Source organism: Leptopilina heterotoma, unplaced genomic scaffold, assembly GCF_015476425.1.
Source record: "Leptopilina heterotoma isolate Lh14 unplaced genomic scaffold, ASM1547642v1 Lhet_38, whole genome shotgun sequence".
In the NCBI taxonomy this organism is placed as follows: domain Eukaryota; kingdom Metazoa; phylum Arthropoda; class Insecta; order Hymenoptera; family Figitidae; genus Leptopilina; species Leptopilina heterotoma.
Window position 1 is genome coordinate 2,377,583 of NW_025111054.1, and position 51,443 is coordinate 2,429,025.

At 28.2% G+C, this 51,443-nt stretch overlaps 1 protein-coding gene across 1 annotated transcript; it reads left to right on the plus strand.

Annotated features, from left to right (window-relative positions):
- The first annotated feature begins 13,574 nt into the window (after positions 1 to 13,574).
- On the plus strand, positions 13,575 to 27,669 carry LOC122505914. Its single transcript, XM_043617795.1, has 3 exons — positions 13,575 to 13,785; positions 13,967 to 14,214; positions 27,610 to 27,669. The coding sequence occupies exons 1-3, from the start codon at positions 13,584 to 13,586 to the stop codon at positions 27,655 to 27,657; spliced, it is 498 nt and encodes a 165-aa protein (XP_043473730.1). The 5' UTR covers positions 13,575 to 13,583; the 3' UTR covers positions 27,658 to 27,669.
- The last annotated feature ends 23,774 nt before the right edge of the window (positions 27,670 to 51,443 follow it).

A 51,443-nucleotide genomic window follows, 5' to 3' on the forward strand; every position in this document is an offset into this window, starting at 1 on the left:
AAATTACATTCTAATTTTAAGAAAATCTTCTTAAATATGCGCTAAAAATATTCCCCCACTTAGATTATGTGGGAAATATTCTTACAATAAGAAAAAAATTAGTATTGTAAAAATATTTCCCACTTAATTTAAGTGGGGAAGTTTTTCTTAAAATTAGAATGTAATTTTTTCAGTGTTGACGGGACCGTTTTGCAGTCTTGGAATTTCACACTTGGAGCTTATAAAAAACCATTTATTAGCTTTTTTCCGAGAAGCACCACGTGGAGGTAACCACTATTGGTTGTTTTTGGCAAGTTTTTAAATCCCGTGCAGAAATTGCCCTAACAGGGCGCTGACCCCGCATGAAACCGGGAACCCGACCGGGACCCGACCTGGCAGCTCGTCAAATCAGGCTTTGCGCCATGGCGCCGTCCGGGTTCCTTGTTTCACCCCGGTCTGGACCCGGCCAGGTCCCTGTCAAAATTTCTACTCGGGATTATTTTCCAGGAGCTTAATAAAACTAAAAAAATTCTTGTTAATTAAATTCGATAAAAGATATGAAACATTTTCATTTCAGTATTACTAAATTATCTTGGATCATAATTTGTAAACACAAAAAACATCTTATTTAAAAGTAATAAGTAGGTAAAATAAAAAAAATTAGATATTAATATTTTCAATTTTTATGAGTAAAAATATTTAAACTTTTAAATTTTAGATTTAAAATTCCTATTGTTTTCTATTTTTATGATAAAATTGAAATTAAAATTACCAAGAAAACAAATTAATTAATTAACTAGAAAATATCAATACCAACTTAATACAAGAATTAATTAATATTTAACCCTTTGAGTAGCAGTGATACATTTAATTCATATGAACATTTTTTTGTTAACTTCTGCATAACTTTCTTGATTTTAAAAACTGAATAGTGAAACAATTTTTTTGGTCCAATGAGGCAAATTTCTTGCTTTAGATACTGGTCTTTAAATAAAAAAAGTTTAATAACTTTCCATCAAAAGCTTGTTTAAAAATCAAGAATCATCATTTTTGTAGAAAAAATTTGATCAGAAAAAACGAAAAAAATTTCAAAATACGTCTTTTTTAGAAATTTTAGTATATAGAAATGGGTTGTATTTATCTAAAAAAGTTAGCTAAGGATAGTTTTGCATCCATTTTATAAAAAATAAAAATTTTTCATTTTTTTTATTTTTCGAATTTTTTGAAAAAATGTCGTAACTTTCGTTCAAGTTAATATTTTTTAATCGGATAGGGCTATGATTTTAAGTTACGTTAATACCTAATAGACTGCCAAGTTTCACTTTAATCGGTTAAACTGTTTTAAAGTGATGCGCGAACAAAGTTTTGCATACAGACAGACAGACAGACAGAAATTTTTTTTTACATTTTTCGAATTCTCATGTCTCAAAACGAAAAAATATATAAAAATTTTCAAGCTTGGAGCATTGTACAGACAGAAGTCTGATTTTATTAATATAGATAGATAGATAGATATAAAAATGAAAATATTGATAAATAATAATCATTTTAATTCCACTTCCCCAGTAGCACGTAATGTTCCATCCAGTAACATTCGCAACATTAAATAAGTAAAGTATTTTTGAAGAGCACAAAAATAATAAAGCTAAATGACACAAAAGAAAAGAAAAAATGTTGAATTTTAAGAAATTCGGTTTTTCGAATTTTTGATAATTTTTTATTTTTTACCAAAGGGTGGAGACTATTAAATAAGTAACATATTTTTGAAAAACCCAAAAATAATAAAAGCTAAATGCCACAAAAGAAAAGAAAAAATTTTCATAGTATTTCCGTAAGTTTTACGTAATAATTGACAAATTTTATTTTTGTTTTTATGACGATTTGAAAAAGATGATGTAAACAATATCACTGATTTATTTCGGTAAGAAATTTCAAACTCTTATTATTTTGTATTTATTATAATTCATAATATTGTATTAATTTGTAAATTCGTTTATCACATTATAAATTTTTATATTATTGTTTGATAGACTCCCTGAAGAGGAAATCGTTGAGATTTCGAAACGTTGGAGAAATATATAAAATAACATTTGGTCCGAATGAATTTGTTTTTATTTACCTTACAAATAACTGCTCGGACGTAAAAGATTGATAAATAATTAAAAGAAAAAATGTTGAATTTTAAGAAATTCGGTTTTTCGAATTTTTGATAATTTTTTATTTTTTACCAAAGGGTGGAGACTATTTAATAAGTAAAGTATTCTTGAAGAGCCCAAAAATAATAAAGCTAAATGCCACAAAAGAAAAGAAAAAAAGTTGAATTTTAAGAAATTCGGTTTTTCGAATTTTTGATAATTTTAATAATTTTTGATTTTTTGCTAAAGGGTGGAGACTATTCAAATAGTAATATTTTCCTACCAAAATAGCTAATGGTAACTAATTATAATTTTTTTCCGGTCAAATTAAATTCTCGGCTATTTCCTGATTTTCCAGATTGGTAGAAACAGTGCTAAATGTATTGGTAGAAACTAAAACCCGTCGAAGACGGGTACGACAGCTAGTATCTAAATAAAATATTGGCAAAATGACTTTTAAAAGATCTTGTATTCTTGTTCTTGTCAAAATTTTATTATCTTTCAAAAAATAAAAAGAAAAGAATTTTAGTTTCCATAAATTTCATGTTTTAAAATGTTTTTCATTCACCTGAAAATAGGTGATGGTCTTTCAATTTTTACCGGTGGTGCAACAATACTGACAGTGTTGGCGCAGTACTTTGCCATTTGTACTTTACCCATTGGGTAATATTGTAAAAGCTATTTTCATAAATTAAAATTCATAAAAAGCGTTTTGTTTAAAATCAAAATAAAATGATTTGGTTTTATGAAACAAATTCGTTTGTTGTGTCGAACAAATTGTTTTTAATTGAACAATATGCACCATTCAAAACACTAATTTAGTTAAATGAAACAAACAACTTCAAATAAAAATTTTCTTTCGGATAACCAAACAAATTTTACTTATTTATTAAAATGAACCAAATTTTTTAACCGTAACAAATAAAATATGTTAATTAAACAGTTTGGTTCAGTAAAATAAACTTTTCCTCTAAGTGTAGAATTTTTGTACAAAATTAACGAATTTTTCGATCATTCTTTTTTTAACTGGGATAGCTTTTTCTCAGAATTTCAAATTTTGTATTACTTTTTCAAAAAATTATTAAGTTATTTATTATTAAATAAATAGAAAATATTAAAATAACAAAATTTTAAATATTACAATTTTAACATTTTAACTCATATTGAAGGAGGACTTGCATATATGCAATCTCATCAAAAGTTAGTCTAAACGCATCATTTTGCTATTTAAATTAGAAAACATTTAATTCATTGTAATGTTTTAGACAAAGTGTGAATAATTTTATTTGAACTTAGATAAGTCATTAGTAAAAATAAAAATTGGATGGAAATTTTTAAAAATTGAGTTTCTTATTTGATTTTCTAATTTTAATCAAATGAGACAATCGTTTCGAACAGTTAATTTTTTTAAAGTTCCATTCAATTAGAATTTTAATGACTAATTTTTGTTAAATTTACTTGTTTTATTCAGGGTGTCTACTATTTTCGTTCAACAAAATTCCCGGCATTGTCCTAATTTTTCCCGGTTTTTTTCTCATAAAATTTAAATACATTTTATTTCGAACATAAATAAATCTAAAAATGGCTTCCAAAATCCATTTTTTAAATCAACTGCTTTTGCAGTTTCTAAAAATACTGAAGAAAAATACCTTGTTAAGACCATGTTTGAACTATTGTCCCAAAAACGAACTACTAGGTCCATTTGCTGTTTTTGGGAAATTTTGTTCAAACTTTCGTCAAAATTTACAACAAAATATTCGCATTTTTCTAATATATTTTTTAACTCTGTCCTAAAATGACGGCCGTAAGTGATAGTGTACCCTATTTTGTTCTTCTGCAATCTCATTTTACTGGCCATTTCACTGTCCGGAAACATGTATGGAAATATGCTCACAGATTCAGCAACTCCACAATTTGAAAAGGGTTTTGATACTGAAGTGAGACACCATACAATTTCAGATCTCGTTACTTCTGCTTTGTTAAAAAATTTCTTTAATTTCAACTCATTAGCAGCATCTAACTTGGCTGGCGGATTTTCGGAATCTATACATTAACAATTACATAAAATTTTTAAATTATAAATTACTAACATCATTTCACTAATTTTTATTTTACTTACTCTCTTCGCTATCAAGTTGAGCTGAACTAGACGTTGTGTCAAGAACTGCCTTGCGATTTAAAAAGAAATCAACTTTTAATTTTTCGTTACAGAATTTTAATTCGGAGCTAGATCGAAGAACGGGCTTTTCGCTCGGACCGCACGCGCTAATACCAGTCGGGTAGGAGAGAGTGACCCAGAGGCGTTCACTGCCACCCGACTGATATTAGCGCTTGCGGTGGTCCGAGCGAAGAGCCGGTTCTTCGATCTAGCTCCTCAATTTCTCACAGTGTTTAACACCTTTTGAATGACTAATTAAAGCAGTTTTTCCCATAGAACTGATATTAATAAATTTTTTGCAGACATTGCAAAACACATTTGTCCTTCACTTTTTATCTTCATCAGCCCAAGGAAATTCGGCTTTGTAAGTAAATATTAAAGGTATTTTGATTTACTTGGCGGTAATTTTATGTTTAAGGGGATCCCACTTATCGACATTGCAGATCTAAAATGATTAAAAATCTGCAACGACCGTTTCTTGGAAAATATAAAATATTATTACCTATAAATTTGGAAAACTCATTTTTTATCATGAATACACAGGATGAGTATTTTATTTGTTGTAATTATTTGAAAAAAATTATTGTTAGATAGTTAAATATGGGCAGTTTCCCTGTAACACATCTTTGACTACTAGCTGAAACTGCAACGACCATTTCTCGAAAACAACGAAACAAAATAATTTTTCCATTTAGGAAATTTAATTTTGTAGGAAAATACGGAGGATGAGACTCATTTGCCATTCAGGAATAAATAAAAACTTTATTTTTTGTAAAGTGTATATGTGACAGCTGTTCGGTGGCACTTGATATTTAATTTACTAGCATTAACTTTTCTTTAACAATTTGAACAAAATAAATCTCTCTCATTGTGTGTCTTTTATCACTAATGAATATTTACTCAAAAAGAAAACATTATATTTTATTGTTGTTCATTTAAAGCTAAAAATAATCAAAATTTGTCAGTTTTGGAACCTTTGGCGCCATCTCTTGGTTCTATGAACTATTAAAAGCTGTCGCATGTGTTCTTCTTGTTGTAAATTGCTATACAAAACAGTTTACATAAATTAAAGTTTTTTATTGTTGTTTTCATATGTAATGAATCTTATTATGTGTATTTTTTATTAAAATTAAGTTTGCTAAATGGAAAAATTATTTTGTTTTGTTGTTTTCAAGAAAAGGTCGTTGCAGTTTGGGCTCTTGGAAACTGACCATATTTAATTTTCTAACAATATATTTTTTTTAATAATTACAACAAATAAAATACTCATTCTGTGTATTCATGATAAAAAATGAGTTTTCCAAATTTATAGGTAATAATATCTTATATTTTCCAAGAAACGGTCGTTGCAGATTTTTAACCATTTTTTATCTGCATTGTCGGTATGTGGGATCCCCTTAAAACCAAAAACAGGTGTCGCATCACTGTACAAATTTGGCGCAAGCTTGTCACATCGAAAATCATTTCCTATATAAGTTAGGTCTTAATTGGACAATAATAAAACATTGTCTAATATACGAAGAGAATCAATATACAACTCGAAATTGAAAAAATTAAATTAAGCGTTTAAAAAAGGTAACTATTTTTTCCAACAACATAATAAAGTACTTAATAAAAAAAATTCCCGGGGATTTCCCGGTTCGCTTTAATTTTTAATTTTTTTAATTTAAAATTCATCTGAACTAGAATCAGAGGTTTAACCAATTTCTTGGTCAATAAGCTTCGTTTTCCGCATATAATTACGCACCATTATGTATATCAACCTAAAACGAACAATTAAACACTTTTTTAAAATTTGCAATGTCATTAACAGGATTTTACCGTGCCGTATTATCTCTAACTATCTTTGCTCCGTGAGTTCATATTTCAGTTTTTTTTCTAAATTTTATGGAACAACGTGAATTAATTTGAAAATAAATACGATATCGACCAAATTGTTTTAAAAATTGTTACTCGTAGGTTTTTGAGATTGTTTAGTACAAAAATCTAAAATAAGATTTTAAAGCATTTTTACATTAATTCCTAACCGTTCTAAAAGAGGCATTACGTCACGATACCCTCTATCCACTAAAACAATATCGCCGTCTTCGAACCAGTCTCTTAAAGAGTCTACATCTTTATCCAATTCGCTTTCTAAAATTGACTCATCATTATTTCTAGAATCTGCAAAGTGTGGCCCTAAAATAGTTAATATATAACCATCTGGTGCAACCACTATTATTGATTTTACAAGATGTTTGCTTTTATGCGTTGAATATGTTTGACGAAGAACCCGAAAGTTTGAACTTTTTTCTACGTATGCATATGTTGCATCAATAGCTGCAATGGCTTCAGGAGTTTCTGGATCAGCATTATATAAATGCTGAGCATATTCCGTGACATGAGCTGCAATGAAGTCTTGTCAAGTTATAGATTCAAGCCCAATATTCTCTCTAGTAAACCTTTGAAGTAAAGATTTTCGAACATTGTCAACAACTAAACTGACAGTTTGTTTACTACGATAGTCAAATATTATTTTCAACAAATTATCGGGTAAACCTTGCCTTAATTTGCATAAAAAAGTCATTAGATCCTTTTTCTAAACTTCTCTATTGTTTCCATACTGAAGAACTGGTTCGCAGTAAGTATAAAGATCGTGAAATTGTTTTTTTGTCCTGCCTGCACGGAAAGTATGACATTTCGGGCACTTAGAGCGGGCGCAAAGTAACTCATTACCACCCAGGGGCAGGGAAAGCGGGCGCAAAATATTTTGCGCCCGCATGTTAATTATTCGATTTTCTTTATTAAAATGTGATATTTTCGAGTTTCTTTTTATGTTGACTATAAAAATGCAAACACTTTCAACTTGTTTTATTTTGTCTAGAAAAATGTGCAATTTTTTTCGATTTTCTCTAAAAAAATTATGACACATTTGATTTTGTTCACATTTCGGTTATAAAAATTGTCAATTAGGGTAATGTCACCTTGAGTGGACCGCCTAAGCTTTTTTTCGAAAAAATTCTTTATGGGAGAAAATAAATCGGTGGTTTCTATTCCAAGCTTTAGTTTAGATCCCTAGATAAGTCTTTATACCATAGTAACTTTGATTTTATTTATTTGGAAGAAAAAAATTTACTTTAAAAAAAAGCTAATTTTTATAGATTGAAAAAAATGTAACCTTGAGTGAACCGCCCCTGAAAAATTGCGAAAAGGGTCAGAAAATTAATAAAATCTCAAAGAATTGCAAAAGTTATTATAAATTCTTTAATGTACATTATATCTCTGATATATTAAAACAAAAATGTGTGCTTATGCAGCTTCAGAACATGTATCTTTGTCGCAATGTTTACAAGTGAAACAATTTTTAACAATTTTGGCACACTTGAGGTGCACGGGCCTCTGACATTTGATGCACGCAACTGAATTATTGCGGTTTAATCTGCCTGGCAAATCTTTCATGCAGATAATACAAAAATCGGTGTCCTCTGACATAGGTGGATTTCTAGACTTTCTGCTTTGCTCACTTTTTTCTTTCTTTTCATCAACCTTCTTCATCTTTTTAGATTGTTTATTTTGTTTCTTCGATGGTGGCCTACCTTTCTGTCATGAAGTTCAGCGATACTTTCGGGTGATGTCAGTATCGTACTTTTCAGTGGCTTACGACCTCGAGGTGCACCTGCATTTTTTTCAGGAGTTTGACGTGCCTTGAATGAACTAACTTCAACTAATGCAGATGATAAGCGCGAATTACTCGACTTTGAAGTTAACGGTTCTTTAGAAGTAGTCTCTTCTTCCTCATTAGCAATGTTTGGTAATTCGGCCAAATCAAAGTGACGTTGATTTTCAGCATCGACTTCTTGTTCGATTAACAACGCTTCAATATTCTCACTACTCATTTCGGCTTCAACGAAATCAGAATCGGTGAAAATATTTGGATTGAACGGGAATATACCCGTAGCACGAAAACCAGATTTTATGTTTGAAGGAGTGAGTGCAAGATCTAAGGTTTGTCGAACAAGACCAGGTATAAGACGGATTGCAAATTTCTTAATATCACGATTGATTTTCCATGCATTGCACTGTTGCTCGTAGTACGTCTTCACCGGTTTGTAAACTGACACATCCAGAGGCTGTAGTCGATGGCTACAGTGAGGTAGAAATGATAGGATGGTAACACCACACCGTTCTGCTTCGTCAATTGCTTCTACTGAAAGATGCGATGAATGGTTATCCAGCAACAGAAGAGTTGGCGATTCTTTAGATGACTTGGAGTGTTGAATAAAGTGCTTCATAAATTTTATAAATTCAACTTGCGTCATCCAACCAGATCCATTCGTATATCCTACTGCACCAGAAGTAGCGTCATCCATGATACCCTGAGGCATTCTTGTTGAACAAGAAGATAGGTGGCATCGAATTTCCACTAGCACTAACAGCTAAAGCCATAGTTATCATGCTACCCCGCTCAGTAGCAGATAATTTTCCAACACGCTTGGCTCCTTTTAATGAAATAACCATTGAATTATGGTTTGGAACCGTAGAGAAACCTGTCTCATCCATGTTCCAAATGGAGCCAGGTTCGAACTTTTTGGCTTCTAACACTTTCAGAAGATTTGCAAAGAAATATTCCACATTTTCCTTGCAAAAGGCTTTAACGCGGTTTATGCTAGTATTTTCCGGTGTACGCAAAGATAATTCCTTGTGCCGAGACATAAAACTGTAGTACCATCTACGACTGGCCATCAAATCATTATCTCAACTTGGCGAATATTCGGCACCAATCTTTTTAGCAAACTGGTAAGCTATCTGTCGTAAATCAATTATACTTAAGCCGTAGTAATGGTTGCAGCAGAAAATTAAGTAGCGAACTAAAATCATTTCTGCTTCTTGTGTAAAAACCTAAAGAATAACCAAAGACCAATATTTTCAAAATATTGTATTGAAAGATTAACAAAAAAATTATTTTCTTACCTTCGTTGGCGGCACACGTGCGGTACGGCTACGCAAAATATCCAAAAGGTCTTTATCAGAAATATTAGTTAAATCTGGCACTGTGTTCTTCACATGATTGATGTACCGCAACAAATTTGTTTTTGGAATTTGGTAAATTTTCGCTGTGTTCCTAATCGAACTTCCATCGTTTATAATGGTTTTAACTGCTTTTAAAACATTATCGAGTTTCAACTTACTGGCCTTCTTTACTGCATTCGACGACATACTGACATAATATCTATTTAAAAATCACAAAAAATATTAATAAAGAACATAAAACATCATTTCAAACAAATTTATTGTCAATTTATATTCATAAAAATGGTAAATTGACATTAAAAATGGAAAAAAACATGCGGTCCACTCAAGGTTACAAACAGTGGTCCACTCATGGTGACATGCAACTTTTTATGGAAGCCACTGAAATTTTTTTGTAGTCAAAATTATCACTTAATTAAACGTAGACAATCAATTTCAATGTCCAAAGTATTAGGAAAAAAATTAGTTACCTTTTAAGATTTAAATTTCACACTATTTTACACTTTCAAATCACTTCACTTCTTATAAAAACGACTTTTTGGTGGTTTGTGTTTTTAAAATGGCGTTACATCAAACGATAACGTATATTTTTATCCCGGAACTTAATTTCTTACGGTCTCCGGGTGCGGCGCTGCTATTCACATTATTTATTTCACGTTTCCGCTTTCAGATAACTTAAAAGTTCAGGCGGTCCACTCAAGGTGGCGGTCCACTCAAAGTGACATTACCCTACTATATTTCCAAAATACATTGTTTTCTTATTTCTATATTAAAACTTGTATCATTATAGACTTCAAAGAGTTAATATTTATAGAGAGTTTAATTTTTAACTAATATGAGCGTTTAATCGTTCGTGCCCTCAATGACATACTTTCTATGCAGTTAGGACAAAAAATTATGTTTGCATCATGGGCGCAAAGGTGATTACGACTCTGGCGAAATTTCGGGACCTCAGGGACACTTTCGCTCCCTCGGCTTCGCCTCGGGCGCGAAATTGTGCCCCCTCGGTCCTTTCATTCTATTTTGCGCCCTTGATACGAAAATAACTATTTTGTAATAGGTGCAATGCACTCAAATTCTTCATCTGTAAAATCATTTTCACTTAAAAATCTTTCTTTTTTAGCAGAAGTTTCGCTTAGATTTTATAAAAATGATTCCAATACATTACCTTTTAAAATATATATGGTCTATTAATGTACCTGAAATTGGCTAAAAAGTGACCAAAAAAGCATTCTTACTATAAAGACATTTACTCTACATTCAACAGAGAGTCTTTGCACATTATCCTGTGTATTGCAAATAATACAAGAATGACTCGAAGTCTGATGGACTACATTTAGTCTTGTACACTGATCTCTATATATAACTGGATGTAGTTTTGGGCTATTTTCGGTTGTGACAAATTGAACGACTAAACGCCATATTACTGAGCAGTGAGTTTCTCAAACATGGCGTTCGCGATTGCGCAGAATGCAAAAAATGTCTGCTTTTGTGTAGTATTTACAGTCTGTGTAATGTATTTTTGAAAGTAAATTTATTTGCAGTTATTAATTGATATATTGCTTTATTATTATTATAATTAATTTAAAAAATAATTGCACGATGGTGAATCGTGTTTGTATTGTGGTGAAGAGCAAACTCAAATTTGTGACAAATCATTTCACAAGTAAGTGTATTATGTTTTGAAGGTTATGTATTTATTAAAACAAAAATGTGATTTAAAAATTAAAAAAAAATATTTTGTTATATCTTAGGAATCGTTTCTATATTTCTATATCTATATTTTTTACTATTTGTAACAAAAAATTCAAAGTTTAGTGATTTATTTTAATGTTTTCACAAAAAGGAAAGTTATGTATTTTTAATGTATTTATAATGTTTAAGTTTATCTCAGATAGAGATTTAATTTAATATTACACAAATTACTTCTTCAGTATAATTATAGTGTAGAAGTAATTTTTCAATTAATAGTTTTTATATTTAATACAAAAAATAATTATTAATAATTTTTAATAATAGTATATGAGGAATATAAGTTTTCAAAACCTGATAAATCAAAATTTTATTATTTCGAGAAATTTAAACAAATGACAATTCTCACATAACCATTAAAATTAACTTTAATGTAGAAAAATTGTAATCTTTTGTACATTGAAAGCACTCTGTTTGTATAAAGTCTATTGTAATAAGGGAATTTAAAGGTTTTGGTAATTTTTTCTAATACAAAAAATAAAATTAAAAATCATCAAGGTTAGACGAAAATATTTTTTAAATTGAAAATTCTTTGGTAATAATTTTTTTTGCATAAATTAGAATAGTGATAAATCGATTTATAAGGATTTTCTTCTTCTTTACTACAATAAACTGTAGTTAATATGTGGCTTCGAAAAATGAGGCCAATTCTATTGATTTATAAGGATTTTAATATTTTGAATGTGTGTTTATCTCAATTCTTTTGAAAAATAAATTACTTCTGATAATGTCCTAAAAAATTAAATTACAATATATGCTAATTGTTTTATAGATTTCCATTCAATAATGAAATGTTATTGGAAACATGGATCAGGAACTTAAATCTTGGACAAGACTTTAAACCTTCTAAGGATGCAGTGTTGTGTTCTGACCATTTTGAAAGAAATTGTTTTGATATTAATTTTAGTAACAGGAAGTTATTTCCTGGTAGTGTTCCCACAATATTTTTACAATATAAATGTGCGTGTGTTTATTGCCATGTTTCAAAAAAGGAGAACCATACTAGAACTTTCCGCAAGTAAGTTTTCAGTTTTCAAACGAAGACTTGTTTCCAAGGTGCAATGTCAATTTTTTAAAATTATAATTTGATTATTACTATAGATTTCCATTGGACGATGGAGTATTATTGAAGAAATGGTTGTTAAACATGAATTTTAAAAATTTTATTCCCAATAGAAAAAGTTTGTTGTGCAGTGACCATTTTTAAGGTGACTGTTTTCGAAGAACTGGTCGAAAATTAAAAGTTTTGACTTTGAAAAAAATGCTACACCTACAATTTTTTTAAGGAGTGAAGGTAATGGTAAGATTTTTCTAATCCATTTTATAGAAAGCTGTAGGGGAGAGTAGGCTACATTGAACCAGCGTCAACAGTGAACCACTTTAATTTTCTGAGAAATGACTGAGTGAAATGTTTTCTTATTTAATATATAAGTTAGTTTTACTGAAACAAACTATGTCCAAAAATTTCGGGCACGTAGATTTATTATTTATAAAGAAAAACTAAAAAAACTGTTTTTCACGTACAAAACAAAAAATTTTGTGGAAATATAATCAAGTTTTTTTTTAAATAGGAAGTGTTAAAAATTAGTAAACTTGTGATTTATTTTGCTTAGGGTATCAACTTCAATATTCCGATGTGATAAAGAATTTTAACTCTTACATAAATTTATTATAAACAATTTTTGTCGTGAATGTCATGTGAATACAGTGAGTGCGGCATCATTGAACCACCCAAAAAAGCAAAGAATTTTCAATTTTAAGAGTTGTAAAGTTGTCTGCTCTACTAATTAGTAAGAAAAATACTGGAAGACATGCTTTCATCACAATTGTAAACGAGATAAACTCAAACTGTCACTTTACCTACCTAACCTGACAGCAAAATATATTAATCTCCTATATTAACAAATAATAACTCTTTAACAACAATTTTCTATTTTTTTGAGTGAAAAATAAGATTTTTTACAATGTTTATGTGGAAATATTATTTTTGAAGTAAATTGTAGTGTTTTATTAGAGGTGGTTCAATGTAGACACAGATCCTTCAAAATAAGAAAAGTGTAACTTGTTAGAAAAAAATTAAATTTAATTATTTAATCATAATAATTTGTGTTTGTAACGTGTGTATTAACTAAAGGAGTACTTCATCTTAATTTTGATACAAAAACCTGATCGAAATTTGTAAAATTAATTTAGTTCTTGGACTTTATAAAATACCCGGTTCAATGTAGCCTACCCTCCCCTAGATATATAATACGAAAAATATTTTAGCGTAATGAATTTAATGAAATTTTAGTATATATAATTACAATAATCAAATTTATTATAACCATTTATACAAAAGAAATAAATTTACTCTACATTTTTAATAAATGATATCCGAAGTAAAAGTATGGTTTCATATGAGTCCAAAGTGCAGAATACAAAACAGGAAATCATGAGTGAAAAAGACATACCCTATATCTTTTATACTCATAATTTTTAGCTTGCATTGTGCACTTTATAAAAATACATGTAACCGTACTCTATCTCAAATAGAATGCTCAGTGGATATGAATTTAAGCCATTCACAGGAACAATGTTTATCACCACCATTAATTTCCGAGGAGGAATTGACAGAAGCAGAATCAAATAAACCAATCACTTTAAATAATTTTCCACCATCGAAAAAGTTTAAATGTACACCAGATTTGGAAAAAGCATCAACTCCTTCCACAACGAAAATTTATGACTTGAATGAAAACAATATTTCAGGTGAGCAAGTAACTTTTTAAGACAATTAAATATTAACATTTTGCATTTCTTTTTAAATTTCTTTATTATTTTCATTTTAAGATAAATATATTTTCCCAAACTGTATAGGGATATTAATCAATTAAAACATCTTGCTATTGAAGGTATTAAAACTTTATTGTTATTGACTTTTCCATTGTAGGAACTTTAGAACCACCAGTTTTAGAACCCTCACAATCGTCTCCAATCTGTGACAAATTGCAGCAAACTGACTTGGGAAAGGAAAGATTATTAATAAAGCATGATCATGGCTACGAGAATTCTCCTAAAACAACCAAGAGGAAGCTTTTAAGGCAGCAGCGAACAATAAAAATCTTAAAACAGAATTCCCGCGTACAGAAGCAGCACATCTTACGCCTTAAAAAGCGTATTACCTCATTGAAAGATATCGTAAGTGAATTGAGACGTACAAGAGCAATTCCAGAATCTGGTTTACAATGTTTAGATTCTATTGCTGATGCCGACGTGTCCCAGTTTTTGCAAAGATTTTTAAGAATCAGAAAAATGATAGTAAAATAACAATTAAAAGAAAGAGGCAATGGAAATGTCAGCGTAAAAACGCAGGTACGGGAATTACTAGAGAAAAATATCCACCAGCTCTTAGGTCGTTTGCCATGACATTACATTTCTATTCACCAAAAGCTTACGGGTTTGTTAGACGTAAATTTTGTAAAGCTTTACCAGATCCCAGTACTTTAAGATCATGGTATTCTTCCGTCGATGGTGATCCTGGTTTCACTAGTGAAAGCTTTAATGCTCTAGCTTTAAAAGTGGAAGATGCAAAAAAATGCAATAAGAAAGTTCTTGTCAGTTTAATGCTAGATGAAATGTCGATTAAAAAGTCTCTGCAGCGTTTGCCTAACGGTAAAGTTTCAGGTTATGTTAACTTAGGAACAGAGATAGAAAATGATGAAACTAATCCTATAGCTAAAGATGCTCTAGTAATGATGGTCGTTTCATTAGATTGTTCTTGGAAAACCCCTATAGCTTATTTTCTGATTAATGGCATTACTTCTGTAACAAATAGATGCTTTAATTCGACTTTCTAACATTGGCGTTGAAGTTACTTCTGTAACGCTCGACGGTCCAACAGAACATTTTAGTACAATGAAAGCTCTTGGAGCCTCTTTTGATTTATTAAACCTAAGGCCTTTTTTTCCTCATCCATGTGAAAATAGAAATGTTTTTGTTAATTTTGATCCTTGTCATTTATTAAAATTAATGCGGAATTGTGTAGGTGCACAAAAGGTGTTAAAAGACCGTTCAGGAAATTTAATAGAATGGAAATATATTGAAAATCTGCAACGTTTGCAGGAAGAAGAAGGTTTGCGAGCAGGCAATAAGCTTACCCAGTGTGCACGCTCTATAACTGTTCTATACCAAAAAAAGAACAGTGTTCTGGAATAAATGTTACAATTTTATCATAGAACCATTCTAGAACTTCGTTCTAGATTTGTTCTGGAACAGTTGTTCTGTATATGTTCTATAACAAACGTGTAACATTTGTTCCAGAACATTTGTTCTAAATTAATTATAGAATTTCGAAGTAACATTGTTCCTACAGTGTTCTAGAACACTGTTACAAAAATGTAATATAACTTTTCTATCACTGTTCTATCATTATAAACACGTGTTTATTTTCACTAAAGGCAGCTTACATAAAGCTTACAAATAGGCTAATTTGAATTAGAATTCATACAAAAAATCTTAACTATAATTCTTGCAAGTCATAACTTTTTAAATGTGCATAATCTTTTATAGAATAAGAGTAGAGAATTTAATAATAGGTTTCACAAATATGTACAAAATGAAAAAAATTGGGTATAAAGAAAAACAATTATATAATTCGTTACAAAGTAAATTTATTCATACAAATGAATGTTTTCTTTACTTATTATTGAAATACAAAGGTAGCATCGAAACTTGGAACAAAACACTATCTTATGCGATATCATGTACCCTTTAAATTAAAGTATTGCAAATGCCTTTTATCCGTCCAACAGAAAATTATTAAATAGATTTTAAAAAATCGTTAAAGTTACTGTTGAAAATACTGATTGCAATTATACTTAGATAGTAATTAGACAACATATATTACTAATACTCATCATTATTATGCTTAAATAAATATCAGACTGTGTCTTATGAAATAATTAATATAAACGAATAGAAACAATGTTTTCCTTAAAAATTTAGCAAAAACGAGAAAGACAGTTTTATTGCAAATGCTTTTTATCCGTCCAACAGAAAGTTATTAAATAGATTTTAAAAAATCGTTAAAGTTACTGTTGAAAATACTGATTGCGATTATACTTAGATAGTAATTAGACAATATTTATTACTAATACTGATCATTATTATGCTTAACCCTTAAACCGCACCCTGGGTGTGCGACACCCATATTCTACCTTTTTACTCTAATATCTCGTTTAAAGTCGTAAAAATTGAACATATGTCGCTATTGGATGACACATTTTGTACTTAACTTTATGTTCCGTGAGGAACATTAGTCTCCCAAGTGTCTTTGTGAATTTGATAACTTTATGAAATTAACAGCGAAAAATTTCTGGGTGGCTGATACCCAGTTTTCGGTTTAAGGTGATTTCAGTAGTTTTAAAAAACATTTTTTTAATTATTAAGAATAAATAAATCATTATGAAACTTATTTTCCTTCAAAATAGATGTACTGAGCTACATAAGATAATTTTTCTGAACCATAATATCCTTTTCCAGCTTGGAGAACACACTTTAAAGTCCCCGGGTGTCGCACACCCAGTGTGCGGTTTAAGGATGGATTCGGAAGTGTGCGGTTTAAGGGTTAAATAAATGTCAGACTGTGTCTTTTAAAATAATTAATATAAATTATATAAAAAAACAAAAACAATGTTTTTCTTAAAAATTAAGCAAAAACGAGAAAGTCAGTTTTCAGCTTGCTGACTCTGCCTTCGAGCACTTTTCCTTCTACAAAAAATTATTTATTTAGCATAGCATACACCAGCTATAGTTTATTAAAAAATTTATAAATTTTCAAATTACTTTATTTTTGCTTTCTCATAAAGGAAGCCTTATAGTGATGTCCATTTCCGAATTTTTTAGAATCAATTATTTTTACAAATTTTCAAGTGTAGTATATATAATTCGTTGAGAGGAACAAATGTCCGGATGTATGTGTGTATGTATGTGTGTGTGTGTGTGTATGTATGTCACCGATTCTTGTGGACAAATTTTCTCTTACACGTCTTGACGGATTTTGATAAAATTTTATAGGTGTATTACGGTCATGAATACTAAAAATCAGACAGAAGGATTTTCAAAAATATCTAAAAAAAAATTTTTTCAACAATTTTTTAATTTTTGAAAAAATTAATTTTTGGATTTTTGAAAATAACTTTTTTCTATATTAAAATTTTCATTAATTCTTGGCAAAATTGCATTCCTGACATAAAAACGAATCGATTCATGTATATAAAGTATATATTTTATCAATATTTATAGAATTAATAAATATTTTAGATTTTCATAAAAAAATTGAAATTTTGTATTTTTTGAAATTTTATCTTAATACTTTAAAATAATTATTCTATAATAAAAAAATTGAATAATTAATTTTTTTTTCAGGGTACTTTACCCGGTAGAAACTTTCTATTAAAACTATTACGAAAATGACCATAACGTTCACATTTTTTTACCTAGAGAGTTAAAAATTGGCACACGTGTATTTTTACGCGTAGATCACACGAGAAATATAGCTAATGCGATTAAAAATTAATTTTGTTCGATTTTCGTAAAAAAGACATATAGAAAATAAAAATATATATATATATTATAGGAAAAATATTTTTTGAATTAATTTTCATAGCGTTTACAGTGAAAAAATAAAATCTCTTTTTGTGTACTCAAAAATATTTTAACTCCAGCTGGTTCTCACAATTCCTAATCTAGTGGTCAATTCTTTTCAATTAAAATTCAGAATATAAAAACTATAAAAATTTGTTTTTAAAGAATTAATTAGCAGATATGAACAGAAGAAATTAATTTATAAATAATTATTTATTCAAAATAATGTTTTTATAGGTTTCTATAATATCCTTCGTTACATATATAGTGTAACTAATACTTGTTTTATTTAATTTTTTTTTATTTATTGTAATTAATAAATGTTTTTATAAAATAAATGAGAATACATAATAAAGTTTTTAAATAAAATTAAACTAAATTTATATATTTATTTATTTAAAATTTTTTAATTTTATAAAAATTATAATATATTGAACATATTTATAGTTTAACATTGTTCTCCTTTTTTCCACTGCTCAATTATATTATAAATGATTTATATAATTTTATTTTTAACAAATCTTCTGGACGAACCCTTTTGTACATAGTTTTTCAAAAGTTTGCAAAACCGCAATTTTTATACATTGAGGAAGCTAAATGGTCATGAAATGAACAACTTTTTTCTCTTTTGTATTGTTGGTTCGCAGTTCAGCATCTTCGTCCTCAAAGGCTTATAAATATGAAATATGTTTTTAAAGTTGTACCTTAAAGTCGTATGTATATATTTTTTTAGTAAAGATGCCAAAGGATATTTGTAATCTGACAAAGAGGCAAAAATCGCGTTTGATTCAAAGCGAATCTAAAAAGATAAAACTTGATTTTCCTGCTGCTACGTGTGTTACAACTAAAGGTAATAATTCCAATGCTACTGCTCCTGTCTCATCAGTCGTTTTCAACAAGTTAATAGTAGGTGAACCTCTTCAGTCTTTTAGTAGAGATAATAATAAAATAACAACTGACTATATAATATCTGACGATTTATCTCCTAATCATAATTTAGAAATTGAAGCAGCTTCCATTCAAGAACTTAATATACACACCATGCAAGAAGATTCTATTGATCAAAGTTATAATGGTTTTGAAAGTAATGTTGTAAATAGCGATTTGTCAGATAGAGATCATAAGAACTCTGCGTATGAAAATGAAAATAGTAGTAGCGATTTAGATTTATTAACTGATTTGAAAAACATTATTTTAGAAGGAAATTTAAGTCATAGATTAACAAATAAGTTGCTCAATGTTTTAATTAAGCATGGCCACACTGAATTACCGAAAGATAGACGTACTTTCATGAAAACTCCAAAAAATTCTACTTTAAATTTATCACCACTGGGTCCAGGAAATTATTATCACTTTGGTTTGTCTTCAAGCATTGAAAATTCTATAAAGAAATATTTTTAAAAAGTTCCGAATGCAATAAAAATTAATGTACACTTTGATGCTATGCCTCTTGTAAAAAGTTCAGGAAGTAATTTTTATACGATATTGGGAGCAATAGTTGAGAAATTTTATACGGAACCTTTTGTGATCGGTGTGTATCACGGATACTCAAAACCTGATAATTTTAATGAACTCTTAAGACCCTTTGTAACTGAATCTATTAAATATTTACAAGAGGGCGTAAAAGTAGAAGTCAAAATTGTACAAGTCACAATTGATGCGGTTGTTGCCAATGCACCAGCTAAGGCTGAAATAATTGGAACAAAAGGCCATACCGGGTATTTTGGATGTCCTAAATGTATTCAGGAAGGCGTACATTTCAGGAATCGTATGACTTTTCCTGAAATTCATTCAACTGCTAGAACACATGATTCTTTCAAAAATAGATTACATCCTGAACACCACAAGACTTATTCATGCTTGGAGGAAATATTGACGGATATAATTCAACAAGTACCAATCGATTACATGCATTGCGTTTGTCTCGGTTTGGTTCGTCGCTTGTTGTGGTTTTTAGTTCACGGCCTTTCAGTTGTGCGATTAAAAAGTGAGGAAATTCAAAGCCTTTCTAAAAATTTGATAAAACTCGGGAAATTTATTCCTAGAGAATTCGCACGAAAACCTAGGGCACTAACAGACATATCTCGGTGGAAAGCAACTGAATGTAGACAATTTCTTTTGTATACAGGCATGATTGTTTTAAAATCTATCCTTCGAAATGAATTTTATGTACATTTTCTAGCATTAAGTGTTTCAATTCGAATATTAGCAGATGAAGAATTATGTTTAGACACAAATTGGCAGCTTTTCGCTCACAATCTTTTAGTTTGGCTTGTCGAAAATTATTCGAGTTTGTATGGTGCAGAGTATGTAACATACAATGTTCACGTACTTTTACAATTAATGGAATGTGTAAAAAATTTCAGTCCTTTGGGTACGTTCAGCGCTTTCAAATTTGAAAATTATTTACACAAAATTAAAAATGAAGTTAAAACTTGCAGTAGACCATTAACTCAATTCGTAAACAGAATAACTGAGAAAAGTCAAATTAGTAAAACCTCGTACCCTGAAACTAAGTTTCCTGTTTCTTATTATAAAAATAAATTTTTAACCGACTCAGAAATCGCGTATTTGCAATATTCAGGATTCAGAATATCAAGTGAAAAAATAACAATTGCTGTTTATTGCATGATGGCTCAGTAGTACTTATAAAAAAATATTTAAAGAATCAAATAATTTAATTTTAGAAGTTAAAAAATTCGCAAACCTGGAATGTTTTTTCATTGATCCCTGCGATTCAAAGAAACTTGGGATTTTTTCAGTTAGTCTAACAACGATGTCAAATGTAGTAAAAGTAAAAGCAAATCAAGTTAAACGAAAGTGTTTAAAAATGGAATTAGAAGATAAGAATTGCGTAATTATTTCAATGTTGCATGCAAATAATTAATAATGGAAATATGTTTGATTTGAATTTAATTTGTAATATAAAACTTAAAATATGTACTCCATATAAGAACAGTCATCTTCATAAAGGCTTGTGAGATTTAAAATATGTATAACGTATTTCAATAAAAAGATTTCTAGAAACAACTTGATATCTATTTAATAAAGCCTACCTAATTATTTTTTTTACAACACCAAATTTGAAAAATAGAATCCTGTGTGGAAATTGAATCTGGGCGCTAGCCATGCTATGTCCGGGGAGCCCAACTACAAGCTAGCCCCTGACCAGAAAACTAACTTTATCATGGCTAACTCGGGCTATTTCCACACGGGATATTTTGTAAGTTAAATTAATAGATGTATAAATTTATGATATAACAAATAAATGGGATATATAATTAATGAAACTGAGTACAGTTGAGAAAACTATGTTTTACTCAATTATTTTAGATATACAGTTCTTGATTTGTTGTAGATTTTTTACTTAACAGCGGTCTAGATAATTTTTTTAATACTGATACAGATCTGTTAAATGATACTGATCAAGAACTATTACAAAACATTTTTATAGGTCTGTTCTATAATAGTGTTCTAGAATTGTTACAGATTTTATTTATAACTACTAGAACCAAAAGGGCGCGCGTTGCGCGCCCACTCCTGGTCCTTTGACACACAAAATAAAACCTTAATGTAACCTTACATTAAATCTTAATTTAATAAAAACATATATGTTTATATTTTAATAATTATTTTTCTGTTAATAAGATTGTTTAAAAAATTTTTAATTTTTTTAATCTAAGTTTGACGAATTGAATTTTCTATAAAAAATTACACGTTAATGCCTATAAAAAATTCTCATTCTGGAGAAAATCACCTTTAAAATAAGCCTAAAATCATTAAAAAGCATTCAGTATTTTAGAAGTCATTAAAATTTTTGTAAAACATTGAAAATTATCATTTTTTAAAAATGTCTAAATAAAATATTGATTAAATGACTTGAAAAATTATGTACAAACTCCAAGGATTAATTTAAAAAGAGAAAAATCAGTAACCTTCTATATTACAGAAATTGTGTAGATTTTTCTGCCAAAATACAGGCGAAATTTTTTTTAAATTAATACTTGGAGTTTTGCACATCAATACAGGGTAATTTAATTTTCCCAAAATATTGAGAACATTCTTGAATTTGCAATTGTTTTAAAGAATTGTTAATAACAATTTAAAAATTTCATTTTTTAACAATCCCTTTATTTTATCATTAAAGTATAGACTTTAAGCTTAAATTAAAAAAAATTACTTAATTATTACTTTCTCATAGAGGAAGTATTGTAATAGCAAAATTTTTCGAGTTCGATTTTTTGATATATCTTTATCTTATTTGACCTCAGGAGTTGCGGACATAAAGTGAGCGTACTTTGTGATAGATTAATAAAGTTTAACTAAATTTTTTTTGGATTTTTAATTTTCCAAAAACACGTTTTTTGCCCATAACTTTAAAAAAATGTTAGGACACCTATAAATGTTTTTCCATAATTTTGTAGAGTTTTTTTAAACGCATCTTTTGAGTTCTAATTGAACATTTTTCGTCCATATTACCGGAGATATTAAACTTTTAAAAATCATAAATTTTGGAAAAAAATATTTTTTTGAAAATTTTGTTAAAAAATGTAGAAGTAATCTTAAAATTATCGTTACCAACTTGTAGAGCATTATAAAACGATTCGATTGACTTATTTTTGAACCTAATTCGATAATAAATTTCGAAATTATTGGTATTTTAAAAACCAAAAATTGTGGAAAATGACATTTTCTCAACGTTTTTGTTTGAAAATTTTTGTTTAACTATTAAACTATTATAACTATATTGTAGAGTATTTAAAACTACATTGATTGACCTAAGATTCAATCACTTTTACCATATTTATAAAAAGTTATTCATATATTTTCCTATTATTATTATTATCTCTATGAGGAAGCAAAGTGTTCATGAAATGAGCGCACCAAAATTATAAAAAATATACAACTTGGCAGCGGTTTCTTTATTTGTTTCAAAGTAATAATAGCATGAAAATAAAATGATCTAAAACTTTAACACCAAATTACTTTAACAATACAATTTTTTTTGAAAAAGTTTCCCTTATTGTGAAAAAATTTTTTTTTCCTTATTGGGTCAAAACCCATTATATTAAAACATCAAAGATGTTTTTGTTGGGATTAAATTATTCTCTAATTAATGATTTATTACCATTTATTAAATCAATTTTAATTAATTGTGCACTATCTGCAAAAATTATGTAAATGCTACATTTTAGTGCTATAAATAATTTTTTCATTTTGCAAAATGTATTAATTAACATTTTTCCCGTCTAAGACACTAAAACTCAATATAAGTATTCAAAAATTAAACTTAAAAGTAAAATTTAATTAACTTTCCAAAATCATTAAAAAATTTCTTGACTTTGTCTTGTTTAATAAAATTAATATAATTTTGGAAATACTTTACATGTTTTAATGTTCTTTAGATAAAGCTGAAATAAGCATTCAGTTTATTTTAATTCAATTAATGTTAATAGTATTAATTTATGCTAATAGTATTTAACATTAAAATCTACAAGTAAATATGTAAATAAAAAGCCAAACATGACAGAATTTTATGTATTATCCTAACTTCAATGCTTGGCCATTTCTAGTTAAAAAAAGTATCAAGCTAAAACAAAAATTGTCTGTTTCAAAACATTTACAATATAAAATGTTTTTTGCCGTTTTTCGCGAATTTTTTTTTTAAAGTAAGAATTTTTTTGAATGAAATAAAACATTTCTACTATGTTGTTCATATATTTAACTGTAACTCATATTTTTTATAAGCGTTTATATCAAAAATCTTCCAAATTAGGAGCTATTGCATATAGAGCTGCTCCGCCGGAGTTCATGACTGCCGTGCAGTCCTGAGCCAACAAATTTTGTCCGAAAGCAAAAAATCAAGTTTATTCATATTTTATAAATATTTTATTATTAAGTGAACTAACTTTTAAGTGAAAATATTAAAAATTGACACTACTTTAAAAAAAAATTCGATTTTTTGCCTACTTTTTTGCAACTTTCTTATTTTAAAAAAGGTACTAAAAATTTTTTTTCTTTTCAAGTTTAGTTCACTTAATAATAAATTTAATAACGAACAATTTCCAATTTTTTATTTTAAAATCGGTCAATAACTTTTTGAGCTACACTGCACGGCAATTTTAAAAATCCTGTTTTGAGAAAAACGCATTTAAAAAAATAGTATCAAAAATTGATATTTAGGGGAGAGTCTCCAGTTGTGAGACACCTCCAGTTGTGAGACAGTCAATTTTTTTTAACATGCAATATTAAAAAGCCGATTGGTTTATATAAAAACATTTCTTTTTATATGAGCCAACTTTTTCGTGTACGCCGAAGCGGATATATAAACTGTTTTTGTTAAATACCAACACTGTGTGTGATAATCGACTAAAAAGCGTTTTTTCAATAAATGCAAAGTACTTTTTTTCCAAGTTAATTAATTGGAAAAGGTAAATGTAATGCATTTTCTTTTAGTGTTTTCCTTATATTTCGTGATGCAATATTGCATTGTTCCAATCTACGGTTGAAAATTATTTAATTTTCCTTTTTCAAAATAGCGCCAATTTCTGGGTGTGAGACACAGCATATCACCAGTTGTGAGACGGTGTCAACAACCATCTGGGCAGCATAAAAAATACGACTTTGCAGGCATACTATTTAAATGTTGTTTTTATTTTTTTTTTTCTAGTATTTTTGGGCATGTCAAGTGGAAAAAAGTCAATTGATTCAGAAGAAATCAATTTTAATGCTCTTGTTGAAGCTATTAAATTGTGTTTATTTGATAGTCATATTTTGGCGAATAAATATTATTATTATAATGATTCTAGAACTGGCACCTTATTATTATGGCACCTGTTTATTACCTTCAAGACTCTAATTTTGAACTGAAATAAAAAATATTCTTTTTTTGTTTAAGACAACATAAACTTTTTTATAATAAAAAACTGGGTACTGGTTTAAGATTTATTAAAAAAATATTAAACCATGTAAAGTATTTCTGAAATTATATTAATTTTTTAATAAAACAAGGCAAACTTAAGGACGAGATCAAGCATTTTTAAAATGATTCTAGAAAGTTATTTAAATTTCTTTACAAGTTTAATTGTTGAAAAAGTAGATAATGTTAGTGACTTAGGCGGGAAAGTTGTTAATTTATTACTTGCATTTCTTAATTACAAAAAAGAAAAATCATTTTATATCACTAAAAAGTAGTATTTTACACAATTTTTAAAAACTTACCTCCTTATCCTTATTTTTAATCACAAAAATTTTTTTCGTCTTTTAATTTTGAAAAGAGAAAAAAAGTGTTCTTCACATTGCACTTTTATTTTTCTGTATTATATAATGCGAAAATCTGTTAATAAACTATAACTACACTGTAAAAAAAGAGAGTTAAATTTTAACTCCCCAGGGGATTCTATAAAAGTCGCACCCATTGGGGAGTTAATGCCAGGGGAGTTAAATAAAGAGAGTTAAAACTTCACACCCAAATGCTAACTCCCCAATGAAAAAATAACTCGCGCGGGTGTTGAATGAAGGGAGTTAGAAATTAACTCTCTTTTGGAGTTGATTTTTAACTCGAAAAATTTCACTCCAAACTCCCGAGTCCGTTAACTCCATAAATTTTTTACAGTGTATATATGTATACTCAAGTATAAAATAGACTACCAACTCTCTCTCCTCTCTCTCTCTCTGGTCACTCAATAGACGGCCTACTGGTTGAAAGAAACCCTTCAAACAATAGGCCAGGTACTCTACACGGAGAAAAAAATCAGGGCTTTGTAGCATGGAGTGGTCTGTACCTTTAGCGCATGGGCGCTTCCTTGCGGCGAAAGAACGAACTCGTACGATTGCAGCAAGGCTCCTTACTAAAATAGGGCGAGCTCTTGCTGCAATCGTACAAATTCGTTCTTTCGCCGTAAGAAAGCGCCCATGCGCTAAAGGTACAGACCACTCCATGCTAAAAAGCCCTGATTTTTTTCTCCGTGTAGCAGGCCTTTCGTTTCTCTTTAAATTTTATATATATATATATATATATATATATATATATATATATATATATATATATATATCTTTCAAATATCTTTCTGTCTTCTTCTTTCTAAATAAATAACATAAATCGGTCCCTGTTTATAACGCAGAAAATCTAACGCTACTGCTTTCTTCCTCTTTCCAAATAGAAATAACATAAATCGGTCTCTGTTTATAACGCAGAAAATCTAACGCTATTGCTTTCTTTCTCTTTCGAGGATAAGCAACATTAGACTGTCTCTCTTTACCTAATTTGCATATCTACTCGTTTCATATTAAGGATTATATATTTTGGTTCCAAATATTTTTTGTAACTGTTCTAGAACATTGTTCTACATCAGTTACAGAATCGTTATAGAACAATGTTCTAGTTTTGTTCTAGAATTGTTACAGACTTTTGTTCCTATTTTGTGCCCCCAGGGGGACGACATTTTGACCTGCCTGTTCCTCAGCAGTTATAGAACTTGTTATTTTTTGTTCCAGAATAGTTACATAACTGTTCTGCAACTTTGGACACTGGGTAAGAAACGACATATTCAGTATTGGAAAATGAAAATGAAAGTTGCTTTGGCTGCTCAAACTTTGAGTAGTAGTGTAGCTGATAGCATTGAGTTTTGTAATTTAGATTTGCATTTAAAAGAATTTGAGGGAAGTGAAGCAACAGTTAGATTCATAAGATGCGTTGATAGAATATTTGATTTCCTTAATTCCAGGAACCCTTTTGCAAAAGGATTTAAGTCTCCTCTGAAGGTTTGCAATGAAGCAGATTGGCGTTCAACTGTCTTAACGGAAGTAGAGTATTTAAAGGGTATTACTGATGTCAGTGGAAAGTTGATGCTTAAAACTAGAAAATATGTTCCTTTCATCGGATTTATAACTGCTGTTGACAGTATAATCCAAATTTTCGATACTTATGTAAAGGCACCTGGTTCTCAATTACGCTATCTTTTAACGTATAAATTTAGACAAGATCATTTGGAACTTTTCTTTTGTGCCATCAGAAGTTGTTCATCACAAGTTTGCATTTCAGTTCTGCCTATAAACGTCTCTTAATTCATCATGAGGTGGAGGCAGTTAATGAAAATTCAGAAGCCATGGATTCCACAAAAGTTTTAATAGTCCTATCTACACGGAAATTCAGAAAAGACCATTATGATCCACAGGTGTATGACAAAATGTTAAATATTAGAGTAGCAAAAAAATATGGTCTAATGAATAATTATGAAGAGAACACTGCAGAAACAGACTTTTCCAATGAATTTGATAATTCACAATTGAATCTTCCTAATTATATCACTCAGTTTTCGAGATCTTGTGTCGCATACATAGCCGGCTGGGTTAAAAAATTAGTGGACGACAATAAGCCTATACAAAAGAAATATGCAAAACTTACATTAATGTTCGTTTCTACGCTGCCACAAAACTTGCTTCAGAAAATTTGATTGGTATGAAAATCAGAAATCATCTTACGAGACAGATTATTTGGGCACGTCAGTAGTAAATTAGAAAATACTTGTTGTTAATGTTGCACCGTGTTGATGTTGATTTTAGTATGCGATTATTGATATTTATTCTTACAGTTATTAAATTATATAAAAAATTATGCTTTCTGCTTTTTCATTTAAAACATTGCTGCTGTTATACCTTTTTTCCTTTAACCTGTGGGTGATGACCACAACCTCTCAAAAATGACAAATTATTTGTGTACGATGTCAGGCTGTGTTTTTGTTCAATAATAGTAGAATAAATTAAAATGATTACAAATTTTAACAGTCATACAAGAAGATTTAACAATTTTTAGTGAAATCATTACAGAAAAAATCAAATAACTAAAATATTGAATGAAATTTTGTGTTAAAATTTTTATTTTATATTTTAATGAAATCACCGTGAACGTGTATCGTTCTTCTTCCCATATATATTTTATTCTTGCAGTTATTAAACATTTTAACTACTGGACGTGTTACCCTCGAAGAAATCTAGAAAACATTGGACCCTGTTATTATACCAGAAAAAAGGAACAACTCTTTATTTTAAAAAAGTGAAGTATATTATAAATAAGAATTGTACATAAATACTATTTAGATAAACATTTGATTTCAACATTTTTTCATTGCGATAAATAAAATTTACCATAAAATAATTCTTGATTAAGTAAAATATGTTTTATATAAATATTAGAAAAACCGCCGACAAGTTATATATATTTTTGTTATAATTTTGGAACTCATTTCATGAACAGTTTACTTCTTTATAGAGATAATAATAATAAAAATATATGAATAACTTTTTATAAATAATATATGGTAAAAATGATTAAATCTTGAATCAATCAATGTATTTAAAATACCCTACAAGGTAATTATAAGTTATAATAGTTTAATAGTTGAAGAAAAGTTTTCAAATAAAAAAGTTGAGAAAATGTCATTTTCCACAATTTTTGGTTTTGAAATACCAATAATTTTGCAATTTATGATCGAATTAGGTTGAAAAATAGGTCGATCGAAGCGTTTTTTAATGCTCTACAAGTTAATAACGATACTTTTAAAGTTACTTCTACATTTTCCACAAAATTTTCAAAAAAGTCATATTTATCGAAATTTTAGATTTCTAAAAGTTTAATATCTCGTGTAAATTCGTAAATATGATTTTGTAACTGATGAAGTCAAATAACATAAAGACATGTCAAAAAATCGAACTCAAAAAATTTTGGTACATAATACTTCCTCTGTGAGGAAGCAATATAACAATTTTTATTTGACCTAATCGTAAAAACAATAATTATTATTATAGGTACTACGTTAAAATATTTGCAAGTTCCTAGCAGTGACAATATTTAAAATATTTATTCAGCAATTTATAAATATTACAAATCTCATGAATCCGGGAAAAAATAATGGTTTCGTGATAGACGTCTCATTTAAAAAGAAAAGAATATTTTGAGTCGTGATTTTTTAGTAAATTTAGAGAAATGCTCTGGGACCAGCGCTGCTCTCAGAATTTAAACAAATTTTGATAAATAATAATTGAAAAAAATTGTTTAAATATACGGAAAAAGGGGGTTATGAATACAGTTTGATATAGACGTCTTATTTTGAGAGGATAAAATATTTCGGGTTCATATTTGGAGGGGTGATAGAGGAAGACTTTCCGAGGAGCGGCCCTCTCCGTTTTTGCAATAATTTTGCGAAGAAAGTATTTTATTAACGATTGAAAGTGGAGTAATTTGAGATTAATACATTTCCTCAGTTCAAGTCGCGACCACTTCCGAGAATTAGCGCCACCTCCTTGACCACTGACACATAGATCCACTTGTCTGTGTGCTTGCCGCCATATTGTTCAAAACTTTCGCCGACAAAGCCAAAAATCCAACTGTTCTAATTTCGTTTTTCAACATTTATTTCAAAAATTACTTGCAATTTTCGAAAATATTCTTTATCATCATGAATGCCCCTAATTATCATGATAAATTGGAACTAAATAATAACGTTTTTTCTATATTTATTATTGTTGTCAAGAACGGATGTCAGTTACTGTATACATATACCGTTTACTGTAGCAGTTTTCAGTTTTTAATAGAAAATTATTTTTCATTAATGTAATTTATTGCGATTCTTAAGCTTGTCGATGATCGAAATAAAGTAACGACGATAATTTTCGAATAAAACCGACTGACGAAAATAAATGTAAATTTATTAAATTTGATTAGTACTCGTTTAGCGTGCGAATATAGTTAAATTTATATCGTATTATTATTATTGTAAAATATTGTGAAATGCTTTTATTTTTTATTTTTTAATAAAGTATGTTCAGTGAAATTGTGTGTTCTGTTTAAAAACCTTATATTTTATTTTTTTGCCTTTGGCTCATACACCAAAGACTAAATTTTAATTCAATTATTGTGAGACATTATAAATATTATTTGGTGTATTGTTCAAAGCTTACTCTAATTTTATTTGATTTTAGATTATCATAATAATTTTTAATATTTATAGTTAAATATAATACAAAATTTTATGTTTTTCCATTGTAAAAGAAAATTTACTGCTATAATTGTAATAATTGTATGCATAACTTATTTGTTTTTATTTTTTGTGGCGATCAATACATCGTTTTTTTAGGTTAAAAGTTATAAATACTTTAACCTAAAAATTATAATTTTGAATATATATTTAGTCAAAATAATTTTTAATTGATTTTTTTCAATCTGCACATTTTAAAGAATATGTTTTATTCAAGCGCATTCAAATTTCGCGCTGAAAAGTGAGAAACTCACTGCTTCGTAAAATGGCCTTCCGGCCTTCTATTGGTCACAATATTTCTAAGCTCGAAGTATAGGAATACGCTATCCAGTTATATATAGAAATCAGTGGTCTTATACAATTTGAATCTTCTTGCATAACATTTATTTCGTTCGTTATTGACGTATAACAATTGAAACATAATTTTGAATCTTCATTAACAGGAAGAGGAGGATGATTTAAACCTTCTCTCCTTGTTACAGAAATTTGATGTCTAATAATATTGTTTTACATTGTTGTACCGTTTAAAAATCGCATTTGCTGTCCTTGGAATTGTCTGTTACATGTGTGACATAAAAATCGACGCCTGAACGCCATTTTGTTTCTTAATTGTAAGGAATGAAAAAAAATTCTTAATTTTTGTCCTAAAATATAAAGACTTTCAATAAAAATTATTTTTATTTATACTAAAAACTAATCCATGCACAAACATCAACTAAATAAAAAAATTGAAAAAAATATGTTTCGTTTCTTTATAAACAATTTTTAATAAATATTAAAATGTGAGACAATTTAAAACTTTTTTAAATCCCTGAATTATTTTAAATGTGCAAAATAAAACAGAAACACATTCAACAATAATTGACTAAGAAAACAAAGCTACATAAAATACGACTAAGAAAAGAAAACTACATAAAATACATGTTTGATTTAGTTCACATTCCAATCTTAAGAAATACTCTTATGAATGTTAAATTACAGTTTAGAAATGTCGATTGTATATAAGAAAAGAAAATGTTAATCATTCGATTTTTTAAATCAATTGTAATCTCTATTTTAAAAGATGCTCTTTGGCGTTCAGGTTAACAGTCAGTCCTAGCCGACTCAATGTAAAATTTGTGGCAAAAGATTTCTTGACTTCAGCGCCTCTGTAGTTAATACGGGTGAACTAACTTCTATATGTATACACACCAGCTCGTACATGTATTACTTAAAATTTTATTTGTGTGAAATGTGTTCCTATTTAAAAAATGATTATCCTTTAGCAAAATAAAATCATTCGTTTGTACTCTAAGGAAACAACTAAGGAACTAAGTTAGTTCCTTAGAAACTAAAAATAATTTTATATTTTCTTCAACTTTTTGTAAAAATAAAACATACAAATTTCACATACAAAAACTTTAAAATTTATAAGCATAAATAATAAATGAGTTCATTGTATTGTAAATATAAAATACATATAATTATAAATATATGAACAATTCTTATAAAATTTTATTTATTTTATTAATTAATTAATTTTACAAAATTTTAATAAAATTGTACGCAAATATTTAGTAATTTAGTAATTTTTTTTCAATACAATTTCAATAGAATTCCATAGTTTTTATTTTTAATTTTAGAAAATTTCAATTTTGAATTAATTAAATTGGAAATTTAAAAAAAAAAATTCTAATTCTTCTGACATTACTTATATTGTGTAATATTTTTATTTAATTAATCATTTAAAATAATGGATTTATAGAATAATTTTAGTTAAAAACACAAAAAAGAATTGAATTTTTAAAAAGTTACAAATACAAACTTCAATCTGGTAACAGATAATCAAAATTCAACATTTATTAATATACATATCTTACATTGACGTGTTATCATTTCAAAAGAGAAATGAAATACATTTTTTATAAATGCTTAATAATTTTTTAAATTTATTTTAAAAGCAGAAAATTAAAATTTCTTTCTCTGCATAAATAATAAATTTTTAAACATTTCTTTCTTAAAGAATCTATAAATTAAATACAATTTTGATATTTGAAATTTAATCAATTCTAACATCCGTTGTGAAGTATTTAATTGCTTTATATAAAAATATATAGTTATAACAATTTTTAAAAATGACTAAATATATTTCATATATTTAAAATATAGTTCATATATTGAAAATCAAGAACTTTAATGGTTTCCATGTGATTCCATCTCAAAAGGCAATAATTTATTTTTTCTGAATAAAGTTGAAAATGTATGCTTAGATTTTAGTGTCTTATCTTTTCTCTCAATTGCCTTGCATATACATGTAAACATTTCTAATCTTATTTCCTTCTTAAGGAATTCTGTTGCTATGGCACAAATGTTATTCTCTTTATAAATGGAAACCATAATCCTCTGCAAAAGATTAGAAATGTCTACATGAATTTGAAAAAGGATAGAATTTGTTTTAAAACTGGATTGCAAAAGTTTCATGCAGTCGGAACAAGATGTTAAGCAGTGCACTTTTTTTTTTAATTTTTGAATTACACGGAATTACAGTAGAAGATAATTATTTATTTTAGATTTTTCAGGTAAAGGATGTGAAGTTGATTTAATTTTTTTATTTTGATTATGATCATTTTCTTCGGAAAAATTCTCTGCTTCATTTTCAGTAAAAGCAATGTATTTTTCCCATGTCAGAAGAAATTTTCCGTCATCTGCTTCACAGTTTGTTCCGACTGCATGATACCGGGTTAAATTATTGATTACTAACGCTTTATAGTTTCCTAAAATTGGTAGCAAGTAGGCTTAGTATTTTGACCCGCTTGAGCCCTAATTAAACCAAAAAAATTTTCCAGGGGATCCTGGTTGAAATGCCTGGTACAAAATTCTTTAAACCCAAATAATTTTAATTTTTAATGTATCAATAAAAATCCCCTTATAGTTCTAATTAAATTGCCTAAACTTGGAGGTTGTTTTTTTACGGGCTGTTTTGTAACTTTGTCAACGAACCTCATTTTCAGAAGGTCACTGCACGCTTTTTTAAAAAAATTTAAATAGTAGGAGTTGTCTGTTAATTTGCCTCTAAAAACACTGTTACTGTCAAATTCGTTACTACCATTAGTCGCATCGGATACTTTGTTAAGGAAATTAAAAACTGTCGCTGTATTCCTAGCTTCAATTGGAAGTTTTGTTTCTCCTAAAGATGTCTTCCAATTCGAACCTCCAGCTAGTGCCTGCATTGTTGACGATACAGTTTCACTAAAAATCTGAAAGCAATGTTTCACTGACATTTTGTTTATCAGTTCAGGATAAACGTGCTGGGCTGTTAATCGTCTCATGGATCGTATCCGATTATGTCCATATAGATCAATTTCAAATGCAGATATTAGATGTTTCCATTCTGCAAAAGTTCGAAGATCTTCCTGTTGACTATCCTTAAAATTAAACTCCAAATCCTTGTCCAGCAAATTATTTCGCAGACATTTGAATAAATAAGGAGGATCAAAAAGATGCACTATTTCCATATCGTGAACGATATATGTGCGATCTAAAATGAAACAGCATAAAGTGTAATAAAAAAACAGGCCAGGGAAAAGATGGAATTCTGGAAACAATAAGAAAAATTCAAGTATTTTCAAAACTAATAAAATTTTTCGCAGAAATTCAATTATTTAAAAACAATTTTGATAAAATTCTAAGCAAGAATTTAACTATTTTCATAATTAATAAAAATCATCGAAGAATGTCAATTATTTTTAATACTATTTTAAATTAATTATTCAAAACATTCAATTATTTTCAGAAATAAAATTTTCCACAAGAATTCAATTATTTAAAATAAAATTTTCATAATATTTACTATATTTTGAAAAAATTAATTATTTAAAACAATATTTATAAAATTCTTATTAAAAATTTAATTATTTTAAAAAATCACAACATTTGTCACAGAAATTCAATTCTTTTAAACATTTTAATAAAATTTTTCCCAATAATAATAATTAAATTTGTTTGGAATTATTTCAATTATTCTTTTAGATTTTAATAAAATTCTTCCCAAGATTTCAATCATTTACATAAATAATAATTCTTCGAAAGAATTTAATTATGTCGATAAATAACAAAATTATTTCCGAAAATTCAATTATTTTAAAGCTTTTTAATAAAATTCTTTGCAAAATTTAATTATTTTTATAAATAACAATATTCATCACAAGAATTTGATTATTTTTAAAAGTAATAAATTTCTTCTTGGACATTCAATTATTTTTAAAAAATCTAATAAAATCGTTCAAAAATTTTAATAGAATTTTTTGTAAAATTGACGTAAGAATTCAATTCTTTTCATGAATAATAAAAACTTCCCAAGAATTTAATTGTTATTTAAATTAGAATTTGCATAAAATTATTCGAAAAAATCAATTATTTACAAATTTTTATAAAATTCTACGCAAAATTTCAAATTTTTTCGAAAGTTTTTCGCAATTCAAAAAGGTTTGAATTTGAATTTAAGTATCTAATCAACTTTTAGAGTGAATCAGAATATTCTTTAGTGTCAGGGATAAAGTCAAAATTATATTTGGAAATCAGGGAAAAGTGTGGGAAGAACAAAATTAAATTTTTTGTGTGCAACCCGAGTAAGCTCAATACTTACTTTTTAAAACGTATTCTTCATCGCGGATTTTTTTTGTATCAGCAATGAGAGCATCTACAGCACTCACGTTGGTTGAAGCGCTATCACATACTGATGCAATAATGTTCAATCCTGCATCTTTGACAACTTTAATAGCTTCTTTAATACACCTTTGAAGCTGACTTGATATCGTTGTTCCGGTACAGAAGTTAAAGGAAATGGGAAGATTATTTCCAGTTTCCACGCTCCTTAGTATAAAAACTAATGCGTGGTTCGCATATTCGTTCGTTCGTCTGTGTCCCCAGTCTTCAAAACCAATAATCTTATCACTTTGGGAGTCATATTGTAATCCAACTGACAACATTATTTCATCCCACATAAGAATCATGGTTTTTTCTTTCATCGTTTTTAGGGATTCAGACATTTCCTGCAGACTTTTTTGGGTGGCTTCGGAAATACCATCAGACATTGGAATGTTTTTTACAATTACTTTTAATGTACTGACTGATGGCAGGTTGACGAGAATGCTCCTCAGGTACCTATATGCTTTTGGAGATGTTTTGTATATTGAATGCGCAAGAATTTTTTCTTCTGTTGTAAATCGCCTTCCTTCACATTTTTTGTCATTATTTTTTAAAATCATGTCAATGAATAGTTTTTGTATTTTTCCTAGCTTCTTTGTCATTTTCACAAGGTTGGCATCTTCCGAGTGGCTTTGCAAAAAAGTAAATTTTCTCTTACATCTGAAATACCATTAAAAAAAAGATTTAAAAAAAATAAAAATAAATAATCTACAAAAATTACATAAAAATATATGTCACACGAAAAGTGTATTAATAAAAAAATTCTTATATGAGTAACCATAATATATTAACGTGGATAAAGGAGAAGGTATTATTTCAATTGAATTTGTTGATACATATTTGTACATATTATAAAATTTATTTTATTTTTATATATAATAATTTACATAAAAATATATATGTAAAAAAAATAAAAAATTTTTTTTTAATTTTTAAAAAAAAATTTAAAATTAATTAATTAATTAATTTAAATTAATTAATTAAAAATTTTAAAAAATTAAAAAAATATTTTGGTAATAACAGTTATCTATTATTACCAAAATATTTTTTCAAATTTTAAATTTTAAATTTAATAATTTTCAGTTGAATTTTAGAAACTTTCTAGAAAATTTAGGAAACTGTAATAGAATACTGAAAAAGAAATAAACAGAAACTAGTAATTAATATATTCTGATATTCATTATATTATTTTTCTAACATATTTTTTAACTTTTTTGAATTCGAAACTTTAATATTTAATATTATATAAGGCCATGATGAACAAGTTTCAAAACCATTTACATACAGAAGCCTTGTCAGCCGCGTAGTAAGGAATTATTTTCCGGGGGGCAAACTACATATGTATATAGATATATTTAACTATGTAATATGTATATAACTGGGGGGGTTGCTGACCCCCTTGCCCCCGGTTCCTACGCCACTGAGCTTGTAATTCAATGATTAGACAAACGAGAACAAGAAGTAGCTTATATTTTGCAAAACAATGAATTATTGTTTATTTCCAGTCAAACAGAAGTTAGAGTATAGCTTTTGCAAAACTTAAGACTCTTGATCCCTCCAATCAAGAGTTTTTTTCCAAAAGTGTGGTTAATTGATAAAACAAATAAATAGAAACGACAAATTTGCAATTTATATTCGTCGAAAAATTTAGAGCAAGAGAAGTTATTTTTACAGAATTTAAAGAAAATACTTAATATACGTGAATGATTTTGTCCTTGAATTAAATAATGGAATTTGTACTCGATATTGTACAACTGTAAAATCTTAAAAAAATTAAGGCAAATTAAACGAAAACATTCGGACTTCTGTTTAAAAAAAAATTTCTTTAATTGGCTTTCGCTTGAACCCCAGATTTCGAAATCGCAATTTTCACAAAAAATCTCTAACTTTATAGAACTATATTTTCATATTTACATTATTAAATTGACTATTTGACTCTAAATTTATTGAACTTTAAAATGATCCTAGTTTGATAGCACTTACATCCATTTATATAGAAATATTTGAATTACGTTTTTTTTCTCCGAAACCCTTTGAGATCCCAAGATGCAACTTACAGGACACGTAAAGCACATTTGCCCTAACATTTAGTAAAGTTTTGAAAAAAATTGAAGATGAAATTTTTTCAAAAACAGATTTTTAATTTTTCAAAATTTCAAAAAAAAAATTTTGACTTTTTTTCTTTAATGTTAATTTTAACTAAAAGTATACTTAAAACGAAAGAATTGTTGAAAATCAAAAATTGGTTAATTAGAATTAAAGTTATAGGACTTTTAAAAAAAAGAAAAGAAATATTGAATATGCCATATTTTTTATAATTTTCAAAATTTTGAAAAAATATTTGGTGGAGTTGTTTATCACTACCAAAGCAATAAATTTTCAAAAGTACAGCCAAATTCCGAAAAGACATGAGAAATAGTGAGTTGAACTGACGTGGAATCCACCTAATAACTCAATGCTATGGCTGCCCTTGTAGTTATATTATTATCATGAACCAGTATTTCTTGGACACTACACTGAGAAAAAAAACTGTTGACCCAATAGCACCAATGCTATTGAATTTAATATTGTTGAGAGAATAATTTCTGTATTGAATTTAAAAAATATGTGTTAAAATATAATAATTAATAATTTAGAACTAGAAGCATAATGTTGTCTAATGAAATATGTAAAATGGTTGAGATGTAGGGTTGATACAATTTTATTCAAAAAGTATTAGTTAGTTTGAAATAACTGTTGCCATTATTTTAAATAAAATTTTGTTAAATTATTAAATAGTATTTACAGTTTGTATAGATGTATATTTTAGACGATGAAATATGCTTTTTCATCAATAGCAAGTGCTTTTGCTATTATGAAAGATGTATTCGAATACGTTCAAAAACAGATGCTATAGAATTTACAGTACCATGCTATAGAATTAATAGTGCCATGCTATAAAATTAACAGTACCGTGCAGTAAAATTGGAGTCATACTTATATAAATTAAAGATGTTAAGTATTCTTTTGTTGAAATGATTTTTTAATATGGAAACATATTTCTACTATTAGAAAACTTTATTTTTATTTTATATAAAAATATCATGTCTTAAACTTAAAAAAAAATTTATTTAACAATGATAAAAATAAAAATTTGCTATGCCTACACGGAGAGAAAAAACAAGGCTTTTCCCCATGAAAAAATATGCATTTAACGCGTGAAAATTATCACAGTAAAAATGCAGGACGCTCACGGATTTTCCCGGTGAGATTCTAGGGCTAAGGCGTGGCTTAACCGCTAAACGCATGAAATTCATCGGGAAATCCGGTGAAACTGCTACCTGAAAAGGCATGAATTGAAGTCACGGGGAAAAGCCTTGTTTTTTCTCTCCGTGTACTTGAAAAATTAATTTTTTCAAATCAACATCATTTTAATGTATTATGATTGTATGTATGCATGTGTAATATTAAATAGTGTGTTAAGTTTATATTGTGATAAATAATATAAACTTATAAAGTTTATATTGTGATGAGTTTAGGTCAAGTTGTGAATTTCTATCTCAAATTGTGTATGTGTGTGAAAAACTTCAAAAAAGTGTATCTTGAAATAAGATTCAGTTGTATAAGAGAGCAAAGATGTGTTTATTTCTTAAAACATTTTTTATAAATGCAACAGTTTTGATCATTGAAACTATAGCATCATGCTATAAATTCTTGTTTATGTACTTTAAAATTTGATAGCATGTGCTATTGATTAACAATAAGGTAGAAATAAAATAACTAGTACATGCTTAAATCTATAGTGAAATAATCAATAGCACATGTTATTGAACCAACAGTATTTGTATTCGAACGATATTGAATTAGCCGTTTATTGCGACAAACAAATATGTCATTGATTCAATAGCATTTTTTTCTCAGTGTAAATACAAGATTATAGGCTTTCTATATCATGTGTACTGTTTGTTATGGTTTTTTCTCACGATAAAATTCAAGCACGTATTGTAACGTATTAAACTATTAATTTTTTTATGAAATAATAATGTTTATTTAGTAAAATTAAAAGTAGTAGTTCGTGAAAAAAATTAGTTTACCGTTAAATTATCATGGCTTCTGCAAAAGACAATGTCGAAGTGAGAATCCAGCGCATCATCCTTAACAATTCTTATCTTGAGAGTGATGATACGAAATGCAATTTAATTTTTGTTACTTACATTACCTTGATGCATACACACATTAATATTTAGCAAAGAAATGTAGAATAGGTAAAGAATGAGATTTACTCATTACCTTCAATTTATAAGTTAATAATGAACAATCTTTTATTGAAACTTTTATTAATTTTTACTTTAGAAATAGAAGAAAATGTATCAAAAAACTTTTAAAACTTTCACCTTTACTAATATCTACTCGAGGAATTAATCTTTATTCGGAATCGCGTTTACAACGTTAAGTATGCGAGACTCGAAGGGTGAACTACCAAAGCGCGATATTAGCCGGGGCGAAGTACCAAAAATTAGTCGAATTAGAACAAGTCTAAAAGAGAATTGATATTTGAAATTTTGGACAACACCCTCGCAACCAGGGAAGATTCTCCCACTTTTGAGAAAATTTGCAATTAGGTTTAGTAGGGGTAGTATTGGTAGGGGTAAGGATTGGGTAGGGGTGATGCCCAAGCAAAAGAGGAGAATTTACAATTCATGAAAAACCCAAAATGTATGACGTCACTGCCGATGGCCATCGAATTTGTTTTGATAGGATCTAGTCAAATCTTAATATCGATTGCCCTAATCCTAATATTATATTTTACAACGTGCGTTGTTCGAGACCCTTTTTAGAAGATTTTGGACTTCACTCTTTTATTATAGTGAGCATTATTTCATAAGTGCTTACAAAATGTTTATTTAACAAGAAAAAAAGGTCTTGGCAATTGTCGACGATTTGAAGATTCCTTATGGTTTAGAAGATGTAAGAATTTATTGTTGATCAGAGTCAAATTATTGTCAAAGATGTTTATTAATTGTCAAAGAACTGATCAATATAATCATTATTTTCAAATCGAGCTTTCGCCTCTACGAAGTAGGGCCTTTTCAAGAATAAATTACACTGAAAATTATAGATATAAATATTTAAAATAAAATTGTACCAAAAAGAAAAGACGCATACAAACATGAATGTATGATTGTGAGCGGGTTTTGAATGTGCTAGATCGGGTTAGGTTAGAAATTATTTTATATATTTTGTTTTGACATGAGAAAATTCTGGCACTTGTTTTTATGGAGAGACATTTGTATGTTTCTTTTTATATGTTCATGATGTATTTGTAATTTTCGTATGTTGTTTTATTATTTTGTATTATTTTTTGTTTTAATGTTTTTATATATGTATTACTCCAAATTTTAGGAGAATACTAAGAATGTCAACACGTGTTATTAACAGGTTAGGATTCATGTTTGTATGCGTCTTTTCTTTTTGGTACAATTTTATTTTAAATATTTATATCTATAATTTTCAGTGTAATTTATTCTTGAAAAGGCCCTACTTCGTAGAGGCGAAAGCTCGATTTGAAAATAATGATTATATTGATCAGTTTTTTGACAATTAATTAACATCTTTGACAATTCCTTATGGTTGTTTATTTATTTTTGCTTGCTCTCTCTTAATTCCGAGGGATAATAATAAATTAATATATAGAAGTTGTAAGGAAATATCAATGATAGTGTAATAAATATTAATAAATAACACGAAATCATAATCGTTAAGATAGATATTAGGTTTGGTGAAGGTTAAAAGTAAGGTAAATACAATTACAAAATTTTAGGTTTCCACTTTTACTTACAAATTTTTTTGAGTAAAATATACAAACATTCCACCGTAATTTTATATTATCATCGAAATATGAGACATTCTATGAAAAAAGTCGCTTAAAAAATATCTAAAAACTAAGAGAAAAAACATGATTTTAGGTCCGCGCAATACGGGGTTGTCATACTGTCAGGGGTAAAACATTTTACCAAAATAATTTTCGAACCGCTATAACTTTAAAACAAATGAATGCATTTTAAAACGCCCAGCGAGTTTTTTCTGCAGAATATTTGCAAAAACTTTTACTTGGCGGAACATTTTGCATCAAAGATGTTTTTGTTGGGATACATTACATTTTAAAAAACTGTTAGGAATATTTACTGGTTCACAAATTCGGAAAGTCATGAGAGACACGGTTTTTCCAACAAAATTTAATGATGTACAAAGAAGAGCTTGGTATTTTTTTGTCAAAATTTCCTAGGATATAACAAGAGTAATGACTATGTGGATGTTGTAAACGAATTTTAAAATGCATACAGCGAAATGGAATTGAAATGTACATCAATATCCATTTCATGTATTATCATTTAAATTTAATTCCGGAAAATTTAGAACAAATGAGCGATAAACAGGGTGAAAGACTCCACCAGGAAATGATAACTATTAAAAAACGTTTTTAGGGAAAAAGCACTTGTAATATATGCTTTCTAAATATTGTTGGTGTCTCAAGCGCCAAGAAGACAGTGCAAAGTTAAAAAAACCATTAAAAGCAACTAAAAAATGATTGATGCAGAGTTAAATGCATTCTGTAATGGCAGCTCCTCTTGTGATTCTATATGGCTCCAATAAGTCATTCTATAGCATTTTCTCTGCATATCGTTTAAAGGAATAGCTTCAACTCTATCGGATAAGTTTTTGCAAGATCATTGGAAGTTACAGCAACGGCGTACAATATCCTTTCTTAAAAACGAGGTGCGTAAGATCGACTAACTTCAAGTGTAGAACTTTTTCTTGATTGGCTATTTTTTCAAAATCATTTATTCCTTTATTTTGATTGGATAAAATTCAAAATCCTTTATTTTGATTAAATATAATCGAGACGACATTACTTACTGATGTCAAAGCAGCTAACTTCAAGTGTAGAACTTTTTTCTCATTGGCTGATTTTTGGCTGATTTTATAATGAGTGTTTCTCATTGGCTGAATTTTATAATGATGGTGACCTCACACTTTTAAATTTTCGTTTTTCTCTTTTTTAAAATTAAAATAAATTAATTAAAATTTATTTATTAACTAAAAGTTAACTAAAAGTAGTTTAAGATAAAAATAATTTTTATTTATGATTTGGTTTGTAATAAATGAAAAGTTTTTTAATAATAAAATATATTTAATTTTATGATTCATTTTAGACGCTTCAAAATTGTTGCGCGCGCATCTTTTTTTCCAAACAATTGTTTGTTCGCTACGTAACCTCACCTCAGTGTGAAACGCATAGTTTTTTTTGGTTGGTATGAAAAATTACAAAATATTACAAGTTTCAGCAACTGTCATCCATTTGCAAAGTGTGACAAGTGTATCGTTTCGATAAGAAGTATTGGCTGTTATTTGCTGAGTGATTTTTTTCTGAAAGTGTTGATTGTGAATTTTGTGGTTTTGTTTTTTTGTACATTTGAAAAAAGTTGCAATTTTTTTGTACGTTTGAAAAAAGTTAAAGTACATTGCATACGTTACGTACGTAAGTATTAAAATTAAAATACATGTAAATACAAATTAAATTTTTTGTTAATATTATTTGTATATATATTTATTAGGAAGAGTTTGTAAATATAATGTGTGAATTATTTGATTTATTAATTTAAAGGATTTAATTAATTTTAATAATTAAAGTTAAAGGTTAAAGTTAAATACATTAATTTAATTAAAGTTAAAGTTTAAAGGAATAAAGGACATTTGCCTGTTATTTTGATTTCTAAATGTAGAATATTGATTTTTTAAATTCTGATGTTTGTACATAATTATATTATAGTGGTAATAATTATTATTTAATATTGATTAGTATTTGTTTTTTTAAATCTTAATTATTGATTTATTAACATTTTGTTTTTTAACATTTTGGTAGTTAGTTATTATTTTGAAAAAAACTTTATGAATATTAAAAATGTACTAAAAATAACATGTGATTACGAGATACCAGATACTTGATAAACAGAGATTTAGTCAAGAGGTACTAGATTAACAGATACTCTATTAACAGATACTAGATTAACAGATACAAAACAGATACAAAACAGAAAAATTTACCAAAAATATACTTATATTTAATAATATTAATAATATTAATAGATGAAGATACATTCTTTACATTCTTAATAATCTTTAATAAGAAAGAATAAGATAAAAATTCCAGTTACTGTTAAATGTGACAATAGTAACATTATTTACATGTGTTCTGAATTAATTAATTTTATGAAAAACTATTTTTTAGAAGCGATATCTTTTCAATAAATTGAAAGAAATCATGTCGGACAAAGAAGGAACTGTTAATTTAAGTGTTACAGATTTTAATATTATACTTACTGAAGGAGGAATGTTAAATGATACTCATATTGATGAATTCGAAAAATTATTGAGAAGGGAATCAAATTCTGCTTTTAGCATGCAAAGCACTTTGTATTTTTATACGCTTGAATTTATTAGTCCGATTGAAAAAGGTAAAAAGCATATTCAAATACTTTTTAGTGGACCTATCAAGAAAGGTCATTGGATTTGCATTTATTATGATGGAATGAGACTTTATATTTATGATAGTCTTAATGAAGGATGTTTAAATGAAGATCAAAGGAAATATTTAAGTAGATTATATCCTTTTAAACCTCCAGTAGTTTTCACAACTGTTGATCAAAAACCAAACAATAGTCTTGCTTGTGGAATATATGCAATAGCATTTGCAACATCGATATTTTTTAATATTATGCCCCACTCTGTCAATTACTATTATTATAACATGAGAAATCATTTAATGTTAATGTTCAAAAACAATCGTTTAGGTAAATTTCCGTCAGTAAGGTCGACTAATATTAGAACTATGACTGTTGAATGTAATTGGGAGTGTCTTCTTAGGAATCGAGCTAGAGAAAAAAGTTTCCAAAATTAAGAAAATAAAATTGTTGACAATAATTTATCATCGTTGAATTCAACCAGCAATGTTTGTAAAAAAAATTTTGTTGATAGTTGTTTAGAAGATTTGCCTTTAATTCCAGCAAATGATGTTAATAATATTTCTATTGATTCAAGCAATGGAATGAAAGATACAAGATTAATAATAACTGAGAAGCAAGGAGAAAAAAGAGCTATAGTTCATTTTCCTGAAGAAGAGGAAAAATATAAAAACATAAAACGTCAAAAAAGCTGCTTATCAAAAAAAATATCGACAAAAAAAGCGAGAAAATAATAAAATTGTTCGCTCTGAATCATTGGATTCTAATGAATTCATTAGTGCAGAGCAAACTTTAAATACGAGGCCCCAAAGCACATCTACAGCTTTATCATCAGCAGAAGAAAATATTTTTACTTCTAAAGTTAAAACGTCAATTCGTGACAGAAATGTTGCTTACAAGCGCACCTCTCGACAAAATAAACATACTTCTGTTCAAAAACAAAATCAGTCTGATATTATTTCAAAGTCACATATAGAGATGGGTTATTGTAATGAAATGAACATTACACGTGATCATTCTTATGTAAAACTTTGTGAACATAAAGTTAACAGTGAATTATTTATAAAATCAAAAACTAATGATGATTGTAATGATTCAAGAAATGTTACAAAATATACTAATTTAAAAAATGAAAATCAAGTAAAAAAAAGATCAATAATACGTTCTTTAGAGGAAGAAGAACAACATCAAGTCATGAAACGTCAAAAGAAAGCTGCTTATCAAAGAAAGTTTCGACAAAAAAAACAAGAGAATAATAGAATTCTTAACCCTCAATCACTTCAAACAAAGGACAGTATTATTACAGTGTCAAAATCAAATATAAATTCAGAAAAATCCTCTACAACTGTTACTACATCTTTGGCAAAAGATAATGTAACTGTTACAGCAAATTTAGCAAATACTAATATTTCCGGTCGTAAACATGGCGAAGTCATTCTTGAAGATCTACCTGCTCCTCCACTCATATTACAAAATTTATTTGATGGCACCCACGAATTATCTGGGCATTTTCTTTATAATATACGACCTTACAATAATTCATTTGGTTTTGCTTCTTTCAACGCTAACTTAGTTAATTTTAACAATAGACGACCAGGACCATATTGTTTCAAAATACATGGTCAGGTTTATTATCAAATGAATACATCTTTGTATGCAGAAAGGAACGATACTCCTTCATTTGGACAGTTATTTATTGTTGATCAAAACGAAGCTTCCGAAATTTGTTGTAAGAATAATGTTCAATTAAACCGAGATATTGTTGATGGAATTGAAACAGCCCTTCGGGATTGTAAACTATTTGCACAGTCCTACCGTATGATGCATGAAAAAATTTAAAAAACAATGACTGAAAATAATGCAGAAATTTAGCCTGAGATGCAATTATTATTTTCATTAAAGCCTGGGATGGATAGTAGACGTTATAATTAACAAAGTGTCAATGAAGTTGCAGCAATTTTTACTACAACTGCTGATGGTGATATTCCAGAATCATATGTTACCGTATATAATAAGAATACAAAAAGTTTACAATATATAAGTTCTATGAATCCCAATGTTGAGCCATGGATATATCCTTTATTTTATCCACATGGAACAAGAGGTTGGGACAAAAATCTGACCTGCGCTAATACAAATAAACGTGTATCAAGAGCTGCATACATCAGGCATAGAATGGCTTCTAGGGACAACAATGTATTTTTAAAGGGTGGTAGATTATTTCAGCAATGGATTGTCGACAGTTATGTGAAAATTAAAAAGGACAAATTTAGGACAAATTTCTGTCGAAATAATCAAAAGAAACTTCGTGCAGATACTTACGAAGGTCTAATTGATCATTTACAAAGAAGAGCTGATGATTCGAACAATGAAGTTGGGAAAATTGTAATACTTCCATCATCTTTCACAGGTTCTCCGAGAAATATGTTACAGCATTACCAAGATGCAATGGCTATTGTGAGAAAATTTGGTAAACCTGATCTTTTTATTACGATGACGTGTAATCCAAACTAGCGTGAAATTAAGGAAAATTTATTACCTAACCAAACTGCCTTTGACAGACCAGATATTGTATCGCGTGTTTTTACCATAAAAAAAGATAAACTTATTAATACTATTGTAAAGGAACAATTATTTGGCGAAGTGATTGCTTATGTGTATGTCATTGAATATCAAAAACGTGGATTGCTGCATATGCATTTATTAGTGACTTTGAAACAAAATTATAAAATAACAACACCCGAGATTGTAGACAAATATATTTCGGCAGAAATTCCAAGTCAATCAGAAAATGTTATACTTCATGACATCGTTATGAAAAATATGATTCATGGCCCATGTGGAAATTGGTGTGAAGATAATAATAGTAAATGTTTGAAAGGTTTCCCAAAACAATTCTGTTCTGAGACAATAATGGATGAAAACGGATACCCAACGTATCGCTGCCTTAATACAGGACAATACGATCGCCTAAATGGAGGAACTACAGATAATCAATACGTTATTCCATACAATCCTACATTACTTCAGTTATTTAATTGTCATATTAATGTAGAAGTAGTTTCAAGTATTAAATCCGTAAAATATTTGTATAAATATATTTTTAAGGGACATGATGCTGCTGCTGTAGTAATTACCGATAGTAGTAATAATACAAGTTCTTTAGAATATGATGAAATAAAAAACTTTATTGAAACTCGATATGTTAGTCCTGTTGAAGCATGTGATAGAATTTTTGGTAGACCATTACAGAGTAAAAGTCATTCTATTCTCCGATTACCTGTTCATTTAATTAATCGGCATACTGTAACCATTAGTGAAGAAGCAAATGATGATGCTATAAATGAAGCTTTACAGAAACGGACTATGTTATTAGAATATTTCGATTTAAATAGGCGTGATCCACAAGCTAGACAATATACATATGCAGAAATTCCATGTTATTATGTTCTTAAAAAAGAACGTGGTGAAAATGCATTAAAATGGGTGAAGCGTAAAGGGTCATTTAATGTCATTGGACGGATGTATTCAATTTCGCCCAGTCAATCAGAACTGTTTCATCTTAGATTACTTTTAATAGTAGTTAAAGGCGCTACAAATTATGATCATCTGCGAACTGTCAACAATATTGTACATGACATTTTTCGTAGTGCATGTTTAGCATTAGGCCTTATTGAAGATGATGGAGAATGGGAACGTGCTTTGACAGAAGGAGAAGTATGGATGATGCCACAACAATTAAGACGTTTATTTGTGCGTATTTTAATTTATTGCCATCCAGTTCATCCAAACGAACTTTGGGAAAAGTTTAAAGAGGCTATGTCTGAAGATTATCAGAAAAATTATCCATCTAATGAAGCTCATAAAAGAGCATATAATGATATAATTAACTTTCTGTTGCCTGAAGGATCAAATATTAGCAATTTTCCTGAAATGATACAGTTAAATGAAATAAGTATTGAAACAGAAAATCAAGCGAACAACGAAATGTCATTGCAACAACATAAAGAGATTGGTGAAATGCAATATGTGAAACTGAATTCCAAACAGAAGGATATTGTTGATGAAGTATTAAATGTAGTTATTCAAGATAAAAGAATACCATCTTCTTCATGTTATTACATTGATGGACCAGGTGGATCCGGAAAAACTTTTGTTTATACAACTTTATACCATTTGTTAAGAAGTAAAGGAAAATGTGTTTGTACTATGACATTTACAGGCATTGCCGCAATATTACTTCCCCGTGGTAAAACTGTACATAAAACATTTGGGATGCCTGTTCTATTGTTCTATGATTCTACATCAAATATTAAAAGTCAATCTAAGGAAGCTACATTTTTGAAAGAGGTTCATGTCTTTATTTGAGATGAAGCTCCAATGGCGCCAAGATATGCTATGGAGTTAATTTATAGAACATTACGCGATTTTATGAATGTTGATATGCCATTTGGTGGAAAAACTATGCTTTTGGGTGGTGATTTTAGACAATTATTGCCTGTTAAAGTTAATGCTACTAGAAGCGAATTAGTTAATTTATCTATTAAATCTAGCACATTATGGAGTCATTTTAAGGTGATATCTTTAACAGAAAATATGAGAACTTTACCCGGTGAAAAGGAATTTTCAGAATATTTATTATCAGTTGGAAATGGTACTTTAAATGATAATGATAATAATATACTAGCACCAGAGCAATGTGTAGAAAATGGTGATATCATTCATAAAATATTTGGAGAATTAATTATCAATAATAAATACGATGATTTAGCAAAAGTAGCAATATTGTCTGCTCGAAATGTTGATGTTGATGAAATTAACAACAAGGTACTCGAACTGTTTGATAATAAAAGTGAGCAAATTTATACAAGTGTTGATAGTACCGAAAATTGTGATAATGGAAGTATAAATGATGCTATTTTACCAGAGTATTTGAATACTTTAAATCCATCAAATTTTCCGCCTTATGAATTACGATTAAGAGCCAATTGTATTGTCATGCTACTTCGAAATCTTTGTATTAATAAAGGTTTATGTAATGGAACGCGAATGCAGGTATTAGAACTATCAAACAATCTGCTACGTTGTCGTATTTTAACAGGTGATAAGGTTGGAGATATTGTATTTATAAATCGTATTACGCTGTATTGTGAGGATATTTATCCTTTTACTTTCAAACGACGGCAATTTCCTATAAAATTAGCATTCGCAATAACAATAAATAAAAGCCAAGGACAAACTTTTGACAAGATTGGTGTAGACCTTCGTAAAAATGTATTTAATCATGGGCAAGTATATGTTGCATTTTCACGAGTAAGATTTCTTTACACGTTTCTTTCTTATCAATTGGTCAAAGACGTTTTAATTTCCTAATTTCAAATAATAGTTCAAACTTCAGATAATTATGACACTTATTTGTACGTATTTTAATGTACTGCCAACCAGTTCATCCAAATGAACTTTGAAAAAAGATTAAAGATAATATTTCTCAAGATTATTAACTAAATTTGCATCCCATGAATCTTATAGAAAAGCATATATTGAAATAAATTATTTTCTTCGAAATGACGGAGTACTTACATTTTTTGTATAATATTTACAGAAACCACACTTATATTTCTTTTTTATAGCAAAAGTAGGAACGATTTTAAGAAACAAAAGTAAATTTTTAATTTAATATCCTCTGTTTATGGCTTTCTTTGACAGTAGAGATTTTTTTTTGCTAGCTAAGTGAAAAAAAAGTTAAAAATTGTTTATTTAGTAACGTTTTTCTTTCATCACTATTTTTTAAAATATAAATTTACTATGGAAGATTTTAAATGTTACAAAATTTAATTAACAAATAGATTACTTTGATTATAAAAAGGTTTTCTATAACTTCATCGTATAAAACTTTTTATAAAATGTGCCATTCTTGAAATATACGCTTTTCTCTAAGCAAAGAAAAGTGTTGTTTTTTTTATCAAAACCATAAACTTTAGAAATGATACATTTAGAAACAGATAAAAACAGAACTAGAATTGTAAAAGTATAAAAAATTGTTTTACGCACAACATAGGCTATTATTTTATTAAATTGAATAATATTTAAAAATTCCTATTATCAGAAACTGTCACTCAAATTGATACCTTAACAAACAAAAGACTGTAATTTAAAGAATAAAAATGCAAGAGAAAAAACGCGCGCGCGGCAGCGCGCGATCGTTCTCGTTTCAGAAATTTTTGAAACATGAAGAAAACTTCTGCATGTTCCAAAGATTCATATTATTTTCCAAAGGCTTAAAAGCGAAATCGTTTAATTCTCGTATTCTTTTATAATACTGTTGAAGAGCTAAACCTGGTAACCTGGTTTACGAATTAATTTACGAAATTCCAAACTACCAAGTTCGCGAACATCATCTATTATGTGAGGTAAACAATGGTAACTCTCGTTACTAAACCCAACAAAGGCTCTGGGCACGGAAACGTCTTTGTTCTAGAAACAATCCTAAAACGTTTTTAGAACGATTCATGTCCGCTACATAACAGCTTAAGTACGTCCAATGTTCTAAAAATGTTTTTAGGACGTTATGTGGAGGACATGAAACGTTGTAAAAACGTGTTAGGAACGTTTCTAGAGCAAAGATGTTACCGTGCCCAGAAGGTTATCTCCAATGCTTAAAATACTATATTAGATTGACCAACATTGTTTTAAACCCTTATTTAGTTTAACACCGTCAGTGCTGAAATCAATTAGAATTCTATTAGGTATCAAATTTAAAGAAATACTCTTCATTTTCTTTTCAAGAGTTGTTCTAAAACCCAAATGTAAGTATTCTCCACCAGCAATTTCTTGAATGAAATTACTAGCAGCAACAATAGGTGTCTCCAAAATAGTTCTGGCAGCTTTGGGAAGAAAATGTAAATTGAACGGAAAAGCACGCAAAGTTTTAAGAAGAATATTTCATAGAGTGCGTTTTAAATTCACTGCTAAAAATGCATTCTTTCTAGTTAATTCTTCCTCGGGTTATTTAAATTTAAAACTTGAAACATTCGTGTATTGCTGACAGATCCAGGAATAGTATATATCTCAATATTTTTTCTTAATTTTGATTAAATAGCCCACTGTATGGTAAAATTCTGAAAGCCCACGAGTTTTAAAGACATGAGAATTACGGCATGTAAAGTGGAAAAGGTAAAATGTGTCCCACAGAAAAGGAAATTATTGACAAAATGAAAGACATCAACACAACTGGAGAAAAACGCCATCTTTCAGATAAACACACTGAAATATTTAAGAAAACTAATCTGGACAGTGAATTAGATCTTGGATCAAAGAAAGAAGTAATTTAATAAGTTAATTTAATTCAACAAAATTTATCACAGTAAAACAAGTTAATTTTATGTGTTAAAAATTCTTTTTTTACTTTTTTAAACACAAATTCATTTTTATTTATTGCTTTAAACCTACTAAAATTTATTTTAAAGACTTTTAAAAATCAATTTGTTCTATTTATGATTGTGAATTTTTATTTTCAATTCTTGCCTTTTTTAGGCAATTGTCAGTGAAATTTTACTGATTTCATAGTAAAAATCTTTTTTCTTAATTTTTATTTTCAATTTTTATTTCTTTATTGAGCTAAAATAAAAATAAGAAGATTAAAATTATAAACACAAAAATAATAATTTTTTAAAGTAAAAATTTTAATTAACGAACGTACACACGAAAGAATTTTGTTGTTCAGAAATTTTCTATAATTTTTGGAGACGCATGCTTATTCCCGAAATCTTTCTTGACCAAATAGTTATTTGATATAAAACTACTTATCTTGAAATTCACATAATGTACACATTATTTGATATGAATTTCATTGCACACAAAAACCATTTAACATAAATATAATTTGTCATAGAATTTATTAAACAGAAATATTATGTTACATAAAACTCAGATAACTGAATTCCCATTTGACATAAAAATTATGTAACATAAATTTCTATTGACATAAAAATCATTAAACATAAATTTCTTTTGACATAAAATTCATTTAACGTAAATTTTATTTGTTATAAAATTCATTTGACATAAATGTCATTTAACGTAATTCTCATTTGACATAAATATCATTAGACATAAAATTAGCTTGACATGAATTTCATTTGACATGAATATAATTAAACATAATTACTATTTAACGTAAAATTAAATTTATATAAATTTCATTTAGCATAAATTCCATTTAACATAATTCTCATTTGGCATAAAATTTACTTGACATAAATTTCATTTGGTATAAATCCCATTTAATATTATTTTTATTTGACATAAAGTTCATTTGACATAAAAGACATTTAACACAATTCTCATTTGTCATAAAAGTCATTCAACAAAATTCTCATTTGACATAAAAATCTTTTTTCAAATTACATTTTACATAACAATATCGGCGAGAATTTTAAAAGTAACCAATTAGATATTATCAACAACATTGTGATTCGCCAATTTTGAAATTCGCGCCTATATTTCTATGTCAAATGATCTTTATGTAAAATACAATCTACGACAACTGAATTTTATGTGA

What these genes read in the sequence shown, in the direction of transcription:
- LOC122505914 (XM_043617795.1), top strand. Translation starts at nt 13,584, where the DNA reads ATGAATTTAAGCCATTCACAGGAACAATGTTTATCACCACCATTAATT. An exon ending in GAATGAAAACAATATTTCAG is followed by an intron (nt 13,786 to 13,966) that starts GTGAGCAAGTAA and finishes TTTCCATTGTAG; the next exon opens with GAACTTTAGAACCACCAGTT. An exon ending in TTACCTCATTGAAAGATATC is followed by an intron (nt 14,215 to 27,609) that starts GTAAGTGAATTG and finishes TTATTCTTGCAG; the next exon opens with TTATTAAACATTTTAACTAC.